This window comes from Malus sylvestris, chromosome 2, assembly GCF_916048215.2.
Source record: "Malus sylvestris chromosome 2, drMalSylv7.2, whole genome shotgun sequence".
Classification (NCBI taxonomy): Eukaryota; Viridiplantae; Streptophyta; class Magnoliopsida; order Rosales; family Rosaceae; genus Malus; species Malus sylvestris.
Window position 1 is genome coordinate 15,370,551 of NC_062261.1, and position 71,558 is coordinate 15,442,108.

The following is a 71,558-nucleotide window of genomic DNA, read 5'->3' on the forward strand; positions in this document are numbered from 1 at the left end:
GGACATGTGTGCAAGTTCTCCTTTGTGTGTGTGTACTTTTGGACCATCCATTATGTAGGCTTGAGAATAGGATTATCCAAATGTTAGGGACTTTGGAAAAATAATTTTGTTCTTGTGTGGAAAGTGTGTTGGGGATGTTGATAGTGCAAATGCAATGTGGAAGTCTTACCCTTCCATGCAGTTTTGTATGGATTCCTCATGCTTTTCATAGGGTGGAGTAAGCGGTCAATAGCTCAATTCACTTGTTAAGAGTGTTTAGTAGCTCAGGTCACTTTTTAAGAGCATTTACTTCTATCCAGATGTATTTAGTTTGAATCTGTCTCACCAAGTATGGATTGTATCACAACAAAAGAGGTTGGAAGTTCAACCTAACAAAAGGAATTCTAGGGTGTTATCGGGTGTATTTCCCCATTAGTGTTTATGTCATCACACGACACTTGCCATATATATAATTTTCTTCTGTAACATATGTATAATTTTAGTGGCATCGCCTATTCAATGAAGACTCAGAATCCATCCATCTAATAAAAGAAATAATTACCACAGTAAAAAAGAGAAAAAAGGAGTTCAACAAACGATGAGTAGAACAAAGAATTAATGGGATATATATGATATTGCCCTTGTGAATGTCACGTAGGCTACCTTTTCTAGTAGAATGTCTTAGGAACTCAATTGGTGCACTTTTCTTACTAATTTCCTTCTCTCGTTTTTTTCTACTTTTCCTTTTCCATGGTTGTTTTTTAGGGGAGAGGATCATCTCCGGATTCACTTGTTAGGAATGTCGGTACTACAAGATAGAGAATGCACAAAGTAAAGTAGAAAATGGACACCAAGAATTTACGTTGTTCGACAATTTGTGCCTACATCCACGGAACAACGATCAATCTTCACTATATGAAAATGATGAGTACAACAAGAGTAGTCTTACTAAGCCAAATACAAGGCTTGATGGATACAAGAAAGTATAACAACACTTTCTCTCACACTAAACTTCACTCACACAATGTGTAGTGGAACACTCTCAGTCTCAGACTTGAAGTGGAACAACTCTTATAACCCTCACACTTAGAGGGGAACACTTTTACTTCGGTTTCACTTCATAATACATACAGACATGCAACCTTATTTATAATTGAGTTTTGCCGACTTTTACACAAGCCCGCCGACTTGGGCTTGCATGACAGCCTCAAAAAAATTATTCAAACAGCTAGAACTTTCTAGCTTATGCACTTCACCGACTTAAACATTGCTAGAGGTATCTAGCACATTCATGCTATTATCTTATCATGGGGATTGACTTAACAAATGCTAGAATTGTCTAGCATGCTCCAGCCACCTTACTTGCTTACCAGAATAATCTAGAACATTTATTATAGGCAGGACCATATACCAACAATCTCCCCCTCCAGTCCATGAGGGAGGAATTCTGATCATGACTCCAAGTTACTTGGAGTCCATCCCAATAGCCTTAATGCATAATTCCAACTTTGATTTTATGACTACCTTTGTCAAAATGTCTGAGAAATTATTATCGGTATAAATCTTCTTCAACTGTAGCAACTTGTTCTTGATAGCATTTCTAATCCAGTGATAATGAATATCAATGTGCTTGGTACGTGAATGATATATATGCAATGTTCTTGCTCAAATCCAGAGCACTCTAACTATCACAATAAACGTCATAATCACTTTGCTTCAAACCCAACTCTTGGAGAAACCATTTCAGCCACAACAACTCTTTGCATGCTTTTGTAGCGGCTATGTATTCAGCCTCGATTGTGGACAAAGCAACACACTTTTGCAACTTGGATTGCCAAGACACGACCCCCCCTGCAAAAGTAAACAAGTACCCAGACGTAGACTTTCCATTATCCAGGTCACTGCCCATGTCAGCATCTATAAATCCTTCCAAGATTGGTTTGGAATTGCCAAAGCACAAGCACATCTTAGAAGTCTCTTTCAAATATTTGAGAATCCACTTAATAGCTTCCCAGTGGTCATTCCCTGAATTAGAGAGAAACCTGCTCACCACACCTACTGCATGAGCAATATATGGCCGTGTGCACACCATTGCATACATGATACTTCCTACTACTGAAGAGTATGGAACAACTACCATTTTCTCATTTTCTTCATATATTTTTGGACACGACTCTTTGCTCAACTTGATATGATTGGATAAAGGTGAGCTTACCGGTTTGGCTGCTTTCATGTTGAACTTGTCAAGCACCCGTTCAACGTACTTTTCTTGTGAAAGCCACAACTTCTTGGATTTTCTGTCACGAATTATCTCCATGCCCAAAATCTGCTTGGTTGGCCCTAAGTCTTTCATGTCAAATGACTTAAATAACTCTTCTTTGAGCTTTTTAATCATAGAAGCATCTTGGCCGACAATCAACATGTCATCAACATAAAGCAATAAAATGATGAATTTACCTCCAAAAAATTATTTGATATAGACACAAGAGTCAGCATGAGTTCTCTTGTACCCATTACTCACCATGAATGAATTGAACTTCTTATTCTGTTGTCTTGGAGCCTGCTTAAGACCATATAAGCTTTTCTTCAGCTTGCACACCAAATTTTCTTTACCTTTGACTTCTCACCACTAGTGAGAAAATCTCATAAAGTCAACTCTTTTTTTCTTGACCAAAACCTTTGACAACCAAACGAGCTTTGTACCTTGTCATGTTGTCGTCTCTTTTCAATTTGAACACCCACTTGTTTTTCAATGGTTTTCTGCCCTTTGGAAGCTCCACCAACTCATAGGTATCATTCTTTAATAAGGAATCCATTTATGACTCCATTGCCTTCATCCATATATCACTGTCGTTATGAGCTTTGGCCTCCTCATAAGTTTTGGGCTCTCCATAATTAGTCAACATGATATTCTTTGATGAAGAATACTTGGTAGATGGTCTTCGACTTCTGTTAGATCTTCTGAGATAATCTTCATTCTCTTACGGGGCTGAAGGCTCCCCCTGATTAGGTTCCCCTTGAATCTGCTCTTTAGGCTCCCCTTGATCAGCAATTTCATGGTGTGGCTCATCTTGATCAGGCTCCCCCTGATCAGCATTATATGGTTCTGCAAGCACTTCATTAGCAGCTGTTTCAAGGATGTTAGCGTGACTTTATTCATTTGAAGCTAATGGATCAACTCCTCTAACTGCGCCATTTAGTTGTGCCTCTCTATCCGAATCCCCAATTGTTTGATCTTCATAAAAGATCACATCTCTGTTTCTAATAAACTTCTTCTGGTATGGGTTCCATAATCTGTAACCAAAATCTTCACCGTCATAATGAAGAAAGATGCACGGTGTAGTTTTGTAGTCTAATTTCGATCTCTGCTCTTTGGGCACATGCACAAAAGCTTTGCAACCAAACACCTTCAGATGAGAGTAAGACACATCATTACTAGTCCATACTCTCTCTGAAACATCAAAACCTAATGGTACTAATGGAGATTGGTTGATCAAATAGGAAGTTGTCCTCACAACTTCACCCTAGAATTGTTTAGATAACTTTGCAGTCCTCAGTATGGATGGGCAAAATACCCATGGGTTTCGGTAACTGCGATTACCCACTCATTTAAAGTTCATGGTTACGGTTATGGGTAACCGTTTGGACGAATAAACGGTTATGGGTATAACCATTTATCCGTGAAATTTAAATGGGCGGTTATGGTTATTATCCGTGTTATAACGGATATCCATCGGTTATGGGTATTACCCACGGTTATACATGTATCCATTTACCCATTTAATTTAATATATGAAAAAATTTTAAAACAAATTATTGCAAGTGTTCGAAATTAAAAAAGAAAAAAAAGGACTTGATAGCGTAAATATTTTTTTTTTCCAAATTTACCCCTGACAGAACCTACAATTATTCAGGGAGGGACTTTGAACACCCAGACACACACACATACACAAAAGAACAAAAATAAAATAATTTTAAAAAAAAGTAACTGACAATGGTGGGTGTGGAAAATGAGGCAACACCAAAAGCCCCATATGCAATAGAAAAAGGCAAAGAGAGTGAAAAAGCTTGGTTAGGTTCTGTCAGGGGTAAATTTGGAAGAAAAAAATTTACTGTTAGTTGGGCTTTTAATTCAGTTTGTGAGTTTTTTTTTAATGGCTTTTAATACATCAAAACATTTACTGTTAGGTTATACGGTTATACGGTTATTACCCGCAGTTATAACAAGTCGATGATATTTTGTCAGTGAATGTGTTCGAAAGTGTTTAGTTTTGGAATATTTTGGAGTTTTGAATCATCTAGTATTCAAGATAATGACTACTTTTTGTTTTTAGAAGCTTTACTTTGTAATCATATGGATTATAATTAAAGACTTACTTGGGTGTAGCAGAAAAATATTGTTCGTAAACTATTATTTCAATTTATTGGAATTGTATGAAGACTTAAATGATTAAAATAAGGAAATGCATGCTAAAATTTACCTATAACGGTGTTTAATTTTCAAAAAACAAAAATTATGACAAATTTTTCTTTTGTAATTTTCAAGTTGTTAAAAAAATATGTAGACGGGTGAAAAATGGGTAAAATGGGTAAAAAAAGGATAAATAGGTTCAAAAACGGGTAAATGGGTAAACGGGTAAATGGGTAAATGGTTATGGTTAAATGGGTACATGGTTATAGGTAGGCCTGGCAATTCCTAACACGACCCGATAACCCGACATGACACGACATGAAATTAACAGGTGTTCGGGTCGACACGATAACGAATCAGGTGTTATCAGGTAACCCAATAAGCATCTGTTAAGATAACGGATTGGTTCGGGTATACACGTGGGTAACACGATACACGATAAGCAAAATATTAATTTTATAATTTTATAACCCTAAAAAATACTATAATAATTATATATATTAATTTAACAATTTTATACCCCTAAAAAGTTTAAAACTATAATAATTATATATACTATAATAATTATACCCCCAAAATATTAACTAAAATAATTATACCGCCAAAATATTAACTAAAATAATTATATATACTATAATAATTATACCCCCAAAATATTAACTATAATAATTATATATATATATATATTAAATTTTATACCACTAAAAACTATAATAATTATACATATATATATATATATACACACCATTGAACTTGATGGGATACACGAAACTAATTTCAACGATCCAACCGTTAAACTTGTTTGTATATGCTTCAGGATCTGATCAACAACAAATCACAAAAAAAAAAACACTCAGAGATAAAGTAACGAGACAAAACTTTTCGACGGTTATAAAACAAAAAATCACGTTTAACAGTTATTTTAACTCCGATTTTGATTATTTTTTACAGCTACACTCGTTGACCCTATATGAATACAATGAATGAATGCGATTTTCAATTTAAAATATTTACACTAGTGGATACCACAAAATCTTATGTTATACCTAATGAAAGTATAAATAAACTCTTAAGTGTTAGTGAATCCATCGTTCTGATGGGATACGAATTCTATGAAACTAATTTCAACGATCTAAGCGTCAAACTTGTTTGTATATGCTTCGAGATCGCATACGCCAAAAATCACAAAAAACAAACATTCAGAGATCAAGTAATGAGACAAAACTTTTCGACGGTTATAAAACAAAAATCATGATTTAACGGTTATTTTAACTCCGATTTTGATGATTTTTTTCAAATACACTCCTTGACCCTATACGAATACAATGAATGAATTTGATCGTCTTTAAAATATTTACACAAGTGTATACCACAAAATCTTATATTATACTTAATGAAAGTATAAATAAACTCTGAGTGTTAGTGAATCTATTAATTTGATGGAATACGAATTCTATGAAACTAATTTTAATGATCTAACCTTCAAACTTGTATATGTTTCGAGATCGCATACGCCAAAAATCACAAAAAGCAAACATTCAAAGATCAAGTAATGAGACAAAACTTTTCGACGGTTATAAAACAAAAAATCACGATTTAACGGTTATTTTAACTCCGATTTTGATGATTTTTTACAACTACACTCCTTGACCCTATGCGAATACAATGAATGAATTTGATCGTCAATTTAAAATTACACAAGTGGATACCACAAAATCTTATGTTATACTTAATGAAAGTATAAATAAACTATGAGTGTTAGTGAATCTATTAATTTCATGGAATACGAATTCTATGAAACTAATTTTAACGATCCCACCATCACACTTGTATATGTTTTGAGATCGCATACGCCAAAAATCACAAAAAGCAAACATTCAGAGATCAAGTAATGAGACAAACTTTTCGACGGTTATAAAACAAAATATCACGATTTAACGGTTATTTTAACTCCGATTTTGATGATTTTTTACAACTACACTCCTTGACCCTATACGAATACAATGAATGAATTTGATCGTCAATTTAAAATATTTACATAAGTGGATACCACAAAAATCTTATGTTATACTTAATGAAAGTATAAATAAGCTCTAAGTGTTAGTGAATCTATTGTTATGATGGGATACGAATTCTATGAAACTAATTTTAACGATCCAACCGTCAAACTTCTTTGTGTATGCTTCGAGATCGCATACGCTAAAAATCACAAAAAACAAACATTCAGAGATCAAGTAATGAGACAAAACTTTTCGACGGTTATAAAATAAAAAATCATGATTTAACGGTTATTTTAACTCCGATTTTGATGATTTTTACAAATACACTCCTTGACACTATACGAATACAATGAATGAATTTGATCGTCAATTTAAAATATTTACACAAGTTGATACCACAAAATCTTATGTTATACTTAATGAAAGTATAAATAAACTCCTAGTGTTAGTGAATCTATTGTTTTGATGGGATACGAATTCTATGAAACTAATTTTAACGATCCAACCGTCAAACTTGTTTGTGTATACTTCGAGATCGTATACGCCAAAAATCACAAAAAAAACATTCAGAGATCAAGTAATGAGACAAAAGTTTTCGACGGTTATAAAACTAAAAATCATGATTTAATGGTTATTTTAACTCCGATTTTGATGATTTTTTCAACTACACTCCTTTACCCTATACGAATACAATGAATGAATTTGATCGTCAATTTAAAATATTTACACAAGTGGATACGACAAAATCTTATGTTATATTTAATGAAAGTATAAATAAACTCTAAGTATTAGTGAATGTATTGTTTTGATGGGATACGAATTCTATGAAACTAATTTTAACGATCCAACCATCAAACTTGTTTGTGTATGCTTCGAGATCGCATACGCCAAAAATCACAAAACACAAACATTCAGAGATCAAGTAATGAGACAAAACTTTTCGACGGTTATAAAACAAAAAATCACGATTTAACGGTTATTTTAACTCCGATTTTGATGATTTTTTACAAATACACTCCTTGACACTATACGAATACAATAACTGAATTTGATCGTCAATTTAAAATATTTACAGAAGTGGATACCACAAAATCTTATGTTATACTTAATGAAAGTATAAATAAACTCTGAGTGTTAGTGAATCTATTAATTTGATGGAATACGAAGTCTATGAAACTAATTTTAATGATCTAACCGTCAAACTTGTATATGTTTCGAGATCGCATACGCCAAAAATCACAAAAAGCAAACATTCAGAGATCAAGTAATGAGACAAAACTTTTCGACGGTTATAAAACAAAAAATCACGATTTAACGGTTATTTTAACTCCGATTTTGATGATTTTTTACAACTACACTCCTTGACCCTATGCGAATACAATGAATGATTTTGATCGTCAATTTAAAATATTTACATAAGTGGATACCACAAAATCTTATGTTATACTTAATGAAAGTATAAATAAGCTCAAGTGTTAGTGAATCTATTGTTTTTATGGGATACGAATTCTATGAAACTAATTTTAACGATCCAACCGTCAAACTTGTTTGTGTATGCTTCGAGATCGCATACGCCAAAAATCACAAAAAAACAAACATTTAGAGATCAAGTAATGGGACAAAAATTTTCGACGGTTATAAAATAAAAAATCATGATTTAACGGTTATTTTAACTCTGATTTTGATGATTTTTTACAAATACACTCCTTGACACTATATGAATACAATGAATGAATTTGATCGTCAATTTAAAATATTTACGCAAGTGGATACCACAAAATCTTATGTTATACTTAATGAAAGTATAAAGAAACTCTAAGTGTTTGTGAATATATTGTTTTGATGGAATACGAATTCTATGAAACTAATTTTAATGATCCAACCGTCAAACTTGTATATGTTTCGAGATCGCATAGGCCAAAAATCACAAAAAACAAACATTCAGAGATCAAGTAATGAGACAAAACTTTTCGACGGTTATAAAACAAAAAATCACGATTTAACGGTTATTTTAACTCCGATTTTGATGATTTTTTACAACTACACTCCTTGACCCTATGCGAATACAATGAATGAATTTGATCGTCAATTTAAAATTACACAAGTGGATACCACAAAATCTTATGTTATATTTAATGAAAGTATAAATAAACTCTAAGTGTTAGTGAATTTATTGTTTTGATGGGATACGAATTCTATGAAACTAATTTTAACGATCCAACCATCAAACTTGTTTGCGCTGTGTGGCCCGAGCACAGTGATAAGTGAGCAAGGGTTGCTGTATCTCCATAGGCACCCGGATGCAGTGTTAAATGAGCAAGGGGGCCATAGAAACTTCTTTTCGAACGACTCCACTCAAAGTTGTTTGGGAGCATATGCACCTATCAACTTTACACGGGACACACAAAAGAAGTACTTTGATTCCATTGGACGGGGGAGGGTGAAGAAGCTAGGACAGAAGGGTAGAGTTCAGGAGAGTAGAATGCGTTTAGGAACGTGGAATATAGGAACCTTAACGGGAAAATCTATGGAAGTAGTGGAAGTTATGGTGAGGAGAAGGATAAATATTATGTGCCTACAAGAAACTAAGTGGGTTGGTCTTAAGGCAAAGGATCTAGAAAACTCAGGGTTTAAACTTTGGTACTCGGGCACAAATAGAACGAGAAACGGTGTTGGCATCATCGTGGACAAGACCTTGACACAAGATGTTGTAGATGTCAAGAGGGTAGGAGATAGAATCATGGCAATCAAGATTGTAATAGGACAAGAACTTATCAATGTGATTAGTGCGTACGCACCTCAAGTAGGGTTGGATATGAGTTCGAAGGAGAAATTTTGGGAAGACCTTGGAGACTTGGTGCAAGGAATTGCTCAGACGGAGAAGTTATTTATAGGAGGAGATTTAAATGGACACGTGGGCAGGGAGACAGGCAACTATGGAGGTTTTCATAGTGGCCATGGTTTTGGGGAGAGAAACGAGGATGGGGAAGCTATCTTGGATTTTGCAATGGCATATGATCTCTTCTTAGCCAACACCTTCTTTAAGAAGAGAGAAGAACATGTGATCACCTACAAGAGTGGGTCGTCAAAAACACAAATAGATTTTCTTCTAATGAGGAAAGGGGATTGTATAACTTGTAAGGATTGCAAAGTTATACCAGGAGAGAGCGTGGCTAATCAACATCGCTTGTTGGTGATGGATGTACATATCAAAAGAGTGAGAAAAAAGAACAAGACTTGGAAGTGCCCAAGGACTAGATGGTGGAATCTAAAAGAAGAAAAACAAGTCATTTTCAAAGAGAAAGTAATCACCCAATGTGTGTGTGGGATAGAGAGGGGGAAGCTAGCCAAATGTGGGATTCCATGGCTAGTTGTATCCAAAAAGTAGCAAAAGAGGTATTAGGAGAGTCCAAGGGCTTTGCCACACACCAAAAGGAATCTTGGTGGTGGAATGAGGATGTACAAACAAAGGTGAAGGCTAAGAAGGAATGTTGTAAAGCCTTATACAAGGATAGGACCGATGAAAATGGTGAAAGGTATAGAAAAGCGAAGCAAGAGGCGAAGAAAGCTGTGAGAGAAGCTAAGTTAGCGGCTTATGACGATATGTATAAGCGACTAGATACCAAAGAAGGAGAGTTGGATATCTATAAACTAGCTAGAGCAAGGGAAAAGAAGACAAGGGACCTAAACCAAGTGAGGTGCATCGATGAGGATGGAAAGGTTCTTGCTACAGAGAACGCGGTTAAAGATAGATGGAGAGGTTATTTTCATAATCTTTTCAATGAAGGACATGAAATGAGTGCTTCTTTAGGGGAGTTGAGTAACTCAGAAGAGTGTAGAAACTACTCTTTTTATCGTCGAATCCGGAAGGAAGAAGTGGGTGTAGCTTTGAAGAAGATGAAGCATAGAAAAGCAGTAGGCTCAGACGATATACCAATCGAAGTGTGGAAAGTTTTGGGAGAGACAGGTATAACATGGCTCACTGACCTTTTCAATAGGATTTTGAAAACGAAGAAGATGCCAAATGAGTGGCGAACGAGCACTTTGGTGCCTATCTACAAGAATAAGGGCGACGTACAAAATTGCATGAACTATAGGGGTATTAAGCTAATGAGTCATACAATGAAGCTCTGGGAGAGAGTCATTGAGCATAGGTTGAGGCAAGAGACACGGGTTTCGGACAACCAATTCGGGTTCATGCCAGAGCGCTCAACCATGGAGGCAATCTATCTCTTACGAAGATTGATGGAAAGCTATAGAGATGGGAAAAAGGATTTACACATGGTCTTTATAGATTTGGAAAAAGCGTATGATAGGGTCCCAAGAGACATTCTTTGGAGGATTTTAGAGAAGAAAGGAGTACGAGTAGCATATATCCAAGCTATAAATGATATGTATGAAGGAGCAAAGACTGCCGTAAGAACTCATGAAGGACAAACCGAAAGCTTTCCCATAACTGTAGGATTACATCAAGGCTCATCCTTAAGTCCTTACCTTTGTGCGTTGGTAATGGATGAGTTAACAGGACATATTCAAGATGATATTCCTTGGTGTATGCTTTTCGCAGACGATATAGTGTTGATAGATGAAACTCAGGAAGGGGTAAATGCAAAGCTTAACCTTTGGAGACAAGTGTTGGAATCTAAAGGTCTTCGCCTAAGCTGATCAAAGACAGAATATATGGAGTGCAAGTTCAATGCAAATGGAACCAAAACGAGTTAGGGGTGAGGATCGGAGATCAAGAAATACCAAAGAGCGATCGTTTTCGTTACCTAGGATCTATCTTGCAAAAGAACGGAGAATTAGATGGAGATCTCAACCATATAATACAAGCTGGATGGATGAAGTGGAAGAGTGCATCCGGCGTGTTGTGTGACCGTTGTATGCCACTGAAGCTCAAGGGAAAATTTTATAGGACGGCAATAAGGCCGGCGATGCTGTATGGCACAGAATGTTGGGCGGTGAAGCATCAACACGTACACAAAATGGGTGTAGCGGAGATGAGGATGCTTCGTTGGATGTGTGGGCACACAAGAAAGGATAAGATTAGGAATGAGGATATCCGGGGTAAAGTAGGAGTAGCCGAAATTGAAGGAAAGATGAGAGAAAATCGGTTACGGTGGTTTGGACATGTGCAAAGAAGGCCTACTGACGCTCCGATTAGAAGATGCGACTATGGGATAGAGGTTCAGGGCCGAAGGGGTAGAGGAAGACCTAGGAAAACTTTGGAAGAGACTCTAAGAAAAGACTTAGAGTACTTGGATCTAACGGAGGACATGACACAGGACCGAGCACAATGGCGTTCAAATATTCATATAGCCGATCCCACTCAGTGACTTGGATTTTCCAAGTCTCCAACCGAGAAGTTTTCCTCACTCGGGAAATTAAGGGAATACTACCTCAACCTACATGCTCCACTCACAAAGCTTCAACATACAAGCTTCAACAAAATAAAATTCAGAGAACTTAGCGAAGAAGGCTTTGGTGTATTTAACACAATACGTTGAAATGAAGAAAAGCTATTTATTGATATCCCCGATAAGTCACAAATATGTACATATACATGAGTCAAAATAAACAAACAAGAGGGAGCCTTCACAAAGGTTGCTTAGGAGAAGTCTCAGCAGTCGGTAGAGCCCCAGAAAGAGCAGGCACTGGAGGGGGATCATTTGGAGCCTCAGTACTGGACAGAACCCTAGAAGGAGGAGGCAGCAGAGGTTGATCATTTGGAGCTTCATTACGCGGTACAGCCCCAGAAGACGAAGGCAATAAATGCCTTTGGAACAAACCCACAAATCTCTGATGATCAAGTAAAACCTGACCATCAGATTCCTTCATCTGGTCAAGCTTCCTCTTCATGTTTGTAGCATAGTCATGTGCGAGCCGGTGCAACTGTTTATTCTCATGCTTGAGCCCTCTAATCTCCTGTTTGAGACTCATCACTTCAACCGCCAATGATTCAACTTGGCGGGTTCGAGCAAATAGGCGTTGGGCCATGTTAGACACAGAACCTGCACACTGAACACTGAGAGCCAGAGAATCCTTAACAGCCAACTCATCAGACCGTTTGGAAAGTAGTCTGTTATCTTTGAGAGTGAGAAGGTTCCTGGCCACTACCGCAGCGGTCATATCATTCTTCATCACGGAATCCCCAATGGTAAGAGGCCCAATAGGGGAGACGAAGGATGGGCGCCATATGTTGTCTGGAGAAGGCGTGGCTGCCTCTTCAACAAGGTTCAAGTCAAAACGACGGTCGGAGGGGCCAGACATTTTCAAAGGTGTTGAAGAAAGAAGAGGTCGGACAAATCAAGATCTTAGAAGTGCAAGAATGAAGCTTCTACTGGTGGAGATTCAAGTGTGCTTTGGAACTTAATGCCAGCCTCTATAAAAATCTGCACTCGACGGAGCTTCAGAAATCGAAGAGGCGTTTGCTTTCTCAAAAGCTGGGCTGCTCAGAGACCACGAGACGTTTGCTTTCTCAAAAGTTGGGCTGCTCAAAGACCACGAAGGCCGATATCAGAAATCGAAGAGGCGCTTGCTTTCTCAAAAGCAGGGCTGCTCAGAGACCACGAGGGCCGATCTCAGAAATCGAAGAGGCACCTACTTTTCCAGCCTTGTCAGCACCTGTCAGCTTTGCGGAAATTATGGGCATTATGTCGAAGATTTCTGGTGAAGTAGAAAGCACATGAATCTTACTGTTCAATCACCCACTTCCCACACGCAACATTAGCTCATGGGTACCACAGATAACTTTGCCAAAGTTCTCCGACAAAGTTGAGACACGTGAAGCTTGCAGCTCCCACTACACCGCTCTGACCAAGAAGGGTAAAAGAATAGCAAAGAAACAGCACTAACAAAGTTTAGACACATAAATTTTGAAGGTCTAGCTACCATATTATTACCCATAAGGGTAAAGGAACAATACCACTGCTGGATAATTGGAAAGTCCCTGTGTGTCAACCTCTTTGCTTCGTGGCAAGATAGACTAGCAAACATGCCCAACCTTTTCTCACATTCGAGAAAACACTCCCAACAAGATTGCTTGCTCCAAAATCGAAGAGGCACCGCCCTCCGAATCTCGAGAGCCAGACTCCCAACATGATTACTTTTTCAAAAATCGAAGAGACACCGCTCTCCGAATCTCGAGAGCCAGACCCCTAGCAGGATTGCTTTCTCAAAAATCGAAAAGGCATCGTTCTCTGAATCTCGAGAGCTAGATCTTCGACAGGATTGCTTGTTCGAAATCCGAAGAGGCACCACTTTCCCAACTTCAAGAGTCGGATCTCCTTGGATAAAGCTTGTCTGTAATCTTTACACGCAACATCAGCTTTCCAGATATCACAGACCACTTTTTCAAAGTGCTCTGACAGAGGTAAAACATGTGAAGCTGGCAGCTCCCACTACTGTGTTATGACCAAGCAGGGTAAAGGAATAGCATTACTACTTGTTGTTAGGGAGACTTCTATATATGTTGACCTCCATCCCTAACAGATAGGCAGACCTGCAAAAATGCTCAACCCTTCCTCATATCTGAGAGGGCACTCCCAAAGAAGCCTTTCGAAATATTCAGCTTTCTTTCCCCCCGATAATACCTCTGCAAACAAGTTATACTAGAGCCAAAATATCTCATATCATCAGGGTTAAAAGCAAGAGTATCCCATATCATGTTTTTTCCCTGTCTTTTCCTTTGGCCTTGTTCTTACCTGCAAGACAAGGAGAAAGAGAGCAATCAGTCAACACTTGGAATCAAGCTTCCAGTTAGGAACTGACTGCCTGGAACCCCTTACTTGATTACTTACCTGGCATTGCTCTCGAGTACTCATCTTCAACATCTTATGCTTCCAGGGAAGATACCGCATCTGCCTGAGGAACATATAGGGCAAGTGAGAAGGATACAAGGAAGCATGTGGAGACAAGCATAACAGCACACGTGCCGATACATCCACTACTCTGTCAAAAGCAAAAGTATCCCATATCAGCAGGGTCGAACGTACTATAGATTTGATGGACTTGTTTTGACCCTCAAATTCTTCAGTCGGCCTTATACTCTGGAGGAAACCAGAAAACCCTCCAGCCCAGTTCAAGAATAAGCCTGTGGAAAGTTACTTCTTCAAAAGCAAAAGTATCCCATATCATCTCTTCTCATTTTTCTTCTCTTTATCCTTCATGCTGCCTGCAAGATAGGGAGAATGTGAACAATCAGCCGGAACTCGAAATCAAAGTTCTGATCTGGGACTGATTGCTTGGAGCTCTGATTGCTTACCTTGTCTGTCACCTCTTTCAGCAGATCCCCTAGCTCGGCGACTTGGATGACTCCTACTACATGGTTTGTATCGCGTTTGACCAAGCCTGAAACTACAAGTAAGCTTCAAGTGAAATTGATACATTACCTTGTGCATCTCCACCAGTTAAAGATACCACCCCTGGATGGAGGAAGAGTACTTCCAGAGAAGATGCCACATCTACCTACGAGACAGATAAGGCAAGTCAAGACGATACCACACTCCGGAACTTAGAAGTTTCGTGATTACGAGATCATTCTCCCACAATATTTCCTAATGTCATTTGTATTAAATGATTCACTTGTACTCACTAAAAGAGAGCTTGAACCTGTGTACTTGTGTAAACCCTTCATAATTAATGAGAACTCCTCTATTTCGTGGACGTAGCCAATATGGGTGAACCACGTACATCTGGTGTTTGCTTTCCTATCTCTATCCATTTATATACTTATCCACACTAATGACGGGAGCAATCTAGCGAAGATCACAAAAAGCGACCGTTTTCACTACCTAGGATCTATCTTGCAAGAGAACGGAGAATTAGATGGAGATCTCAACCATAGAATACAAGCTGGATGGATGAAGTGTAAGAGTGCATCCGGCGTGTTGTGTGACCGTCGTAGGTCACTGAAGCTCAAGGGAAAATTTTATAGGACGGCAATAAGGCCAGCGATGTTGTATGGCACAGAATGTTGGGCGGTGAAGCATCAACACGTACACAAAATGGGTGTAGCGGAGATAAGGATGCTTCGTGGGATGTGTGGGCACACGAGAAAGGATAAGATTGTGAATGAGGATATCCGAGGTAAAGTAGGAGTAGCCAAAGTTGAAGGAAAGATGAGAGAAAATCGGTTACGGTGGTTTGGACATGTGCAAAGAAGGCCTACTGACGCTCCGGTTCGAAGATGTGACTACGGAACAGAGGTTCGAGGCTGAAGGGGTAGAGGAAGACCTAGGAAAACTTTGGAAGAGACCTTAAGAAAAGACTTAGAGTACTTGGATCTAACGGAGGACATGACACAAAACCGAGCGCAATGGCGTTCTAGGATTCATATAGCCGACCCCACTTAGTGGGAAAAGGCTTTGTTGTTGTTGTTGTTGTTGTTGTAGTGAATCTATATATTAAATTAAATTTAAAAAATTGGTGGCCTTTGGATTGGCTGAGATTTAATCTCAGCTGTCCATTATGCATTAGGTATTTAGGTTGGACTTTGGAGACTATCCTCTTCTGCTTTTGTCTTCTCTACCGCAGTGCTTCTCGGCCCTCTCCTGTGAACTTTCAATTTCAACTGTAGAATCTGAATGTTTCATTTTTGCTTTTATGGGGGATTTTGTAGGTGAAGCAAAAGTTTGATGCTCTTGATGGTAGAATTGTGAACCTTGAGCATTCTTTGTCACCAGACCCGAATCATCATCCCGCTCAGGTATTAATATTTATTTATTTATTTACTTTTAATTTCGTTGTTTTAATCTAATGAATTGTATTTGTGATTTGGTTGAATTTCTAATAGTTTTATACATTAGCCTCCGACCCCTTCATCCCAATTATTTTCAGAAATGATTATTACCCAATACCCATCTCAACAATTTCAATCTCAATCTTTTAGCTATAGTTCCAAATCCCAACATCCAGAGGCTATTTTTCTTTGCAATAAATTTCTTCAAAATTCCATAAACTAGTCAAATAGGTTGCCTATGTGGTCTATGTTGTTTACTAGTTTTGTGTGAGTGTGATTGTGTGACCTTCAGTTAGGCCAAAACTGCATCTGCATTACGAGGTAAATCCAGTTGAGTCCATTTTGTGCGTAGCGTAACCACTGCACCAATCCATTGTGATTTACATTTCAACTATTGCATCAGAATTTGCATTTAGTATTGGGGGTAGAGTACTAGATCAATATTGTAGTTCATTGTTACCAGAAACAGTTCAAGCTTTATTGTGCACACGAGATTGACTATTTGGAAAAGGAGGTAATATATTTTTATATGATATAATACTATTGTTTTATTTCTTTTCATAATTATTTTGGTAAACTTCTCATAATTTGAATGGTTTTTAATGTTTGGTTTTTCTATACTTAGTTTATGCGGAAGAAAGTTCTGACGTGGAAAACCTTACCGAAAACATCATCAACATAACTCTTGAAGGCAATAGATCAAGCCAAAGTTCCAATACAATTTCCCCATGATAATCGATGAAAATTGAGGATTTTGTAAAAGAAATAACATGTAAACTTTGAGTTCCATTGGCAAGGTTTAAACTTTTGAGAAAGGCTTCCCAAACTTTGAAAACAAAAACTCTTTTATTTTGCATATTCTTGCACATTTAATATTTTGTAATAGACTAGTGTATGGATGTTTTTTTTTTAGGCTCTTATTTTCGAGTGTAGATATAGTACTTAAATGACAAATATGTTTTAATGTTTTGAAGTAATATTTATGTAGTAATGTGTGGTATGTGTAAATTTAAGAAAAAAAAATATTTTTCTTAACGGGTCATAACGGGTCGAGTCACTTTACCTGTTGGGTAAAGTGACTTGACCTGTTAAGGACCCGTTAAGATAACAGGTGTGACACGACACGACCCGTTAAGATTACAGGTGTTACACGAAAACGACACAAACATGACAGATACGACCTGTTTGCCAGGCTTAGTTATAGGTATGGATAACCGTTTATAAACGGTTATGGTTATGGGTATAACCATTTATGCAATTACCCAATGGGTAAACGGTTATGCGGGTATGAATATAAACGGATATGGGTAAATAACCACGGTTATCCGCCTGCCATAATCGTTGCCCATCCTTAGTCCTCAACATACACTGACTTTCTCCATGATGGTTTGGTTCATTCTTTCAGCAACATCGTTATGTTGTGGAGTTCCAGGAACTATCTTCTCATGATGTATTCCATGTTTCACACAATACTCTTTAAACTGGTGAGATGTGTACTTGCCGCCGTTGTTGCTACGAAGGCACTTCAGAGGTTTCCCAATTTCCCTATCCACCATGGCTTGGAACTCTTGGAATGTTTGAAACACCTGGTCTTTGGATTTCAATAAAAACACCCAAACCCTTTGTGAAGCATTGTCAATATAAGTAACAAAATATTTATTTCTTCCAAGTGACTCGACTTCCATGGGACCACACACATCTGAATAAACAAGATCTACCATATTTCCTTTCTTTGTAGATGGAACAGAAAAACTAACTCTTCTTTGTTTACCGAATAAACAATGCTCACAAGAGTTTAACGATGTACCTTTGGCAAAGAGAATGTAAGACTTCTTTGCTTGAACTTGTAGGCCTTTCTCGCTCATGTGGCCTAGCCTCTTATGCCACAAGTCTAGAGATGAGTCATCCACAACATTTAACTCACCTTTCAAGACCTTGGCATTTGACTGGTACAACGTACAACAAAGTCGTGCTCTTGCTACCACCATTAAGCCTTTAGTAAGCTTCAATTTTCCTTCGCCAATATGGTGATAATAACCTTGTCGATCAAGGGTACCGATGGATATCAGATTAAGACGTATATCAGGAATATGTCTCACATTTTCAACATTAACTGGCAGCTGAGGTTAGTTCTTAGACAAATATCACCAATTCCAAGAATTTTGGAATAACTTTCATTTCTCATCTTTACTATGCCAAAATCACCTTCTTTGTATGTACTGAAGAACTCCCATTTGGATGTAGCATGGAAGGAAACTCCATTGTCAAAGATCCATTCAATGTCTCTATCAGAATCACCTGTATGCAGACATTCACCAACATACAATATTTCTGGTACATCACCACATAGGACTGCAGTGGTATTGTCAGTATCATCGTTTTTCTTATTGTTTCCTTCCTTTTGCTCTCTTTTCCAAACTCGACAATTTTTCTTCATATGGCCTTCTTTGCCACAATGGTGGCATGCACCCCTGAACCTCAACTTGGATTGGGTAGGACTCTTGCCATGACCTCTAGGCCATCTACTCTTGTTTCTTCCGCGGTTCTCTATGATAAATACTTGGTTGTTATATGCGCTAGAAATCTATCTCCTTGTTTCTTCATTGGGCATACTATTTTTAATATTATCAAGAGTAAGAACACCATTAGGAGCAGAGTTACTTACACTCATCACAAAGGTCTCCCAACTATCTAGCAAAGATCCAAGTAACAAGAGCGCTTGTAGCTCGTCCTCAATCGTCATGTTCATAGTAGCCAACTGGTTAATGATATTCTGGAACTTGTTCAAATGTTCTGCTACACTTAAACCATCTTTGTACTTCACATCGATGAGCTTTTTTATTAAGAAGGCTTTCTTAGCTGGGGTCTTCTTCTCAAACAAGGACTTAAGCTTTGTCCAAACCTCGCGGGCATTGGTTTCATTAGACACATGGTGAAAAACACTATCGTCCACCCATTGTCTAATTGTGCCAATTGCCTTGCGATTCATTTTTTTCCACCCGACATCGGACATGCGCTCGGGCTTAGCGGCATCTCCTTCAATTGGTGCATGCAGATTCTTGCAATAGAGAACGTCCTCCATCCTTGGCTTCCATGTTACCCAATTGGAGTTTGTGAGTTTGATCATAATGCCACTTCCTTCCATCTCGTAGTACGAGCTAACCGGGCTCTATACCACATGTTAGGAATGTCGGTACTACAAGATAAAGAATGCACAAAGTAAAGTAGAAAATGGACACCAAGAATTTACGTGGTTCAGCAATTTGTGCCTACGTCCACGGAACAACGATCAATCTTCATTATATGAAAATGATGAGTATAACAAGAGTAGTTTTACCAAGCCAAAGACAAGGCTTGATGGATACAAGAAAGTATAACAACACTTTTTCTCACACTAAACTTCACTCACACAATGTGTAGTGGAACACTCTCACTCTCAAACTTGAAGTGGAATAACTCTTATAACCCTCACTCTTATAGTGGAACACTTTTACTTTGGTTTCACTTTATAATACATACATACATGCACCCCTATTTATAATTGAGTTTTGCCGACTTATACACAAGCCTACCGACTTGGGCTTGCATGACAGCCTCAAAAAAACTATTCAAACAGCTAGAACTTTCTAGCTTATGCACTTCACCGACTTAAACATTGTTAGAGGTATCTAGCACATTCATGCTATTATCTTATCATAGGGACTGACTTAACAAATGCTAGAATTATCTACCATGATCCAGCCACCTCACTTGCATACTAGAATAATCTAGAACATTTATCATGGGCTGGACGATATACCAACATCACTTTGTGAGGATCCCTAGCCGTTCATAGTACATCTTACGGCCAGTTTTCGTTAGATGCTATTTGCGTTTAATTTTAAATTAAAAAAGTCAAATAATTTTTTACTGCACGATACACGATGAATGACTAAAATGTGGGGATCTTAAGGATCCCCACAAAGTGGATCCGGATGGGATCCAATTCCCTGTTTTAGTATTTGCAATCCAAAAAGGCTGCAACTCTTTTATCTAGTTGCTGAAAGTCTTAGAAGATATTTCGATAAATACTTACCTATTTGTCCTATTTATACATTTATATTTATTTTAGACCATCAGATTAAATAAATCAAGAGAATTAATGAGCAAAAAGAAATAGAGTATGCAGATTGAATAAATTAAGCTAATTAATGAACAAAAAGAAATAGAATATGCAAAAGGAAAAAGAGAAATTGTGAAGATCATTTTCTTTCTTTGTTGTCTACCACTTCATCAATCTAATCATGTGATGAAAGAGAGAATTGAGCATTCAACATGTATGTGAGTTTCTTTTGTATACAATGGCATATTTAGTGTTACTGAGGCCATTGAAGATACTACTCGACTTTTATTGAGAACTTACATGAAAATAAGTCTTGATTGTATCTCTAATCACGTTTTTTATTTTCTCAACATAAAATGCTAAACATGCCATTTTAATAGTAAGTCATCTTTTGTATGACTAATTGGAATCAAGAGATTCATTACGTTAAAAAAATCAAGAAACTCGAAAAAGGATGACGAAAATTAAGAAAATGTTGCAGTCCTATTAGATTAGGAATGTGATTGTGTAAATCCTATCATATATGAATATCCTTATGGGATTCTACTATTTCTCTTAGACTAGATATTATTCAATTAGAGTTGTAATCCTATTAGGGTAAGGAATTTACCTTCCCTACTACTATAAATAAAAGCACAATGGGTAAGATAACACACACCTGATAATTACACATCTCTCTATTTCATTATGTTGTTGCCGCACCCCCTCTCTCTGTCATTTATATGATTCAGTAAATTAGGCTTACAACACGTTATCAGCACGCTCCGGACACTGCGCTAAAGAAAGTTTGTTCTTCAATAAGGAGAGTATTGCATTTTAATCATTTTTTATGAGTAATTTATTACTTTATTAAATTGATCTACATGCTATTGATTCAATTTAATTTTTCTTTGTTGAACACGATACAAAGCATTGGAGATGTAATTCCAATATTCCAAGAAGGATCTTCTACAACATCAAAAGCTCAAATATTTTTTTTTATGCCAATCAGATTCTTTTAAAATAAATTAAGATATTGGGTAAAGTACAAAAAACTACCTCAACTATTGGTCTCATGATACTTTCATACCTCATATTTTTAAAATGACAATGTCATACCTTATCTTACGAATTGGTGTCAATGTCATACCTCCGTCAGTTTTTATGTTAGTTTCTCTGTTAAGTGCTGACGTGGCTTAAATAAATTAATACAAAATTAAAAAATTAATTAAATATTAATTATTAAATATTATAATTAAATATAATATTATAAAATAAAAAATTAAGAATTAAAAAAACAAAAAAAATTTAAAATGGCCTAGGGTGCGGACCTCCCATTTCCTCCACCCGCACCAACCTTTTTCTTCTCTTTGATAGCCACCAAACCCAGAAACCTTCCTTCACCCGTCCCCCAAACCTTCCCCAACCCACCTCCATCCCCCACCTCTTCCCTTCCCCTAGAGGTGCGGGCCTCCCATTTCCTTCACCCGCACCAACCTTCTTCTTCTCTTCGACAACCCCTAAACTATTCCCCGTCCCCCCAACCTTCCCCAACCCATCCCCATCCTTCACCTCTTCCATTCCTCTAACTCTTCCCGTCCCTTTCGAACCCAAACCCAAACCCTAATTCCCCATTTTCAAATAGAAAACCCCAACCTTGTCCACCCGTCCCCCCAACTTTCCTCCACCACCTTCTCTCTCTTCTCTTCTCTCTCTCTCTCTCTCTCTCTCTCTCTCTCTCTCTCTCTCTCTCTTTCTTCTCTATCTATCTGGGCTACTTCCAGCTCTTCATATACCCTGCTCATTTTGAACCATGACGATCGAAAAATCTTCGACGCTTTCGAGAATGCCAGGTCGTCGATGAGTGAGTTGGACATCGCTAGATTCTGCTCCCAGATGAGTGTGTATCGCTTAGGCATAAACATCGCTGGATTCTGATGTGGCGGGTAGCGAGCAGGTGCTTCATCTTGAGCTCGACGAGGATGATGATGGGTTTTTGGTGGCGAAGCATCCAAGCTTCAGAATTACCGACGGTAGGACGCACAATAGCTTCATGAGGGAGGATAGGGAGTTCATGGCATTTGGGAGAAAAAGTTTCGACGTTTCGTCAATTTTCGGGCCACTGAGGAGAAAGAGATGAGAGAGAGAGAGGATGGTGGATGAAGGTTGTGGAGGGGGGGAAGGGTGGGAAGGGTTTCTGGGTTTTGGGGATGCAGGTGTTCGACGAGAGAGGAGAAATGTGTGTGAGAGAGAGGGTGGGTTGTACCTCTTCTCTCACATGATCGTCGATTTACTTCCCCTTGAATTCGACAAAACCTTGTCAGCTTTTTTCACCAAACTCTTCGTTGGCGGAGTTATCTCTTACATCGATGGAAGCCTCGACGACGACTTGTGGTTCTCTTTCCACAGCACGGCTGAGAAATCAGGCATCAATTGAGCAAGAATGGAAGACCCTTTTCGCGAATCGATCAGATGGGTCTGAAATTTAACTTGTTTCTTCAATGGGGTCAGTTTTGATTTGGGTTCTTTTGACTCCTCTGGGCTCATGTACTTCCTCCTAAGCCGTGATTCCCTGAGTTCCGTGTAGGCTCTGTATCTAGGTCCTCTCTTCATGGAGTAGCTCTCGGTGGCGAACCTCAAGGGGACTGGATGCTGATATGGGTTAGGGTTCTGTGAGAAAGTCAGAGCGATGGGGTCGAGGGCTTCTGTTTGAAAATGGGGAATTAGGGTTAGGGTTTGGGTTTGAAAGGGACGGGAAGAGGTAGGGGAAGGGAAGATGTGGGGGATGGAGGTGGGTTGGGGAAGGTTTGGGGGACGGGTGGAGGAAGGTTTTTGGGTTTGGTGGTTGTTGAAGAGAAGAAGAAGGTTAGTGCGGGTGGAGGAAAGGGGAGGCCCGCACCCTAGGCCATTTAAAATTTTTTTTTGTATTTTTTATTCTTAATTTTTGTATTTTATAATATTATATTTAATTATAATATTTAATAAATTTTTTAATATTTTGTTAATTTATTTAAGCCACGTCAGCACTTAACAAAGAAACTAATAGAAAAAATGACAGAGGTATGACATTGACACAAGTAAGATGAGGTATGACATTGTCATTTTAAAAAGATGAGGTATGAAAGTATCGTGAGACCAATAGTTGAGGTAGTTTTTTGTACTTTTCCTTAAGATATTTAAAATGACCATGAAGCATGAAAACATTCCCCATGATGCATGAACCCCTACATTTATATTTTCCTTCTGTTATATATATTGTATATGTTTATATATTTGTCAATATATATATATGTTCATGCATACACAATTATGTTATGTGGAATTTGTGAGTTAACACATCGAAATAATTTAGAAGCAATTAGAGTTTTCAAACCCTAGATGTCGAAAAAAAAATTAATTAATTAATTTTTGGGATTTTTGTGGCTGAGTTGCAGCTCCACGTCGCACCACTGAGCCGAGTTGGTTGGCCTGCGACCATGCCACTACCTTGGATGACGCCATGGACTACCTGTAGACTGGTGGGCTTGCTACACTTGCACAGACAACCAGGCCTTTGGTTGGGTTGGGTTCCCATATGGGCCTAAAGCCTAGGGCCCACCATCAGGCCTACAGCCTTGCTAGGTTTGTGCCAACACACACTAGCCCAACGAGCAAGCTCAATACTTGTTGGGCTCTGTCTTAGCGCACCAGCCCACCTGCAGCAAAGCCTACTGCGTTTGCTAGGCTCACCCACGTCTTAACCCGCATACAGAATAGCCTCGCATAATGATCATAAAGCGCAATTCAATGATCGTCCAGACCTTGGTGAATGCACTAAGCTTTTTGTTTCTACCTAGTGCTATGCAATCTTATACGAAGCTATGTTGGATCGCCTTGAAGCCCATGCCATCCATCCTATTTCTACTTTATAGTTGGTTACTGGGTATGAACCTGGTGTTTCTTACTGACGCAATTGGGTGTGCATTCCCTGTGCCAAATTATGTCGCTGCAATATGGGTCCTGACATAAGGATGTGAATCTTTGTTGATCATGATTATTCTTCAAACTAGCTCTCTTGGAGCTCTTGCAAACGATCTTTTTACCGCTCATTTGCGAATTGTCACTTAAATGAGATAGTTTTCTTGCTATTAGGGAGAGATAAGAACATCAACGTTCTTGTAGAACGAGGCAAATTGTGTGGACGTTGCCCACTATGTCTCATCTCAATCCCTATACCGCAAAAGTATGATAAGCAAGTGCGATATATTCTAGCCTTCAGAATGTTGCTCTATACCAATTCCTCTGATCTAGCTAAAGTGAGGAGATCATATACCAGCTGCAAACATGCATACGAGGATATACGTACTTAACAGACATTGAGTCAACATTCACGAGGGGTGTGTTGCCCCTGTTGGACGATTTGGATGCCCCTGTTGGACGATGCAGTACATTGGCGGATAGCCAATCAATCTATCTTGACCTGAAGCATGACAAATCACTTCCCTAGAAAAGAAAGGTCCCATCATAAAATGAATCTATACTCGATCACTGTCTCAAATCATTTCCATCTTATGAGATTAATCCGGATTACTCCTAAGATATGAAGTCTTGGTCTCGTATACTAGTTTGGATGAGATAATGGAATTGGAATAAGATTGTCATCGATGATGTTTTCACTTATATGGTAACTACCGATGTAAATGAAAAACAATGATATCGAACTATGTTTCGTTGATTAGTGACAACGTAGAACTGATTGGACAACTAAAATTATAATCCAGGTTAAATTCCTTACTAAAGTGTGTTTGGACATGTCGTTCCTACACTGCCCAAGGTAACCCTGTTATGTTACAAGTGGGAAATGAAGCGTAACGAGATTAATGAAACAGTGCGATATGATGTACGCCTTACAGTGCAAGGTTTATCTCAAACGCCCTGTGATTGATTGTAGCATTACGAAATGTGGTTAGTGTTTTCCCATGGAGATATAGATACAGAGATTTACATGTAAGTTCTCAAATAATTACATGGACTGGTTCAAATAGTTCCAGACCACAGAACACCCTGTCAACTTATTTGAGGCGTTCATTTACGGATTGAAATAATCCAACGGATGTGCTATATACCTATCTAACTGATTATTTGATCAGTCAGGGATATGAAGTCTTATTCCGAATTGTTAGAATTGCAGTTTATGTCAACTCTAGAAGAGCTTGAGAAAACTGCCTTGCACATGAAGATAGAATTTGAGATGAATGATCTTTGGATAACTCATTTACACCTTGACCTAAAGTTCAAGCGTTGTTATGACGATACTTTTATCTATCAGTCGAACTACACCCCAAATTTGTTACCTTCAAGTATACCTATGATCTTCCATACATTATATGCAAATAAGACCCTTGAAAAGGTTATGGAATCTGAAGTTCCATATATGAGTTCAACTTTGCGCTTTATTGTAATTAACTCATTGTATTAGACATGACATCTCATTCGCTGTTAATTTATTGGTAAAGATGCAACACCGCGCCTACATGTATCCACTGAATTGGTATTAAAGGTATTTTTTCGCTACCCTGAAAGGTACTATGGATTTGGGCTAATCGTAACACATCCTAAGCGGATCCAACCCCTTGATCCTCGAAATGATGTTTGCCTTTTTTTAGTTATGCTAACGTTAGTTACTTATCAAACCCGCACAAGACACATCCCCGAATGGTTATGTCTTTATCCTTAGGGATATCACAATATCTTGGAGGTCCACGATATGTCCTTAGTTGCGAAATCTTCGACTTGTTCCAAGACTCACCTCACTTCACTAAGCCACATGAGACATGGTTGAGAGCTTTTGTTGAGCACATTCGAAGTACTTGCGATGTTTTCATCTATCGTTGAGTCATAACGACGATCTATGAAGATTATGCCACATATATCCACCTGGCTTGATACATCAACGAAGTCAACGCCAAGACATATTGCGTCTACATCACATCAACAAAGCATTAGGAGATTGAAGTCATGTAAGCTGATCCTAAACAACCTTACCTACCTTTACACTACGTCACTGCCGAAGTCCACATTCCAGAAGCTTGTCTGAGGAATTGGTATGCCTAACTATTCATATGCAATGCATGTAGTTCTCATTTGGAAATTTTGTCAAACTTAGGGAGAGTCTCCAGAAGTATACTCACTTAATCTTAATGTACTCTTTTTCTCTACGATTATGAGTATTTTTCTCATTGGGTTTTTGCTACTTAACTAGTTTTTGACGAGGCACCCATCCTGAGCTGGTCATACCCTTGTGAGCTCTTCTTCTTGCGTCTAGAAGACATTTAGTTTTGAATTAATACAACTTCTCACTTTTTGCCTTAGTCTATGGGGTTTTATCCCACCTTGGGTTTTACCATAGCGAGGTTTTGTGAGTTTTACCTTTTATGCATTCTTCCGTCAATTTGAGACTTACATTCGCTTATTGTGTTGACAACTTCATCAACTAAACTTACTTCATCGCTGAAGACCTGATGCACTATTTGTTTGAGTATTTAAACACTCAAGGGAGAGTGTTGCAGTCTTATTAGATTAGGAATGTGATTGTGTAAATCCTATCATATTTTGGATATCCTTATGGGATTCTACCATATCTCTCTTAGACTAAATATTATCCTATTAGAGTTGTAATCCTATTGGGGTAAGAAATTTACCTTCCCTACTACTATAAATAAAGGCACAATGGGGTGAGATAACACACACCTCACAATTACACATCTCTCTCTTTCTCTCTACTGTTGCCGCACCCTTTCTCTCTGTCTTTTTTATGATTCAGTAAATTAGACCTACAACAAAAATGATACTTTGCCAACATTTTTCAAATGTTATTGATGCAACCCTCCTAGATTAGAAGCAAATTTCTATTTCATCACGAATAATGTTAGAGAAAATGATAAACACACATTTTTTTTTCTCTTACATGCTCTTATGAAATTATGTGTGTTGTTTTTGTTTGATTTAATTAATCTGGTGGCTAGAAACAAAGAGGGGGGGGTGTGTGAGAAGCTAAAAAGAGTGTGAAAATCGGATCCCTGCCTAAATTGCTTATAATTGCCACATTAGTTAGTGATTTTATCTCATTCAATGTTGATTTTTTTTCATTGAAAATTGAGTTTATTTTATTGGATGATAATTCAACACATCACATGTCACATCAAGTAGCATGCATAAAAAATGTGATAAATATAGTCATTAGCGGAGCCAATGCGGGGTCATTGACATCTCTTTACCCCAATAAGTTTGAAAATCTACCCTTTTGAAGAAACATTTAACCTCTATTCCAACAGGCAGCAGATGAAATAAATAAGGATCTTTAGTCAATATTTTTTTTAATTGACACAAAACTATGTCGTTTTGTTCCATTTCCTTCAAAAAATTTGAGCATGCTAACTTCTCAAATTCGCACAAGGTCTTCTAGTTCTTCACGCCAGACTCTGCGACTCCTCCACCTCCATGACAAACTTCATATCCTCGAGTCAAATTCTAAGTATCTTCGTTGTTCAAGTTTAATCAGGCACTCCAACCGCACTTGGTTGTACTATATGGGAATCCCTAATTTCCAATCGTCGGTATTTTTCTCATCTTAAATCTATTGGGGTTTTTAGGTTTTCATTCAATTCCAATTTTCAACAGAAGGAAAGAAGGGATCAGAGGAGGAAACAAAACTTACAAGGTCTGAGAGTGCAATCATCTCCATTTATAATATTGGGCATGAAAAAAGGTGTTGAATGTAGCATAAGTTTGTCAAATTTAGGTATTCTTTTGGTGCATATGGTCACTTCGTGATTGTTTATTCCAAATTTCATTATTTAATTTCAAATACCGTTGGATTTATATCATTATATGTGGTAATTGGGAAATGGCTTTTATATGGTTTATGATCGTTCAATTTACATGGCTTGAATATTTGCTTTATATGAATATATATGATAATGAATTGAAGACTGAAAATGCCGAATTAGACTTTTTTTTTTATTATTATTTTATAGTTTTGGTGGATTCAGTGATTGTTAATTTGATCAAACTTATATTATGTTGACTCCTTTTCTTTTGTATTATTTAAAACGGTTATGGAGAGGTATTTTAAGAGAAAATCAACATAAGATACTCTTTCATCACCCTCTACAACAAATATTCATGACAGTTCAAATGAAAGTGACATAGAAAGTATATTGACAAATCTTCGAGGAGATTATGGGATTCGACTTTGGATATCAGAATATGATCTAAATATCAGAGATCAAGTCCGAAGAGTTTATTTACAAAGGAAATTGTTTCAACCTCGAAACCATCAATTTCCATATACATCATTTGCAATAGTACAAGGACGTTCCAATACTAAATGGTTTGATGACTTTCCTACTTGTTTGGAGTATAGCATATCCAAAAATGCTATTTTCTGTCGAAGTTGTTATCTCTTCAAGCTCCAAGTACTAGACCAAGCGCGTAGTGACAATTTTACTGACAAAGGTTTTCATAATTGGAAGAAAAAAGGCCGACTCCGAGTTCATGTTGGAGGCCCTAATAATGCTCACAACCAAGCTTTACTTCATTGTGAATCTTTAATGAATCAAAATCCACGTTGTTGATGCACAAAATCAGTGAGGACTTTGGTACAACAGAAAGTGTCAAGTTTGTGACCTTCGCTAGATTGCTTCGGTCACTAGTGTGGATAAGTATACAAATGGATAGAGACATGGGCGCAAACACAAGATGTACGTGGTTCACCCAGATTGGCTACGTCCACGGAGTAGAGGGGTTCTCATTAATTGTGAAAGGTTTACACAAGTACATAGGTTCAAGCTCTTCTTTAGTGAGTACTAGTGAATGATTTAGTACAAATGACATTAGGAAATGTGAGAGAATGATCTCTTTTTATAGAAGAGAGTTTCTAGTTTCATTCTGACATTGACATGTGTTGTGTTGTGATTGACTTCTGATGTTGACACATGTCGCGCTATGATTGGCTTCTGATGTCAACACGTGTTGCACTGTGATTGGCCTCCTAGTTGGAGGAAAACTCTTCTAGGTCCTTGACGGTATAACGTTGACCGATGCTCAGTAGTTTTGGGATTAGTCAAGTATGGTACAAACAGTGCTCCCTTAAGTTCCCGAGAAGCTTCTCGGTTGGGGACTTGCAAGATCCAAGCCATTGAGTAATCACGAAACTTCTAAGTACCGAAGTGTGGTATCATTTTCACTTGCCTTATCTGTCTCATACGTAGATGTGGCATCTTCTCTGGAAGTACTTTTCCTCCATCCAGGGGTGGTATCTTTAACCGATGAAGATGCACGAGGTAATGTATCAATTTCACTTGAAGCTTACTTGTAGTTTCGGGCTTGGTCAAGTGCGATACAAAACCCTATAGTAGGAGTCCCCCAAGTCGCCGAGCTAAGAGATTTGTCGAAAGAGGTAATAAACAAGGTAAGCAATCAGGCTTCCAAGTAAGCAACTTGGATGTGAGGTTCGACTTCGGCTTTCGGTTGATTGTTCTCTTTTTCCTTATGTCGTAAACAGCAATAAGGATAAGGAAAAGCAAATGGAGAAGAGATGATATGAGATACTTTTGCTTTTGAAGAAGTAACTTTCCACAGGCTTATTCTTGAACTGGGCTGGAGGGTTTTTTGGTTTCCTCCAGAGTATAAGGCCGACTCAAGAATTTAAGGGTCAAAACAAGTCCATCAAATCAAGAGTGCGTTTGACCTTGATGATATATGATACTTTTGCTGTTGACGAAGTAATAGATGAATCAGCACGTGTTCTGGTGTGCTTGTCTCCACATGCTTCCTTGTATCCTTCTCACTTGCCCTATATGTTCCTCAAGCAGATGTGGTATCTTTTCTGGAAACATAAAATGCTGAAGATGAGTACTCGAGAGCAATGCCAGGTAAGTAATTAGGCAAGGGGTTCTAGGTAGTCAGTTCCCGACTGGAAGCTCGATTCCAAGTGTTGACTGATTGTTCTCTTTCTCCTTGTCTTGCAGGTAAGAACAAGGGCAAAGGAAAAATAGGGAAAAAGCATGATATAGGATACTCTTACTTTTGACCCTGATGATATGAGATACTTTTGCTCTGGTGTGGCTGGTTTGCATAGGTATTATTGGGGGGGGGGGGGGAAGAAAGCTGAGTATTTCGAGAGGCTTCATTGGGAGTGCCTTCTCAGATATGAGGAAGGGTTGAGCATTTTTGCAGGTCTGCCTGTCTGTGGAGGATGGAGGTCGACATATATAGGAGTCTCCCTAACAACAAGTAGTAATGCTATTCCTTTACCTTTCTTGGTCGTAGCAATGTAGTGGGAGTTGCAAGTTTCACGTGTTTTAATTTTGTCAGAGCACTTTGAAAATATGGTATGCGGTATCTGGAAAGCTGATGTTGCGTGTGAAGATTGCAGACAAGCTTTATCCAAGGAAATCTGGCTCTCGAAGTTCGAAGAGCGATGCCTCTTCGGTTTTCAAACAAGCAATCCTGTCGGGGATCCGGCTCTCGAGATTCGGAGAATTGTGCCTCTTTGATTTTTGAGAAAGCAATCCTGTTGGGAGTCTGGCTCTTAAGATTGAGCGATGCCTCTTTGATTTTTGAGAAAGTAATCCTGTTAAGAGTTTGGCTCTCAAGATTCGGAGAGCGGTGCCTCTTTGATTTTTGAGCAAGTAATAATGCTATTCTTTTACCCTTCTTGGTCATAGCAATGTAGTGGAAGTTGCAAGCTTCACATGTTTTAACTTTGTCAGAGCGCTTTGAAAAAATGGTCTGTGGTATCTAGAGAGCTGATGTTGCGTGTGAAGATTGTAGACAAACTTTATCCAAGGAAATCTGGTTCTCGAAGTTCGAAGAGCGGTGCCTCTTCGGTTTTCGAACAAGCAATCCTGTCGGGGATCTAGCTCTCAAAGTTCGAAGAGCGGTTCCTCTTTGGTTTCGAACAAGCAATCCTATCGGGGATCTGGCTCTCGAGATTCAGAGAATGGTGCCTCTTCGATTTTTGAGAAAGCAATCCTGTTGGGAGTCTGACTTTTGAGATTCGGAGAGCAGTGTCTCTTCGATTTTTGAGAAAGTAATCCAGTTGGGAGTCTGGCTCTCGAGATTCGGAGAGTGGTGCCTCTTCGATTTTTGAGCAAGTAATCTTGTTGGGAGTGTTTTCTCGAATGTGAGTAAAGGTTGGGCATTTTTGCCAGTTTGCCTTGCCATGGAGCACGGAGGTTGACACACATTGGGACTTTTTAGTTATCATGCAGTGGTGCTGTTCCTTTACCCTTGTGGGTAATAGTAGGGTAGCTGAACCTTCAAAATTTATGTGTCTAAACTTTGTCAGAAATCTTTGGCAAAGTAATATGTGGTACCCGAAGGGCTGATGTTACGTATGGAAATTGGTGCCTCTTCGAAATCCAAAGAGTGGTGTTTCTTCGATTTTTGAACCAACGGCCCTGTTGCCCTTTCTTTTATAAGGGCACCAATTGTATGCAAGAAGTACATTCAGAGAGTTATTGCTTGTAGGAATTTTCCCCTTACTTCAGAGATTTATTGCACCTCATTTCTCCTTTATCATTTATGAGAATGTCTGGCCCATCTAACCGTTGTTTTGACTTGAACTTTGGTGAAGAGGCAGCCATGCCTTCTCAAGACAACATATGACGCCCATCTTTCTTATCCCATACTGGTCATCTTACCGTTGGGGACTCTGTGATGAAGAATGATATGACCGCTGCGGTGGTGGCCAGGAACCTTCTCACTCCCAAAGATAACAGACTACTTTCCAAACAGTCTGATGAGTTGGCTATTAAGGATTCTTTGGCTCTCAGTGTTCAGTGTGCAGGTTCTGTGTCTAATATGGCCCAACGCCTATTTGCTTGAACTCGCCAAGTTGAATCATTGGCGGCTGAAGTGATTAGTCTTAAATAGGAGATCAGAGGGCTTAAGCATGAGAATAAACAGTTGCACATGCTCGCACATGACTATGCTACAAACATGAAGATGAAGCTTGACCAGCTGCAGGAATCTGATGGTCAGATTTTACTTAATCATCAGAGGTTTGTGGGTTTGTTCTAAAGGCATTTATTGCCTTCGTCTTCTGGGGCTTTACCGCATAATGAAGCTCCAAATGATCAACCTTCGGTGCCTCCTCTTTCTGGGATTATGCCTAGTACCGAGGCTCCGAATAATCACCCTATGGTGCCTCCTCTTTTTGGGGCTTTACCGACTGCTGAGACTTCTTTTAAACAACCTTTGTGAAGGCTCCCTCTTGTTTGTTTATTTTGATTCATGTATATGTACATATTTGTAAATTATTGTAGATATCAATAAACAAGCTTTGCTTCATTTCAACGTATTGTGTTAAATACACCAAGACCTTCTTCACTAAGTTCTTTAAATTTTTTCTTTTGTTGAAGCTTGTATGTTGAAGCTTTGTGAGTGAAGCATGTAGGTTGAGGTAATGCTCCCTTAATTTCCCGAGTGAGGAAAACTTCTCATTTGGAGACTTGAAAAATCCAAGTCACTGAGTGGTCGTGAGACTTCCGAGTATCAAGGTGCAGTAGCATATGGTAGGAGTCCCGTAAGTCTCCGGTCGAGGGATTTGACGAATGAAGCATTTCATTTTTAAGTGGTAGCCCAAAACTCCTTCTTCATATATATTTGTTATGAAAGTTGTTAGGCCCAAATAAGAGGAGGCCTAGGCAATTTTTTTTTTTTTAATTTTTTCGAATTTTCGAATTTTTGAATTTTTGAATTTCTGAAAAAATATATATATTTTAAAGCTTTGTAGGTGAAGCTTTGTAGGTGAAGCTTTAAGGTTGAAGTTTTGTTGGGCACCATGAATTGATTTTGCTTCACACTATCTTGATCAAGATAGTGTGAAGCTTTTGTAGGTGAAGCTTTTATGTTGAAGCTTTGTAGGTGAAGTTTTTGTGGGTCAAGCTTTTGTGAGTCAAGATTTTGTAGGTGAAGCTTTTGTGGGTGAAGCTTTTGTGGGTGAAGCTTTTATGTTGAAGTTTTGTAGGTGAAGCTTTTGTGGGTCAAGCTTTTGTGGGTGAAGCTTTTGTGGGTCAAGCTTTTGTAGGTCAAGCTTTTGTGGGTAAAGCTTTTGTAGGTTAAGCTTTTGTGGGTCAAGCTTTTGTGGGTCAAGCTTTTGTAGGTGAAACTTTTGTGGGTCAAGCTTTTGTAGGTGAAGCTTTTGTGGGTCAAGTTTTTGTGGGTCAAGCTTTTGAGTTGAAGCTTTGTAGGTGAAGCTTTGGAGTTGAAGCTTTTGTTGGGTACCATGAATTGATTTGCTTCACACTATCTTGATCAAGATAGTGTGAAGGTTTTGAGAATTTGTAGTTGTCCTCCATTGATGAAGTTTTTGTTGGTGAAGCTTTTGTGTTAAAGCTTTTGTAGGTGAAGCTTTGGAGTTGAAGCTTTGGAGTTGAAGCTTTGTAGGTGAAGCTTTGGAGTTGAAGCTTTTGTTGGGTACAATGAATTGATTTTGCTTCACACTATCTTGATCAAGATAGTGTGAAGCTTTTGAGAATTTCTAGTTGTCCTCCATTGATGAAGCTTTTGTTGGTGAAACTTTTGTGTTGAAGCTTTGTAAGTGAAGTTTTGGAGTTGAAGCTTTCGTTGGGTACCATGAATTGATTTGCTTCACACTATCTTGATCAAGATAGTGTGAAGCTTTAGAGAATTTGTAGTTGCCCTTCATTGATGAAGCTTTTGTTGGCACCATAAATTGGTTTTGCTTCACACTGTTTTGATCAAAAGTGTGTGAAGCTTTTGAGAATTATGGTTGCCTTCCATTGATGAAGCTCTTGTTGGCACCATAAATTGGTTTTGCTTCACACTGTCTTGATCAAGAGTGTGTGAAGCTTTTGAGAATTGTGGTTAAACTCCTTTGATGAAGCTCTTGTTGGCACCATAAATTGGTTTTGCTTCACACTGTCTTGATCAAGAGTGTGTGAAGCTTTTGAGAATTATGGTTGTCCTCCATTGATGAAGCTCTTATTGGCACCATAAATTGGTTTTGCTTCACACTATCTTGATCAAGAGTGTGTGAAGTTTTTAAGAATTGTGGTTGAACTTCTTTGATGAAGCTCTTGTTGACACCATAAATTGGTTTTGCTTCACATTGTCTTGATCACGAGTGTGTGAAGCTTTCTACGAATTGTAGTGTTTGCATTGTTACAGAGGGGAAATGTTTGAAGCAGATGCAAGAGGGCTGAATAGCTTGATCTTCGTATGCCATGCACTGAAGTTGTTGTTAGCTTGCAATAAGATTTTGTTGGTGACTATAACTCTTGTTGGGCATAAGTGCTCCCCTAGTTGAGTTGTCAAGCTTGAGGGTTTTTGATTATTTGTGAATGCTAGGAGTTCACATGTACAAGTTGTACTACTCGTTTTTTGGTAAGTGGAATGAATGGTGAGTTGCTTTCATCACTTGGTTGGTGGTACGAAGGTGAGTTCCTTCATAACCTTTCATCACATTTCATCACGTGGTTGGTGGCACGAGGATGAGTTCCTTCTTCCCCTGGTTGGTGGCATGAATGGCAAGTTGCCAAATGATATTAGAGTACAGGTTGTACATTTTATCACCTGGTTGGTGGCATGAAGGAGAGTACATGTGGTATATTTCATCACCCGGTTGGTGGCATGAAGATAAGTTCCTTCTTCACTTGGTTGGTGGCATAAGTGGCAAGTTGCCAAATGATATTAGAGTACGGGTTGTACATTTCATCACCTGGCTGGTGGCATAAAGGAGAGTACAAGTTGTACATTTCATCACCTGGTTGGTGGCATGAATGGCAAGTTGTCAAATGATATTAGAGTATGGGTTGTACATTTCATCACCTGGTTGGTGGCATGAAGATGAGTTCCTTCTTCACCTGGTTGGTGACATGAGTGGCAAGTTGCCAAATGATATTAGAGTACGGGTTGTACATTTCATCACCTGGTTGGTGGCATGAAGGATAGTACGGGTTGTACATTTCATCACCTAGTTGGTGGCATGAAGATGAGTTCATTCTTCACCTAGTTGGTGGCATGAGTGGCAAGTTGCCAAATGATATTAGAGTACGGGTTGTACATTTCATTACCTGGTTGGTGGCATGAAGGAGAGTACGGGTTGTACATTTAATCACCTGGTTTGTGGCATGAAGATGAGTTCCTTCTTCACATTTCATCACTTGGTTGGTGAGAATAAGGGCAAGGTGTCTAGGCACATTGTAGCAAGTGTCGAATGACACAAAGTATATTGAACATGTTCAAAGCACAGTTGGCTTATGTATGAATGTGTTGGAATGTATGATTGAACGAATATACTGTGAAGTTGTTTGTTTATTTGTATAGTCTTGTTGACATATACTTAGACTTTATTTTATGTTGGAAGCATTCATGTTGAAGCTTTAAACCCGAGTGTTTCATCGCTAGGAATGTAACAGGATTAGGACCGAGTTGTCTAAATCACCTCTTTATTGAATTCATGCCAAATAGTCTTTGTTACATAGGATGCCGAACGACTGAAGCTTAACACTTGTACAATGTGAGTTTACTTGTAATAGTACTTCAAGTGATCAACGCTCCATGGATGGCCAAAGGTCATGCCATCGAAGCTTCTAAGCTTGTAGGAGCCAGGGCGACTGATGCCAACAACTTCAAACGATCCATCCTAGTTTGGACTAAGTGTTCATTCACTCGGGACTCTGTCGCAGAGTAATCTTTTCTTCAATACACATTCCTCCACTTTGAAAGAACGAGGTTTGACGCTTGAGTCATAGTAGTTGGAGATGTGCTGGTTGTAAACGACATTCCTCAAGTGAGCTTGGTTTCTGTGATCCTCGACTAGATCTAAGTTGAGGGTAAGTTGTTTGTCATTTTCGCTTTACACGTAGTTTTGGACTCGGAACGTTGCTTGCTCAAGCTCAACTGGGACAACTGCCTTTGTACCAAAGGCAAGTGAGAATGGGTTTCTCATGTTGATGTCCAATACGAAGTGCGGTATGACCAAAGAACTTCGGGTACAAATTCTGGCCAACAACCTTTAGCCTTGTCCAAGCTGGTTTTCAAAGTTCGCTTGATTATTTTGTTGATGGCTTCAACTTGCCCATTAGACTAGGGATGAGCTGGGGAGGCAAAACATAAGTTGATGTTGAACTTAGAGCAGAACATCCTGAACTTATTATTGTCGAATTGTCACCTGTTGTCAGTGACTATCGCATTGGGAATGCTGAATCTGCAAAGGATGTTCTTCCATACGAAGTCTTCTATTTTTGCCTCAGTAATGGTTGCTAAAGGTTTTACTTCGGCCCACTTTGTGAAGTAGTCAACTGCAACGATTGCATAGCGAACCTTGCCCTTCCCTGCAGGCATTGGGCCTATCAAATCAAGTCCCCATTAGGCGAAGGGCCAAGGGCTGATCATAGGAGTGAGCGGCTCGGGAAGAGGTGAAGAATAGTTACGTAGCGTTGACACTTATCACATGAGCGGGATATTCTGATGGCATCTTGGTGGAGTGTTGGCCAATAATATCCTTGGCGAAAAGCCTTGTGTGCTAGGGATCGAGATCCAACATGATCTCCGCAGACTCCTTCATGTATTTCCTGAAGGACAGTTTCCGCCTCTACGGGCATAAGGCATCTTAAGTATGGTAGGTTAAAACCCCGCTTGTAGAGTTGGTCATTAATGATCAAGTAACCGGTAGCCTTATATCGAATCTGCTTAGCTTGGACTTTGTCATTTGGAAGGGTGCCATAAGCAAGGAATCTATAAATTGGGGTAATCCAACTATCCTTCTGTTGTAAGTTGCACACTTCCGCAGCCATGGTGCTTGGTGCTTCCAGCAATTCGACTTGAATTTTTCTCCCAATCTTGTCTTCCACTGCTGAGGTGAGGCGAGCCAAAGCATTTGCATGACTGTTTGCGGCTCGAGGAATTTGGGTGATCTGGTAGTGGAAGTGCTTGAGCAATAATTGTGTTTGTGCCAAATATATTGCCATGGAGCTATCCTTAGCGTCAAAGTTATTGGTGACTTGGTTAACCACCAATTGGGAGTCACTAAAGATATCAATTTGTTTAACCCGAATGTGTTTGGCCAAACGTAAACCTGCTAGGAGGGCTACATATTCGGCCTCATTGTTCGACGCCTTGAATTTGAAACGAAGAGCATACTCCATCGCCACTTTGTCAGGGGTCGTAAGGACTAATCCTGCTCCACAACCCTGTTGGTTGGACGAGCCATCAACATATAGACTCCATGCTGGGGCTGTTGGTTCTATTTTCTGAGCTTCCGAGGGTAATGAAACCACTTCTTTAGGCGTAGAAACAATGTCAACAAGATATGTGAAGTCGGCGATGAAGTCTGCCACTACTTGGCCTTTCTCAGCTGGCTTTGGTTGGTAGGAGATGTCAAACTCACCCAATGCTATTGCCTATTTGATCATTCACCCAGAAGTGTCAGGACTTTAGAGTATCTGTCGAAGAGAATGATTGGTATGCATGATGATGAAGTGTGCTTGGAAGTAAGGGCGAAGTTTTCGAGCAAACATGACCAATGCTAGAGCCAATTTCTTAATGTTAGAAGTATCGTGTCTTCGTATCTTGTAAGGCCTTGCTAGCGTAGTAGACAGGCTGTTCGACATTACCATAATTTAGAATGAGAATGGAACTTACTGCTGAAGCAGATACCGACAGATAGATAATGAGAGTGTCACCAACCTCAGGTTTGGAGAGCAAATGGGCTTTACTCATATAGTCTTTGAGGTTCTTGAATTCCTCAGCACATTCATCAGTCCATGTAATGTACTTCTTACTTCCCTTAAGTGCTTTGAAGAAATGAGCACATCTGTCTGTGGCCTTAGAGATGAACCTAGTTCAGGCAGCCACCTTGCCAGTAAGGCTCTGGATATCTTTTGAAGTTACTGGTTCCTTATGTCGAGGATTGCTTTGATCTTCTCGAGATTAGCCTCAATGCTTCGTTTGCTTATCATGAAGCCTAAGAATTTGCCAGAGCCTACCCCGAAGGCACATTTGTTGGGGTTCAACCTCATTCAATACCTCTTCAGAATGGTGAAAGTTTCAGATAGGTTGGTGATGTGTTGGTCAGCATGTTTGCTCTTGACTAGCATATCATCAACGTAAACTTCCATGCTCTTCCCAATCTGTTCGGCGAACATTGAATTGACCAGTCTTTAATAAGTCGCTCCTACATTCTTTAGGTCGAAGGGCATGACTTTATAGCAATATAGTCCCCTGTCAGTAGTAAAGGTTGTGTGTTCTTGGTCCGAAGGGTTCATAAGGATTTGGTTGTATCCTGAGTAAGCATCCATGAAGCTCAGGAGTTCACACCTTGCCGTAGAGTCTGTCTATGAAAGGAAGAGGAAAGCTATCCTTCGGGAATTCTTTGTTTAGGTCGGTGTAATCGACACACATTCTCCACAAGACCTTTTGAAGCAGGAGACTTTCCTTGGTCGGATTCTTCTTAACAAGGACAACATTTGCTACCCAAGTTAGATAATTGACTTCACGGACGAAGCCTATGCCTTTGAGTTTTTCAACTTCTGCCTTCATTGCCTCGTACCGTTCAGCGTCATAAGATCTTCAATTCTGTCTCACTGGCTTGGTCTTGGGGTCAATACTTAAGCGATGACAGATTATATTGGGAGAGATGCATGGCATGTCCTCATATGACTAGGCAAAGACCTCAGTGTTCTCTTGCAAAAAAGAGATCAATGCTAACCGAATGGTGGTGACAAGGTGGTACCAATCTTCACCATGTGATCCGGATAATCTTTTGAGATAGAGACATTCTCAAACTCTTCAGCGGGTTGTGCTTGCTGGGTTAAAAAGTCATCTCGATGATCGTCGGGTTGACTATTACCATTGTGAAGATCCAAGTTGGCTTCTTCTGGGCTGGTTTTTATGACTTGGTCATGTATAGAAAGGGTTTCTTTGGGCACAGTCAGGTGTTGTTGCTTGACCGAAGTGTTGTAACATGATCGTGCACTAAGTTGATCTCCTCTAATGTAACCATTGCCATAAGAGGTTGGAAATTTCATCAACAACATATGTGTGGATACCATGGCCTTGAGATCATTGATGCCTGTGCGTCCGAAGATGACATTGTATGTCGTTGGACAATTAACCACCAGGAAGTTAATGGTAATGGTAGCTGTGTAAGGGCCTGTACCAATGGTGAAAGGTAAGTGTATGCTCCCCAAAGGTTGCACGATATCACCGAAGAAGCTTATCAGAGGGGAAATCGAGCGATCGAGCAAGTGTTCAGCTACATTAAGTGCCCTGAAAGCTTCAGCAAACATGATATTGACCGAAGCCCCCGTGTCTAACAGGATTCGTCGTACTTCAAAGTTGGCTATGTGAGTTTCCATGATCAGTGGGTTGTTGTGAGGGTAAATGATACCTTTTTCTTCCTTAGGGTAGAAACATATTGGATCCCAGTTAGGCTTTCGATACTTGCCTCTCTTGATGTCTTCCACGTGAAACACTTGGTGGCCAGACCTTAAAGCTCGTTCACTATTTTTCATGGCCCTATTGGAAGATTTAGATATGGGTGTGCCACCACTTCTGGAATATATCACATTCACCTGACATTGGTTACGGTTACCCCTTGGAGGGTGAAGGAGGAATTGATCAATTTTTCCTCCACGTGCCAAAGCTTCAATATGATCACGAAGGGTGATACATTTATCGCCGTCATGATCATTATACTCATGATAGCAGCAAAACGTGCCCGTGTTCTTCGTGGACTTGTAATCCGGGTGCCTCAGTTTTGTCTTCGGTATCAGGTGTGCTATGCTGGGGTAAATGGCCATACATATGGCATTCAAAGGTGTGTATGCCTCATACCTCGGGGTAGAGGCTATCCTGACACGTGCTTGACCCACTGTGTTGACTGCCTGGGGTCGGGGATTATCGTGGCGATACCCTTGGTTATCGCGGTAGTGTCTCTTACTCCTTTTACTAAAATGAGACTAGTGAGGATGGAAATCTTTCCTTTTGCCCTGAGATTGATATGTCTGTTGACTTGGCAAAGTATTAAGTAAGGCAGGGGGAGGCACCGTTGCCGTTTGGAAGGTCGAGGTCTTCTCATTTGGTTGGACCTAGCTTCCACTCCTTACTTGCTGATAAGGGGTGGATGGAGGGGTTTCCCTTGATATGTCCTTGCCTCAGCGGAGGCATGGTTGTAAGCCTGTGCCATCACCTCAAAGTAAGTCTTCCAAGTGTTGGCATTGATTATGTACTTGAAGAAACAATCACGTAGGCCTACCGTGAAGGCCTTGAGGGTGGTCTTATCATCTGCCTCAACGCAGCGAGAATACTCATGGCTGAAGCGACAACATACTCTCGTAGTGACTCATCCGGCTTCTGGCGAATAGTGTACAAGTCATCTGCAGAATGCAAGCGATCGGTCTGGAAAATGTGTTAAGAAACAAACAGTTTCCTCAATTCCTCAAATGAGTCTATTGTCTCTGGTGGAAGACGGCAATACCAGTTTAAAGCTCCGCCAGAGAGGGTGGAAGGGAAGAGAAGACATTGCTCTTCGTCCGGTATGCATCCGGTATGCCATGGTGGACTCAAAGAGGTTAAGGTGTTCAATTGGGTCCTCCTTTCCAGTATAGAGTTGCAAGCCAAGCTTCTGCTTTGTCTTTGCTTGGAGGGGGTGTCGATGATCCTCCTTGTAAGAGGGTCAGGCCTAGGTTGGTTCCAATCAGGTATCTCAGCTTGTCGTTCGGCCTTTAACTTGTTTACTTCCTTAAGAAGCTGTAGGACAAGAGGGTCCTGAGTGGAGTCATGTACCACTGGAGCTTTCTTTCGTAAATCTCCATCTCCTCTTGGAAGTAGGAAGGTTTGATCAAGAATATGTGATTTTTCCTTGGACTCGCCGTATTGACTTTCAAGGTATGTCTGTCGAAACATCTCTGAGTCCCCTATACCTTAATGTCTCTCTGGGACTTGTTGCCCCTTCCCCAAATTGGTAGCCAGCCTGGGACGTGGGAGGGGACCGAGTCTTTTAGAAACCCTTGGGTCATTGATCTTTGAGCTTATGTGGAGGGAATTCTCTCGACGTTGCTTTAGGAAGTCTCGGCAGTCACGATAAACGACTTTCGATTCTTCCAACCTTTTTGCAAGGAGGTGTCTTCTTCCATTTCTCCTACTTCAGGTCGAAGCAACTGAGTTGAGAGAAGTCTTATGTTGATCAATGTTTTGATGATTAGCTCGCTCCTCATTAGGGATACCTATGTCGAAGGAAGGTGACCCTCCTTGTTGGGAGGCATCCAGATGATGGTTGATGTCCACAGGGGTAACGAGTTTGCGTGTTTGAGTACGCCTAGTTTCGTGGAGCATCTCAAAGAGCTTCTCATACTGCTCTTGGAGGACCTCATTCTTCATTGCTATCTTGTTGTTTTGAGATTCTAGCTCATCGACTTTAGCTTGAAGAGCAACCATCTTTCCTTCTTTTTTTCGTTGTTTCACACTAGGTGCAAGAGGGGTGTCATTCTGTGTGCTGTGGCTTCCTTCGCTCCCCATGTTGGAGAGGGATGCCAGGTCAAAAGAGAGTGTACAAATGGTGGACACCAGCTTAACAAAGCTGAAGAGAGTGAGAATAAGTGTCGTTCCCACAGACGGCGCCAAATGTTGATGCACAAAATCAATGAGGACTTTGGTACAACAGAAAGTGTCAAGTTTGTGACCTTTGCTAGATTGCTCCGGTCACTAGTGTGGATAAGTATGCAAACGGATAGAGACAGGGGAGCAAACACAAGATGTATGTGGTTCACCCAGATTGGCTACGTCCACGGAGTAGAGGAGTTCTCATTAATTGTGAAGGGTTTACACAAGTACATAGGTTCAAGCTCTCCTTTAGTGAGTACTAGTGAATGATTTAGTACAAATGACATTAGGAAATATTATGAGAGAATGATCTCTATTTATAGAAGAGAGTTTCTAGTTTCATTTTGACATTGACACATGTTGTGTTGTGATTGGCTTCTATGTTGACACATGTCGCACTATGATTGGCTTCTGATGTCGACACGTATCGCGCTGTGATTGGTCTCCTGGTTGGAAGGAAACTCTTCTGGGTCTTTGACGGTATAACGTTGACCGGTGCTCAGTAGTTTCGGGATTGGTCAAGTATGGTACAAACACACGTATTCTAACAATTGACCACAAGCATTTGGATCAAGCACGTATTGATTTTATTGATATTGATGTTGTGATACGATGTTTTCAAAATATGAGAACACGTCCTGAACAATTATAAATGAAAGTACAATCGAATTTTTGAAAACAATTTTTTAACCCCATCATTGTAAATTTGTTTGCTCCGCCACTGGATATAGCATCACTCTTGATCACTGAAAAAAGGAGGAATTGGGCGTACTAGCCCCTTACAAATACATCAACCAAAATAAGCCATGTTCTCAAAATGCAATCTACTAGCCCTCTTTGACAAAATATCTCAAATTAAAAGTCTCTTACTGCAAAATATTATGTCAATAATTATCAATATTGTGTCGATAATGTATTAATATGTGTTGATAAGATATTAACTTGAGAGCATTTTCATCAAAGAAGACTAGTAGAGATTGCATTGACAGCAAAACTACATTTCGTCGGTAAGTTTGTGTAAGGGCTCTAAGCCCAATTTCCTAAGAAAAAAAGAATAGTGAGCATATTGCAATGAGAAATGTTGGAAACATACAAAAATCCCACGTCAATAAAGTGAAAATTTACATATAATTTGTATTGAGTAATTTTACTTAATTAAATTAAGAAACTATTACATTATATAAGTCATGTTGTACGGTCAGATGCAAGTTAGAGAACGATATCAGCGTGGTTAGTGAACTCAATTAGTATGAAATCTCCACAAGAAAGTGGAAAAACTGAAACCGCATAAGCAAAAAGAAAAACATGCTCCACACCACACTGCCCACCAATTTTGTTAGAAACGCACAATTCTGTGGGTAATGACTTTGGATGCTTACTGACTAAAAAACAATAAGACTTTGGATGTCAGCACTTTGCGGAAAAGGAGGAAAGGCCGATAATTTTTTCTCCCCCACCAACTAATATTCCTAGTACCATTGGATTCCAATTTCCAAATCTCCAAACCCCAAATCTTACAAATTGACTGTGCCCCCAATAATTTTGGTAAATAATTCAAATCACAATCCCTGTTTGTCACAAAATCTCAGTCTTTTTTTTTAACACCAAATCCCGCCGTGCCGTGCGTGCAATTAGATTTAAAGAACACGGTTTGCTTACTCAAAAGCCACGGCAGAAGAGACCAAATAGAAGCCACCAATTCTCCAGCAGCAGCAATTGAAGACTAGTAAAATTACCAATGAGACCCAAAAGCGGTAAAGGGAATTGGAGCTCCAAGTTCAAGTTCAAGGGCAAACTTGGGTTGCCCACTACTTTCATCTTCTGCTCCTTCTTCTTCCTTGCCGGCATCTATGGCTCCTCCCTCCTCTCTCAGGTCAAATTTTCATTTTTCCTCTTTGGGGTTCCTTCTTCCGATCAAGAACTTTAATGGGGTTTTTCAAATTTTCAAAAGTGACTAAGATTATTTTTGAAAACTTTGAATTTTTTGCAGGATGTCGGTGGTGGTGGTGGTAGGCTGAGAGTGAGAGCTAGACTTTTAGAAACAGAGTACACTTCGATGCCTTATGGAGAGACCGGTGACGATTCTTTAACTTCCATTCCCTTTCAGGTTTCTGGTTTATTTATTTATTTGTATATCTGTTTTGCTGGAATTGTTATGAACAGTTTGATCCATTTAGGAGTTGTTTCAATTTTGTGGGATCAAAGATTGAATTTTTCATTAGCTAAGCTAACCAGAAATGGGGGCATATGAACCGTTTAGGTCTTGAGTTGGTATCCCCGAGCATTATATTTTCCTAATTTTGCAACTCCGGAGCAATGCGAAAGCATAATTGGCTTGGCAAAGCCACACCTTAAACCCTCGACTTTGGCCTTGCGAGAAGGAGAGACAGAGGAGAGCACAAGGGATATACGAACAAGGTACATTCTCAACATTTGGTGTGGCGAATCAGCAAACCCTTTTCAGGATTTGCACTATTAGTACTCGTTACGCGTCCCATTTTTGTGGTTGATTGTTGATATAAGCTTATAACTAATAGCATTAATGTGATCGGGTTCACATGTAAGTAGTTTTCGTAAAGATGAGTGGTTATAGATGCTACTTTCATGCTTACATGATATTTTGAAGCAGTTCCGGCATGTTTCTTTCCGCTTCTGATGATAAATCCGGGACTCTGGATGCAATTGAGGAAAAGATTGCAAGGGCTACAATGCTTCCCAGGATACATGGAGAGGTACTATTTAGTTAGAGTTTAGAGCTTATGATTACATCCTCCTCATTTCCCTATCTATATCTACACAAAAATCATATTGACTCATCTTGTTTCGTTGTAAGCAATACTTTGTGAAAGTTTCTCAATTATGTGCAAGCTGACAGCGTGAAGTTAAATATCGTATGTTGTGTTGCCAAAGTAACTCTATTCCTTGCACTTGCAAGTGTAAATGTTCTGCAAGCACAAACTGGGTTAGGAAGGGATAATGGAGTTGGGGGAAGACGGTTGTTGCAAAATAATCCTCTGTTAGTTTATGGCGGAGGATGACCCTAACCAGTTTTTGCAAACGCTTTTCTTTTATTCTGTTTCTCACTTGTCTGTGTGTTTCTGTTACGTTCCCACCACCCAATAGAAACATAATAAGTAATATCGTATTGCGTTGCTGAAACTCGTTGACCCTTTTGTTGAATTAGTTAACCTTTTATTTCAGGCCAGTTTGTAAAATTGTCTGAGCTGAGGATATCATCATGTTTCAGGCATTTAACGTCTTGCGCTATGAGATTGGGCAGAAGTATAATTCTCATTATGATGCATTCCACCCTGACCAATACGGTCCACAGAAGAGCCAAAGGGTACATCTTCAGCGTAATGCATGTATTTTGATTTGGCCTTTATTGGTTTCATGATCATAATGTTTGTGGTTGTATGTCATCAATACACTTGCACTCCCACATCCAGATAAAACTAGGCAAAGATAAACCTTAATGTTCTTTCCCTGTACATTTGCACAACTATTACAGTTGGGATGGAAAGCACAGTCCGTTATTCTGTACTCACTTCAAACGTATCGGAGTATATTCCCTGGATAAATTGGATTAGCTAGTTCGAAACCAAAAGGATGTGTTGGTCTTCATGTCTTATTTCACAAAAAGATGTTATACGAGAACTAGAATTCTTTCAAATAGTACCATTACCAAGTTGTGGATTTGATAGAATTATACTGTTTATTCACCATAAGCTTTTAAAGAGTCTTATTTGAACTCGTGCAGGTTGCATCGTTCTTGTTGTATTTAACTGATGTTCAAGAAGGCGGTGAAACCATGTTTCCATATGAGGTAAGATCAAGACCTCTGTTTTTCTTATTGCCCTTTTGGTTTGTTCATCATCGATCATCCTGCTTTTGATCTGCAGAATGGCTCAAACACGGATGGAACCTATGATTTTCGGGAATGTGTTGGCTTGAAAGTGAAGCCACGCAAAGGGGATGGACTTCTGTTTTATTCATTGCTCCCAAATGGTACAATTGATCCGGTTAGTGTTGCTTTGCTTCCCATTGTCACTATTATTACCATCATTTCCAGAATCATCGACGTAAAAAATTAAGAAACGACGTTTTCCTCAGCTTGTCTCGTGAAATTTATCCCGGCTGCTGCTGTATATCATTCCGTCTGAGAGAATTTATTCGTTTATTTTGTCGGCGTACAATGCACTGTGCACCGAAGCAGTAACAGTTAAACGTTCCTATATATGACTGTTTCCTCGTCCATTCTAATTTCGGAATTCGGTTGATGCCTCTGCAGTTAGCGTTACACGGGAGCTGTCCTGTAATCGAAGGGGAAAAATGGGTAGCTACAAAGTGGATCAGGGATCAAGAACAAGAGGATTAGTTGCAGTTGCTAATAGCATTGTTGTATAATGCTCAAATTTTCATCCTCACTTGAGCATTAACAGCACAACCTCAGCCAGCGGCGGGGGTCTTTCGTGTAAGAGCCTTCGTTTCGGTATGGATCGGAGTCTCGAGTAATTTTCCGTCGTGTTGACATCTTGTATCTCATCTAGCAATTCAATTAAATAAGTGAAGGAGGTTTCATTTGAAGCCAGATACGTGAAATGTAGCCGGTACAAATAAGATGTATTATGCAATAAAAGTAAAGAATTTTGACAATTCCATTCTGTTTCAGCTCCATGCAATAACAGCAAGTACAATTTTGCTAAATTATAATGCTAATTATGTCACTTTAGGGCACAAATGTTACAACCTACACAAAAAATTGAAAAATTAACCTTCGGGATGAGGATGGCGGAGATTTGCAGCTCTCAGCTACCGTAGGTTTATAAATCCCTAAACAGCAACAATGCCGGTAATAATTTGTAATATCTGATTGTAAACATGTAAATTCCTTGCTATTCTCCAAACCAGCAGACTTGTCCTGAAATTTAAGAGGCTGAGATGGATTTGGCAAGCTGAATTGAACTGAGAGATGAGGAACCGATAATTGATTTCCGCCCTGCAGTCATCCAGTTGAACCCTAAGGAGTATACAAGACCATATCAATCTAATCTTACACACTTTTTTTTCAATATTTATGTTTCCCATACTTTTCTATAGTGGCATACCTCAGTCTGGATTCAGAGACATAAATTCTTCTTTAAACACTTCATTTGTGATGGTCAGAGACTAAATGAAGTATTCTCCAACTCAGCCGATAATCTGGTGATAATTAGGCAAAAAAATCACAATTTGTGCCAGTTGTGATACGGTTGCTTCCCCCATCGCTTCAAGACATGCATGCAACCAGCTGCTGTGAATAGCCCAAGCGCAGCAAACGCTATGATTGTTGAATTCCCAATGTTATAGTAGTATTTTCCCTGCATCAATAAAATAGTAGCAAGAAAAGTGAGTGGATGGATAACTAATCAATAAAACTACATGGTCGAATTTACCAGTTAAATAAGAACTTCTGTTACTATGGATGCTCTCAACAACAGGTAGCCCACGTCAACACACTGAGCCAGATGGGGATGCTTAACCGTATGTTTTCTTTTCTATGTCAAAGTGATCCTAGGAAAAGACACTCACTTGCACCAGAAAAAGCAGAATTGCTGCATTTGCAGGAGCTTGAGAAAGGCTTATCATCCCTCCACGCAGTGCATTAGGGACATACCTGTGAACAAACAAGTAAAAGCAGGAAAACTATCAGATAAAAAATCCACATAACAAAAATTGAGAGAAGAAATCAGCTAAAAGAAAGAAAGAGCATTTGTTTAATTTACATGGTCCTCAATCTGGCAAGTGAAGGCAAAACCACACCAAGACCAGCGTGAAATATGCAAAATAGTGTCGTTAAAACTCCAATTTCCTGCATCTCAACAATTAAAATTTTAAACTTCCAAACAACTAGCATCAAACAGGACTGATGATTATCTTTCTTAAATTTCCATAAACATCTTCACCTGGTAATCATAAGCTGTTACGGACAATACAAGCCCCAGCATGATGAATGCATATACTAGGCAATCCTCAGTTCTAAGGGACGACAGTCCACTATTCAGCCATGGAAATACTGTGCTTCCAAGCATTCTTGAGCCCATAAAACATGGATATATCAACCCCAGGTGCACTTCCCGTCCATCGACCTAAAATCATGTTAATAAAATTTCGAGAAGAAACTGAAACTCACAAGTCTGAAGAGATATCTAAGGTCGAAAACTTAAAATCCATCCTTTAAATTAACTAGGATGGAAGAAAGAATTCTTTGTTCAAATTATGGAGGACAGAAAAGAATCTCATTAGTGTAAATTTCAAGGTCCTTAAGATATTAAGCAAGGTGACTTTCACTTCTATTAAATAGTTTGATTTAAATTATTAGATAATCATACCACTATTGTAGGGGCCCATAGTATCCAGAAGACTGTTATAGAGAAGTGAAGACAAGCTTGTGCCCATGCCAAAAGCCATATTCTTTTATCTGGCCATCGTATAAAGTTGCAACAGTAAGAATAAACCGCAAATTCATATGATAACACATCACATAATCAAACCTCTAACCAGCAAATAATCAGTCATGAGAAACGGGGACCTTTATAAAAAAAAAAAAGTTCCACATACAAAGTGTGAAAATGCTCTACAAGCACTCATCCTATCAGAGGAAAGATGGCATCACATCAATGACTTAACTCTTTAAGATGGTAAAGAAATGGTGAAACATAAACAATGAGTATCAATGGAGGCAAATGTAAACAACGAAAGAAATAAAGTACAAAGCAAATAAGAGTTTGGTCCTCATGAATGGAGGCAAGCATCTAACTTTGACAAATCATAAATGATTAGATATTCAGTCTCAATCAAGCTCATTAAATAACTGATTAATTTTCATAACGAATGTATTGAAGCAGTATAATTTGTTTCGAGTATATTAGGAAGGAAAGTAGACATACGTTTAAATACAAAATGCAACACTTACCACCAAAAATATATGCAGAGAAAGACGCTCTATACTCCTTAAGAGCTACTTTTTGTGGGGTTTGTGTCCATCCTCTGAGGAGGCAGACTAAGCCTACCATTGCCAAGAAGATGGCTGCAGTAGAATGTGAAGCCATGTTTTTCTCCAAATTATCACCAATGAGCCAATTTGAAAGCACCTGGCTTCCAATAAGAGACGCGGACTCAAAGAAACTCATTAACCAAAACGTCTCACTCAACATATCTTGCCTATGTCCTTGCTGCAAACACAAAGCTTATATATTAATCACTTCGTTTCCTAGAATAATTTCTACACACAAATCAAATGTGAAATACGACATTTCTTAACAACCTCTTCGTGTTGAACCACCATCCACGTCTCAAAACTGAATGAAAAAATTGAAGCTGCAAGTGACAAACAAATTCTCGCCAACAAAATGCTCGGATGATCAGTAATTCTCTTCCACAAGCCAAGAAAAAGGTGTAGAATGCAAAAGAGGATGCAAACTTTCTTTGGACCTCTACACAAAGTAAGAAAAACAAGAAAGGAAAATCGATAAGGGTTTAACATCAAGCATTTGAGTAACAAGCAAGAAACAAGGCTGAAATTTTAGCTTAAAATCGACACTAACATTAAATCCGAAAGCACGCCAAATAAAGAACCAACACACAGAGACGCAGCAAATCCAACACAGAGAGAAAACATCATTTGCTCTCTGCTGAAACCGTAGTAAGCTAATTCGAACTCGCCAAATACAGACCACAATCCTTCCATCACTGGCATCATAGAGTGAAAAATTATCCGATCAGTGATTGCAATTTAATAGCTAAATTACTAATCAAAATGCGATTTTTAGTATAAAAATCTAAAGATGAAGCTTTTCTATGTAAGTTGAGTTCAATTTTCTCGGCAACCAAACAAGCTGAATTCAAACTTAAATTACGAAACAGAGGATCTATCTGGAGGTGGAAGGGAATAATAAACGACGTCGTTAGGAGTACGGACCTGAGGCGAGAGAATAGATGAGAAGGAAGTTGCGCTGGAAGCGAAGAGAGGAAGCGGTGGGGGAGATTCCATGGTCGAAGAGCGACGGAGCTTTGCCAGAGCTGCCGCCGCCGCTGCTGCTGCAAGCGTAAGGGAAGACGAGGATGGAGAAGAGTGAGGCCAGGAAGATGAATATGTATACGCCGGGATTCGGTTCCCAAACGGAGCTCTCAATCACCACCGCCATTGATTCCGATTCGGAGCTTCTTCAAATCGATCAGAGCGAGAAGCTTTGGATCTCGGAGATTGGAGGCATTGGTGCGGATTGGTCCCTCTCTCTCTCTCTCTCTCTCTGCGTGATAACTGTAAGCCTGTGACTCTCAGTAGTACAACTGTAGACGAAGCTGGATGCGTCGTCGTTTCGGGAGGAAGTTCGGTTATCCGTCGGCACTTCAATAGTTCAACTGAAGGTAATTACCGCGCAATACGCAGACTCTTCTGTTCATGAATCATGACGGATTGTCCCCTTTTTTCTTTTAAACTACATCTCCACCCCAAAATTTAAAGTCATTTTTCAAAATGTACCAATCTGGTAATTCTCATTTTCTAACTCTTCAAATATAGTTTTTTTCCGTCCTAATGTCATACATAAAGTGAGAATTATAGGACATTTTCATATATTTGATAGGTTTTTTGTGACAATCTTTGTTAATTTGTATTAAGAATCACGCGTCAATTTAATCCCACGTGAACATTAAAAAAAAAAATAACCCATAATTTTGTAGCCTTTTTGTTGACCTTCACCATTTTATGAGTTAATTTATATTAAGAGAGTCACGTGTCAATTTATATTAATTATAATGAATTTTCTTGACTTACAAGTGATACAAAGTTACAAGGAGTTGATTTTCAAACTTATTAAGAATCTACTTTAAATTCACCCAATAACATCTCTAATTAATAATTCTATTCACAAAAATTATATTAATAATATCCATTTAAAAAACTAAATTTACCTCAATTAGACCAAACTAACGAAGCCGGTCGGTGTGGCTTTGAACTGGTATTGGGCCCACAAGCCTGGACTCCATTAAGACCGTGTCGATCACGTGACGTAGGTGTCACAGTAATTATAGACTCGCTCGCCACCTACCAAATTTGCAATCAATACCATGACACAAGGAAACTCATCCAGAAGTTTCTAAAGTAAAGATATAAACTTGACTAGACAGATTTTTCAATGTGATTGATACATGAGATGATACATTACGTGTTATTATATAAATAGTAAGATATATGTGCTAAAAAATTAATAATTTTAAAAATAAAATTTTCTATCAATCTTATTAAAATATATGGTATATCATTTTTGTTTCCGTCACAACTAAAAATTTCTGAGGAGGTGGTGGCCTATAAATTGACCAATTCGCCTACCCCTTTCCGCCTAAGAGGCACGGAGCTCAATTGCCCAATTAGGGTTTCTAGCTCCTCTTCCTTTTCTCTCGATTTACAAGACGCCATGGGAGGAGGCAACGGTCAGAAGGCCAAGATGGCCCGCGAGAAGAACTTGGAGAAGCAGAAAGCTGCCGGCAAGGGTAAATATTTCATCCTTTTTTTTCAACTTTATTTTCACAAACAAAAATTACTCTTTTCATATGATAAAGAAATCTAGAAAATGGAAATTACAAATTTTGTAATTTAAATTAGGTTTTAATTGCTTGCAAGCTTCTTTTGGGGATTATTGTGCGTAAAATTTCACTGAAAAATTGTCCATTGTGAGAAATTAGAAGGAAAAAGAAATTGAACTTGTGTGTTTAAAAGCTCGTAGTGGGGGATTGTGGTTAGATCTAGTTGTTGGTCTAATACGGATATTAATTTGGGTTAATTGTTTGATTTGAACAGGAAGTCAGCTTAAAACAAACGAGAAAGCCATGTCAATCCAGGTAATTACTTCAACTAATTGGTGATGATTTGCATCATGGTTAATTCATAAAATCGTTATTAAGTGTTTCGATATTAGTTGCGATGGTTTGGAATAAATACTTTCATTCTTATTTGTTTAAATGGAAATATGGAATGTGATTGGAAGTGGGTTATCAGGGAGTGTTAAATTTGTGCCTTCCAATGCCGTGCGTTAATTTTTCTTCTTCGTTTTGGGCTACTTTGTGATCAAATCGGCTCCTTGCGTTTCTGGTAATTCAGCTACTATGTCGAAAGTTTGAGGTGATAGTGATTATCGTATTTTGGCTGAGATGACTTTGCATATAGTTTACGAGAGCCTTTTAGTTTCAACCCCCGTCCGAGAGATTTTCTTTTGGGGGGTGGGAGGATTGTGTTTCGGTCACAAAGGAAGTCTGTGCCATCAATTCGCTTATGCAGCGGTCTCAAGAGCATGTTATTGTATAATGTCGATAGTTGGTAGGTTTTTGATGAAGGCCTGGTTGATCGATATGTGTGAGTTTCCAATGTAATCAAATCTAATTGCTCCTCAGGCGAGCTAGTGCATTTTCTCCTTCATTTGGTTTAATATGACGATGATTATATGTTGAATGCAGTGTAAGGTGTGTATGCAAGCATTTATGTGCACCACATCGGAAGTGAAATGCAGGGAGCATGCTGAGGCAAAGCATCCCAAGTCTGATGTCTACGCTTGTTTCCCTCATCTCAAGAAATGAAAGAACATTTGGTAAGAAGTCACAGGGACAAATTGAGAACGTCGTGGCCCTTTATATTAAAGCCTGGAATGAATTTACCGAGTTCTTCTAGAGCGATAGCTATTTAATACTGCGTGTGGAGTTGTTTTTGTGTGTATGTGGTGTGTGTGAGTGAGGGAGAAAGAAAGAGATGTATCTCCTTGTTGAACCGAAACTCGGTCTTAAATGATTGTGAATGTTGTTGGTGTAACTCTTGAAAAGAGTCTGTTTCATGGAACCTTGGTTCACTGCGTTGTGTTGTCTGTACGGGTTGAGTGTCGAGTGTGTGGAACTGCTGTTTGTCTGGCAACTCCGAGGCAAATTCACACCAAACCTTGCCTCTTTGGTAATTAATTTGTGCGTCGAAGGTTCTGTTAAGTTTCTTATTTGGTTAACAGAAAAACTCAAATTTGTTAGCCGTTCTGCGAAGAACCCCTTTCGGGAACTATGCCGGGAATGGGAAGGCTGGCTGCGGGAAAACACTGTTGCCATTCCATTGTTTGGAATGTGCTTCACCAAACCCGGAACAAACGCATGTTATACCGTCACATATTTTTCTCCTTTTGGACAATGTTCAAAGACCAGAAATAGAGAATGGCGTATGAGAGAAGAAAAGGGGAGCCGGAAGATCATTTCCCATTCTGAAACTTCTAATCTACGAACCAAACGGGCCGGAAATTTAGAACCGCCGTTGAAATTTTGTGTCAATATCGAATGGAAGGGATGAGGATCCTAGAAATCTTCACTTTCTATCTATTCATTGTATATCGTGCAGTCAGTTTTCGGTAAGTACATTTTGTGTTTAATTTAAAATAAAATAATTTAAAATAATTTTTAACCGTCCGATGTACAATGAATGATAGAATGTAAATGAAAAGATCCTAGAGATCCTCATAAAGAGGATCCGGATGAAATCCAAATCCGAATCGAGGATCTGGGTGTGACACATTGGTATTGTCAAGCGCGTGGGGATGAAATCCAAATCCGAATCGAGGATCTGTGTGTGACACATTGGTATTGTCAAGCGCGTGACCACTGATTGGTTCAATTTGGTTTTATAGAATTAAGCAGAAAACTTGTTTAAACGACCATGAAAACATACAATCAGTCCCAAACATAACCGCAGTGATGATATTCGGATAAATAATACACTCCCAATTTCAAATAGCATAGAGCATGGACCTCTAGTCTGTGTAACAGACCAATTACGTCCGCATCCTGCTGCTTTCTGCTGCCCTCACCTGAGAGAAATACGGATGGCCCTGCAGAGTTACCGCCAAAAGACATTTAAGCATAGAACAGAGCTCGTATTAAATAAAAGTCGGTGATTAACTGATGGCAGTAAAAAGGAAAAGGAAAAGGAAAAGAAAACGAGGAAAGAACCGCGTGTCACCCTTGTTCAGCCTGACTACAAGACCACTAAATGCTATATTATGTGAGCTCGTGCAGACTTACCATTGCCTCTTTTGCAGTTAATCTGTCTTGATGATCATACCGGAGAAGTTTATCAAGAAAATCAATGGCCTGCATGTCAAACACCTTTGAAAAATCAATGACGATTGTAGGAGTTGAGTGACAGATAATGTGAATAACTAAATTAGTGTAAATAATCAAGAAACGGTGACCTCTGGAGAAACAAGGTGCTGATTATCTGCATTAATAAACTTAGACCAGGGCTTCCTGCTGTGCCTGCACTAGTGTAGCAACGCATTAATACATGTATAGAGATACTAATTCCACGTTATTTGTTATGGCAGGATTTCAAATGCATTTTTAACAGCAACGCTTTTTATTTTGTTTGATAAGTTAAACTGCATTACTTCCTAGTGGAAGATGGAACCACTGCAGTGGCATGCTAAGATATTTCCACAGAATTTCACATTATAACAAAATTGACCTATTACTGGTTTACAGAGAATTGACAAAACTTAGAATACTGGTTTACAGACAATTGACAAAACTTAGTACGGCATTTATGCTGAGCATACCTCCCAACCAGTGCATCAAGTTGAGGATCAAGCTCTAAATGATACTTGTTCAGATATGCATTCAGCTCATCGGTCCCAAGTACCTGGAAATGCATATGAAATACCATAATCCGTTAACACAAACATTACACCAGATACTGGTTAGACCATATATATATATATATATATGTATGTATATATATATGTATATGTATGTATATATATATATATGTATATGTATGTATATATGAAGTCATTAGGCCATATGTGTATGTGTATATGTGAGTTGGGGCATGTCCATGCCCAACACACGTCATTGTGTACTATAAACAGAAACCACTAATTTGATTCTTTGCAGGAACTTTACCCGGAACTATATCATGCATACAGAATAAGTCATGCCAACCACCAATGAAGTACCGACATTACCTTGGCAATTTTTACCAGCTGATCATGGTTGTCATGACCATAAAAGAAAGGTTCCTTGCGAAATATCTACACAAAACAAGTATAATGAGCAATCAACAAAGATTATATGCTTTTTGAAACACTAGCACATTCTAAAACTGGAGTTAAAAGTAACGACACCAGAATACAGTAACTGTAATTCTCTACCATTCCAGCAAACATACAACCAAGGCTCCACATGTCCAAAGAATAGTCATAATCTTGCAGGTCGACTAGAAGTTCAGGGCCCTTAAAGTATCTAGAAAAAAAACAAGGAAAGACATTTCAGTTTTTCCACAAAGATGAACATACAAACTGAAGGATGCAAGGAAACTCAAAGGAACCCTCACAATGCTTAAAACCATTAAAGAGATTTTCTACTCTAGCCTTAAAATTCTGGAAATTATATTAAGCATTTGACTACCCTCTAACTGCAGATGCCAACAAGCATGCACACGATGTTCAAATGTAGTGCCAATACAGAATTTTGAAAAAAGAACCTAATTAAGATAATTTTCATCCTAGCAACCTAAACAGATCAGTACTAATTTAGGCAACATATTCGCCTGCTTGAACAACTCATGTTTCAATGTTCATTCATTAACATGCATGCTCTTTATAGGGAACCCACTATCGAGAATACGCATTGGTCCTATATTGCTGTAAATTATTACCTTGATGCTACACGGACATTATATTCTTTGCCAGGGTGGTAGAATTCAGCAAGACCCCAGTCTATCAAGCGAAGTTTTCGCAATTCATGGTCTATCATAACATTGTGAGGCTTCACATCTCTATGCATTATTCCTTGTGAATGGCAGTAATCTAATGCCTGCAACGTAAAGATAATTAACTTGTGAAAAGGCACAATTAAACACTACTTGGACATTAAATTCACAAGTACTTAAAACAGATCCAGAAAAAGATGTTGATCCAGCATTCTTATCATCCAGAACACATAGAAAAGTTGATAACAATGCTTTGGACTAAGTAACTAAGGTTGATTGACATTAAATTGCATATTATTGAAGCAGGGTGTGAAATATTTCTTACAAGTTAACATACCATCATTAAAAACAAAAGCATACAAAAAATGGCCAAACCATGTCAACGTAGCCAACAAAACCTTTTAGCTTCTGATAACACAAGATTTCAGGTGGCATACTAGTCATTATGCAAACCTTTACATGGACTGAAATTAAAACCCTGAGTAACTTGGAACAGCCACAAAGCACTTTAAGGTCCATAGGATTAAAAGCTAAGGCTACAGATCCATTAGATGGAAGGTATTTTAAATTACTACAAATAATGAATCATTTGAGATCCATGTTCTTTTTTTTCCTTCCTTTTCTTCTCATAAAAATTATACATATCTATGTCTTGTAAAGGTCCTATGACTTCAATCCAACAATTTACAAACATATTATTAACTAATTCCCTAAATTTGAATCAGTCATCTCCCAAGTGATTAAATTCCTCCTTCCTGATCCTGAGAGAAAGCAACAACCATTCAAGAAGGAATGCACCAATTTAAGAAATAACACAGGAATGCACCAATTTAAGAAATAACACAGTTATACAGTTTCTAGAAAAGTTGGAACAATTATCTGTGGAAACAGCGTGCCCTCTCGTTACTAAATTCAACTCTCCTCTCATTTAACAAAGTGCACCATTGTGGACTGGCAGAAAAAACAAAGATTGACCATGAATAATTCCTTCTACTCATCGCCCTACCAAATGAGCTGGGGAAGAAGGGAAGGAGCACAAGCAAGTTACAATGTTTACCTTGAGAAGCTCATATATGTAGTAGCGTATGTCATAATCAGTCAGCGTGGGGTACAAAACTTTAAAATCTGTACTGTTCACAAACTCAAATATCAGGCTCGGGGTTTTCGAGTGTTGATCTCGAACAATGTCAAGAAGCTTGACGACATTCGGGCCCCCACAAAGGTTCTGGAGAATTTTGATCTCTCTCTTAATCTGCACAAAAGACAACAACAAGGTGTTCTAATGTTACCATTATGCACTTACTACAAATGCATATTAAAAAGTGCGGAATGGGGTTATTGGCAACTGATTCGAACAAAACATCAGAACCGAAAACCCTAATCTCCAAATTTCCTAAAAGGCAATTACTTAACCTTCTTTTTCTTAACAGGCTTGAGGATCTTGATCACACAGCGCTCGTTGGTATTGACATTTATACCTTCGAAAACCTCGCTGTACTTCCCCCTTCCGACTTTCCGAACAACTTCATAATCATCTTGATCACTGGAAACCAAAAAAAAAAAACCCACAAAAAGTTGTAACTTTTAGAAATTAAAATTGAAAAGGAAGGGGGTAGGGTAGGGCACCCATCATTGCCACAGATAGCACAATAAATACACAATTAAATCCCTAATTAATTCTATATTAATCTTAATCAGCTTACTATTGCTTTGTATCTTAACTCCACTACAAGCTTACAGAAATTCAAATCATAAATCAGCAATTTCAATTGGATTGAATAATCGAGAAAAATCAATAAAATTAGAGAAAAAATTAAACAAATTAGGGAGGTGAAAATTGTTACCCCCATTGGACGGTGAGGGACTCGTAATCCCAGTACTCCTTAGGGCGGAGGACATTGACGTCGGTGTAGACGCGAGCTTTGGACATGGCTTCTGCTGCTGCTGCGGCCGCGGCGGTGGGATTGCTCGAAGCCGAGATCTGGCGAGGAGTGGTTTGGGTGGTTGTGGGGGTCTGCGTCTCGAGGGGAGGGTTTGGAAGATAGGGGGAGGGGGTGCGCACGAAAGGAGGGTGCGCGACCGGCGCACGCAAGGCAACGAGGGTGCACACTAGCAGGAAGCGAAGGGGTATTCCTGGATTTGTGCGCATATATTATGTGCTTGGGAGGAAGTTGTGGAACGACGACAACGTTAACGTCAAACGACGTCCCAACGAAAAACCTGCGTTTTGGGGTTGGGTTGGGTTGCTTGGGGGTTGGTTTGGTTCGTAATTTTAGTAACTTTGACGGTTAAATATTCGTTGGCGGGCAAATAATGGTTGACATGGAAAGTGGTGAGTGGCCAATTGTTTAGTGATTTGTAGGCCAAATTGCACCAAAATTCCTGGTATAATCACTTTCTTCCCTTACGTTTTTGTCCTTGCACTTGCAGTTTATTCCGATAGCACCGCGTCAAATTAGTCAAAATTCCTTCAAGGTTAGGTTTTCCAAATGAAAAGACAAAAGTAAAAACATAATAGAAGTGCAAGTGGCCCTTTATCAGAATGGTGAAAAGGAATTGAACATTTGCATAATAATGTGTATTCAAATCTCATTTGTGGTTAATATAAAGATAAATAAATAAGCTGAACAGAGCAGTTATAGGAAGTCTCAAGATAAATAAATCTTTGCTAATCAAAATGTTAGGTGGCAGAATCTGAATGCTTAATAATTAATAAAAAAAGAAAGAAAGAATTAGAGTTATGTTGTAGGTCTAATTGACTGAACTGTTTTTGGGACTAGAGAGAGATGTCGGCGACAAGAGAGAGAAGAGAGAGTTTTAATTGTGAGGTGTATGGTGTATCACCCCATTATGCCTTTAATTATAGTAGTAGGATAGGTTAAATTCTTACCAATATAGGATTACAACTCTAATAGGATAATATCAGCTAAGGAGAATATTCTAAGATATCCTTAGATACACTAGGATTTACACAATCACATTTCTACTATAAATATAACTGCAATACTCCCCCTTGATTGTGAAAATACTCAAACAAAACATCGCATCAGATCTTCAGCAGTTAAGGTAGAATAGTTGATGAAGTCGTCGGCATAACAGGCGAATGCAAGTCTCTAATATAAAAAAAGTATGCATAGGTAAAACTCACAAAACCTCACTATGGTAAAACTTAAGGCAAGTGAAAACCCATAGACTAAGGAAAAAAATGAGAAGTATGCATAATATCTAAAACAAACGTCAAACAGGACGAAAGTAATGAACTCAATAAAGTATGATAATCCCAGGATGGGTGCCTTATCAAAACCTCGTCAGGTAGCAAAAACCTAGTGGGAAAAATGCTCCTAATCGTAGGAAAAAGATTACATAAAGATCACGTGAGTATGCTTCAGTATACTCCCCCTAAGTTAGACATAACTTCCAAATAAGAGAACTACAAGCAATTCAACTCAAATAATTTATGCATATCGATTCCTTGGAAGAGTTTTTGAAAAGTATACTTGGGCAATGACTTGGTAAAGAGATCGGTCAAATTGTTATGGGAACGGATTTGCTTGACTTCAATATTTTCATGTCGTTGTTGCTGGTGTGAATAAAAGAATTTCGACGCTATATGCTTGGTGTTGTCTCCCTTGATGCATCCCTTCTTTAACTGCTTGATACATGTTGCATTGTCTTTAAAGATCATCGTAGGAAGGTCAACAACAGTAGTAAGACCACTAGTGTTTCAAATATGTTCCATGACTGCTCTTAACCAAAAGCATTCACGCGATGCTTTATGCAGGGCGAGGATATCAACATGGTTCGAAGAAATCACAAGTAGCATCTGCTTGGTAAACCTCCAAGATATAGCGGTGTCTTTAACTGTAAAGACATAGCCTGTTTGTGAACTTGCCCTATGTGGGTCAGACAGATAACCAACTTCTGTGTAACCAACATGGTGGGAATCAACCTAAGAACTGAGGGGGGCGGCGGCTTCTCTCAAGGATTCATGGGTGTAGAACAAACCCAAATATGTCGTACCTTTAAAGTAGCGAAAAATGTCTTTAACACCATTCCAGTGTCTGCATGTAGGCGCATTTCTGTATCTAGCCAAAAGATTAAAAGCGAAGGAGATGTCAGGTCTAGTGCATTAAGCCAAGTACAATAAAGCACCAATTGCACCTAGGTATGGAACTTCAAGCTCCAAAATCTCTTCCTCATCCACATTGGCTAGCCACTAGTGTACTGGGCTGCGCGGAAGGTACGGTTAAGGCTAGTTCGGTATGGGATACTGAACCGAAACCTTTTTCCCGATTCCCAAATCGAAGTTTTCGGGAATCCTAATTACAAGACCGATCCCAAACCAAATTTTCGGGAATCCCGAAATAGTTTCGAGATTTCAGGACAAATCGGGAATCCCGAAATAATTTTGGGCTCATGCGTCAAAACAAACGTAACTCATTAGCCTAAATTCTCTAATGCCTGTAAAGGAAGATAGGGGATTGTAAGAAAGATAGAATTCAAATATGGATGGTATCTTGCTAATAAAACAAATCTAATCCACCATGTTTTATGAAGGCTTCGTGGTTAAAAATTCCAAAAATTAATACCATGAACTGATAAAAAAATGAATTTATTTAAACTTGCCTTGCTAGCAATGTTGTTGGAAACACAAATTGCAGCTACTATCATTAAAGTACAAACTATTGAAGAAGAGTGCTAGATTCAATGAAGATTGCATAACACAAACCCTTATGCAAAAAGCTTTATGAAACAATAAACATTTGCACTTTTTCTCTTCGACTACAGGGCTTGATAACATGCAAGTCCCTATTTTACAGAAAGAGTTCGAGGAGGAGGTGAAGGAGCTCGGGTCTGCTAGCTTCGAGGAGGAAATAAACGAATTATAGAAGAACCATATGATCAAAAACCCCAAATGTCAAACGAAATTGAAAACCCTCAAATCCAAAACCCAACATCGGGATTAGAATCAACTGCAAAAGAAACTAAGTCAACACCTATTTGCTCTGGATCTACTGGCCCGGACGCTTGAATCTATTCCACCGCAAACAACCGAATATACTACTGCAGGATCTTCCGCAGCTTCTGTTGTTATTGCTCCCACCTGTCACCGCGCCACCTCAGCAGCTGGGATTGGAACTGCTTCCGCATCTGGTACTCCCCAACCTTGTCTATCTATCCTTAGAAGTAGGGCGAGTGTCGGAATTCAAATGCCCAAATTAAAAACGAATTGAAGCCACAAACAAACTTTACCACATCAAGATGACCAGATGAACACAAGAATATTACCTTAATGAAGAAAGAAGTAGAAGGAAGTAGAGGTGGCTGTATTGATTATCGAATGCATAGGAAGTTGTCAAATGCAAAAAGAAAATGGAAGGCTGAAGTCTGGATGTAGTGTGAAGGTAAGGGTGAGAGAGTGGAATAGTGAAGGTCCAGAAAGAGAGAGAGAGAGCTTTGTGAGTTTGAACTGAAATGAGTATAAGAGTAGGGAGGGAAGGAAGTGAAGGTGAGGTGAGGTCAGAGAGTTTGGCGAAGAGGTCAAAGAGTGAAGGTGAAGGTGAGGTTGGGTTTCATTTTGAATGAACAACTAAGATTAATTCACAACCAATCCAACGACTTATAATATCTAAAACTATATATATGTTAACTTCGATTCGGTTTGGGAATACCGAAAAAATAAGATTGTGAGACCGATTCCCGTACCGAAAAGGTCGGGATCGGTTTGGGATTGGTACCAAAATTTTCAGGATTTCGGTTTGGGATTTTTTTGGTTCAATTTTGGGATTTTTTCAGTACGGTTTGGGATTTTCGGTATTTTTTCCACCCCTAGGTACAATCACCCCACCCTCAGGGATGGTTCAACATTCCCAGGCGATATTACTGCGTACTCTAGGTATGTCGATCCTTACAGGTGCGTTTGCAGCAGATATATGTGGTCTCGTCACCTTTGCTAGATTAGTAAAAGCATCCAGCATGCTTTGAGCGATGCTCTAAAGATCTAGAATGTGTCGCACTTCAGTTTCAGACTGGGCAGTGCAAAGATCTAAATGAAACATAGTGGGAGCATACCACGACAATTCGCGACGTTCTACAGGAACATTAGAGTTCTTATCTCCCCCTAACGATGGGAAGACTGTAACACCCCGCCCCGAAATATTTATTTCGTGAAATAATATCGATGATAGGCCCAAACTAAACTCTTGTTTAGTTAACTACCATTAATCATGATTTTCTACTTTAATTTCTTAATCCCGTGGCCAGTGGGCCGATGCTGCCATTTTGTACAAATTTGGATATTCTAAATACGAATTTGGTATCCATTGGATGTGTTTCAATCATTAGAACTAATGTTGAATATTTCGTTTATTTGGAGTAGAATCGGAAATGGTTAAAGATTGAATGGTGAACTACGAAAGGCTTGATCCCATTCAAGGGTACGTAGGCAGTCTAACAGGGGTTAAATGTATCCTTAAATTATCAAAACAAATCTTTTGTTGAGAAATTGAACTAAGAAAAGAAATTTGGTGAATAATTTGAGATTTAACCTTATGTTTTGGTAAATAAATGTTGATCATAAATTTTTTCAATTTTCCGACTAACTTTAAAAATTACCAAATTTTACAAGTAAGTAGAGTTCAATGAGAGGAACAATTTTCATACCTGGGCTGAAATCCAATTCGGCTGGTAAACACCTCAAATCGTCCTTAATCCACCGAAAACCCTTAATTTTGGGTGTTCTTAATTCGACTCCAAAACCATTTTGACGCCCCAACCAATGCATGTGGTTTGTTCCAGGCTTCAAAGGGAGTCCAAATGTGGTGTTAATTGAAGGTAATCGTTTTGGAATTCACCAGAAAAAGGGGAAACCTGCTGGAATAACCTTGGGTTTATAGCTTCGATTCGTAACATTGGCTAAGAAATTTAAGAATATAGCACCACCAGGATGTTGGACTCGTCGAGAGCTTTCCATAGACACCAGAATCACCTCCAACGAACATCAAACGGGGGAGATAGGACCATGTCAAGGAACCGGGTCGGGTGGGTTGGCCAGTTCTCTCCTTCTCCCTCCCCTCATTTCCTTCCTTTGTGATTGGTCCTTCTTCCCCTTTCCCCCATTTTTTCGTCATTTCTCTCATTTTCTTTAAATCCCCACCATCCATCTCTTTCCTTCCTCCATCACAACCATCCACGTGGCGTTTCCAGATTATCTGGAACATTCCAGAGTATGGTCAAATGGCCATTTCACCCCTAACTTTGTTCGTTCATATCTTATTCATTATAACTCCGTTTCACAAACAATTTGCACCTAAGCGTTCATGAGATCAAGCTCTATCCAAATATTCCAAAAAAAACAAAAAATACAATAGCATATATGAGGACAAAATACGTCCTTTTATAATTACATTAACCAAAAAGGGGCATCTTCGTCATTTTCCACTTAACAAAAACTTATATGACATAAATAATAATAGAATTCGGATGCGGAATTTCACATTTTCCCCATTCAAAATTTCATAACCATAATCGACTTGTTTTTTATTTCCTACACATATTCATAATTATGAATATTAATTTCATATACTTAAATTTTCCAGGGTATTACAAAGATTGTCTCATCAAAGTGACAATCCACAAAACGTGCGGTAATGACATCTCCTGTCAAGGGCTCTAAGTAGTAAATAATTGATGGCTAATCATAACCGACATAGATTCCCATTTTGGTATATAGTGGCGGTGCTGTTGGCACATAGACTGCTCACCTAAACACACGTAAATGCGAAATATCAGGCTCATATGCAGTAATCAACTGTAACGGTGAATGAGGTTGGGTAGCGATGGGCATCAAGCAGACCAACATAGCTGCGTGCAATATTGCATAACCGTAGGCAGATACCGGCAGTTAGTTCGCATGACCAAAGTTCGAGCTATCAATTGAATGCGCTTTATGAAAGCTTTTGCTAGGCCTTTTTGGGTGTGAACATGTGGTACATGATGTTCAATTTCAATCCCAATTGACATGCAATAATCGTCAAAGGTCTATAACGTAATCTCTTTGGCATTATCTAGTTGAATCGACTTGATCCAATAATCAAGGTGGTGAGCCCTTAACTTAACAATTTGTGCTAGGAGTTTCACAAATGCAGCATTGCGTGTGGACAATAAACAGACATGTGACCAACGTGTCGATGCATTAACCAACACCATAAAATATCTAAATGGTCCGCATGTTTGTTGGATAGGTCCACAAATATCCCCTTGAATCATTTGAAGAAACTTAGAAGGGTTGTGAGTAATCTTTGTAATTAAGGGTTAAGTATTCAACTTCCCCAAAGAACAAGTTTTGCATGGCGGGAATCCAACGTATGGAGGTAAATGATGCCCATGTGATGATTTGAGGATACGGCGTATCATGTCACATTCGGATGTCCCATATGATCATGCCAAAGCAGCAAAATGCCTTGGAACCTAGGCTCAGGGCCAACCACATTGTAGGTTTCTATGCCATGAATGGTTGTGATGTATAATCCACTCGGTAAAGTTCCAACTTCTAGTGAATACGCTTCTAGCCATACTCGTAAGAAGTGACACAAAGAAATTCAGAACCATTCTTTTCAGTGGTTTCAACATGATATTGATTATCTCGAATGTCTCTAAAACTCAGCAACGTTCTTTTAGAATGTGGAGAATAAAGGGCCTCTTTAATGGTTAAGATAATACCATTAGACAACATTATACAAGCCTTTCCGTATCCTTCAATTAGGTTGGATGAGCCTGAAAAAGTTGTCAGAGGTGCATTCTTAGATATGAAATTAGTAAAATAATGTTGCTCACGCAAGATGGTGTACGTAGTAGCACAATCAGCCAAACAACTAAATTCCCCACTAGTCATACCTAGAAATAAAGTAATTGAATTGGTCACATGCATAAATATAATTCTATTCATTCAATTAATCAATCGAGAAATTATATCCATAAAATAATTATCCATAATTCAAAACAAACCAAAACCAAACAAATTATTCCAAAAACTTAGAAAAATTGTCCAAAAATTAAATCATAAACCTAAAAATTGTCTTACCACTCCTAATGGGTTCGGCCACTAGGGGTAAAAGCACCCTAAAAAACATGTATAGAAGAATAAAACTTATTCGTCCATAGGAGCTGATGCCCCCTGCAATTCTGATATCTCTATGGATGTAGTAGCATCTTTGGGATGTTCCATATTGTCAAAGTTAGACTCACGATGGGAATGATACTTGGCAATAGCCTCAGGGGTAGCTCTGCATACGCGTGACTAATGATCATTTGATCCACAACGATATCACATGTCCATTTTATATTGGTTACATGGAATGTCGAATAGGTATTCTCTAAGAGATCTACATCTATCAAGTCCACTTTACAGAACTTAAGTGGTGATCAGATTCTACAAACTTCAGAGTTGTATTCATTCATAAACTTAAAGTCTTTGAAGTGTAAATGTTGTCAATCCTGTCTTGCTTCAGGCAAGTAAATGTCTTTCTAGTGATTAAAACGATTAGCCAAAGCAAGCCAGAGGGTGTGTGGGTCCTCATCAACGAGGTACTTGGTCTGCAATGCATCATGGATGTGTCTTCGAATGAAGATCATTGCAGTAGCTTTCTGAGCTTCATCGATGGGGTTGGCGTCGGTAGGTTCCTTGATGGTTGCTCTAATACCCTTCACAGTAAGATGAAGCTTCACGTCTTGAACCCACTTCAGGTAATTTCTTCCAAATACTTCTAGAGCGGTGAAATCGAGCTTGTTCAAGTTTGACATGTCCCTAAAACGGAGGGTACAATGAAATGTGGTTAGTTATATGGTAATACATAGGCATTCATCGTAGAACATTTGGGTTCTATATACATGTATTGGTTTAATTTAAACATGAAAGCTACAGGTTTCATGTGGTAAATTTTGAATGAAAACTTCAGGTTTCAAAGGCACTAAATATGAAACTACATGGTCAATTTAGTTTTATGAACGATTAGTTCATAAAGGAGATGTTCTAGCAAGAACACATAATGCAATATGCTGATTTAAGTATAGTGGATTTGATTGCTTCGGGAACTCAAGTGTAAGAGCTTCAGGACTACGAAATGATGTTAATGGTTCAAAGTAGAAAAATAAGTTATTGAATCGTTAATGTCCAAATGGGGTCGAGACCAAATAGGGTCGATCGTGGAAGCAACATAATGACAGACGGGTCATATTAGCTTCGGTTGGTGATATACCAAGTGATAATTATATTAAAATTAATTGTCGTACCCCAAAGTACCCCCCAAAAAAATATTTGGGCATGAGTCATAATGCGGGCATGCCAAAAATTGGCATTGGGTCTAAAGAAAGGATCTGACCCAGAAAAAAAAAAAAGGCTAGTAATGACTCGGGGACATGCCCTGCAGTTTGGCTGTAGATCATTAGGCCTCGAGAAAGCTGCATGCCTCTGGGTCGTGTGGTCTATGTGAGCCTCACAGCAAGTGCCGCTGGTTTGGGCAAAAAACAAGGCATGGGTGCAGGCCCCGCATTGCTAGCTTGCATATTGGTGCGAGGAAGCCCAGCTAAGGCTGGGTTTCAAGTGTTTGGACCGGAGCAAGTTAAGCCCAGCAGCATAAGCTGCTAGTGACTTGGGCTGAAGCTAGGGCAAAGCCCAGCAAGCAATAGGCTGCTGTGGGCAGACCTAGGCATGAGACATGAAAGGCCCAACAGCTATGGGCTGCTGGAGTTAAGCCCGAGACACGTGGGACAAGGCCAAGAAAGCTTCAGGCCTTTTCGATTTGGGCTAAAGGCTTCAAGCCTATGATTACCCTATTAAGCTTAAGGCTTGGGTTATTTGGAGTAAGTAGAAAAGCCCTAAGGGCTCGTAAAAAAATCGAGGATGCTTAAATTTGTGCTTTGATGGATGCAAGAAAGATAGCTGAATGTAAATAAGAAAGCAAATAATACATAAAGATGCAGGGCCTGAATAAACTATAAACTCTAACAAATACGTGTAAGTATATTGAATAGAGCATAACAGACATAACCTATCCATATTTGGTGGTTCTAAAATCTTGGGATAGGACAATCTGCCCTGGTAAACTTTGAGCGTGACAGAGCAAATACTAGCTAGACATATGGAAATGGTAACATAGCATGCCAGTATGTTGCCTTTGTCTTCTCTTGTTTTAATTCAACCTTTTTCAGATTATTCACTATATTATATTAGGATTAGCTTAAATACAATTGCATATTGCAGGTAAATGCACGTATAGAGATGGACAGTGACGAAAACACCTGTAGCCCAAGTCCAAGTTCGATGTTCATCGCTACAGTAATATCTAGAATTCTATCAGTCATTGCCAATGGATATCCCAATGTTCACATGACTTTAAGTTGGCTCTCATAATCCCATATATTTCCTTCAGAACCGATGCATACCTGGTGGAACACAAGCCCTAAAGAGCATTGGATGTGCAAAAAACGCATCTTCTGGGGCTGTAGATACTTTGGAGCTTTGATAGTTACGTTCCATATAATGCATATGACCAATTTTAAGGGTATACAAGTCAACAAAATGTTGCGTCTATAAGAAAAATTTGTAAATACTTGGAGCTTTGATAGTTGAGTTATGAGAAAATTTGAATATGAATTAAAATTTACACATTTATATCTGTTAACCCTAAAAACTACCAAACCTACGTGGCGCGCAGGCCGAGTAATTAATAAGCTAACTACATCTTCCGATTGTGTGCGGGGTGTGCCAACTAGTAGACCGAGCTTGGCCAGGGAATAGAATGTATTGCATGGCGTTGGGCGCGCTGCTGACTTTTTAATCTTGCAACTGCAGCCTAGGAAGGAACACATCTCGACCTTCGGGTTCTAGAGCCTGAAAACAAGGCTGCTAGTTCTGCGAAGTTCACAAATCGTCAGCCCCAGACTTGGCCACAGTGATTATATTCGTAAGAGTATAAGCATGCCGAATTGACATTAAACTATATGGACACAAGTACTCAAAACAAATGTACATCTTAATCGTAAATGCAGTTCGACCGTTAGAATGCCGAACTCTAAATCCCACTTGTGAGTATCCAATCATAAAACAACTTGGCGTTCAATGTGCCGAGCCTAGTAACTTGTAACACTTCACTTCGTCGAGAAGGCTAATGAGATGACCTTTACCAACAAAGACTCGAAAATCCTTGTCGACCGAGACTTGGAGAGGTAATTAGTCAGCCTCGACGTAGTGTTGTTTATCTAAACTGAAGGTTCTCCTCAGTTGGCTGATTCTACGGCTCCAGTGTTGTTTATCCAAACTGAAGGTGTTGTCGGTTACCTTCACAATGTTGTTTATCCAAACTGAAGATGTGTTAGCGAAAACGGAAAACAAAAATCTAAAGGTTGTTGAGTGAGAGGTTTCACGTAGAGCGAGGGTTTGCGCAGGGTAATTTGTGTGTTGAATTGGAGAAGGCTTGGAATGATGCACCCCCTTCTTATTTATAGTAGCCAATCTCATCATGGCCAAACCAGGACTATACTCGGATTACGATTCTCTATCCTAATCTAACCAAGTCTCGGCCAATCCTACTTCCATTAGGACCTTGAACCAAGCACTTTATCCGGCCACATTCACTTTTCAAATCTCGACATCCTCTTTCTATTAAGACTCTTTATCATACTAGGACTAGGCCCATTCGCTCTTATCCAGATCAATCCTTATTGCAATAGGACTCGGTCGACCTGACTAGGCGGCTCATGACCACTGAATGGCCCATAGTATTCTTAGAAGAGCTTTGGACCGAACATAAACCTACGCTCGGCCCAATAATATTATTTTAGGCTCAAACATTACCCCCTCGCTTCTGAGGTTTTCAACCTAACACTCCTTAGCCGAGTTTCGACCTTGAAAAAGTGAAATCAAACCCTAATGGTATCTTTAAAGGATGATGAAATGTCTCAAATATTCCACCCATCAGGCGCATTTATGAAGCACAATCACACGATCCTAATTTTTCCAGACACTTTGCCACGTGGCATCCTCTGGACACGTTTTTCCTCACTTGAAACTGAAACGCTCACGCTATCATTATAACCTTGATTCGCATGGATTTCAGTCTCGTGCAGATTCTCAAACGTCTCTTCATAATTAAACTTGCCGTCATATGTCGTCATGCAATCTCGATTCGTGAGTTTCTCGGTCCCTTCACATGGTTTCTTTGAATATTCATCATGATTTCTAAATACCTAGTTGGTCTTATTCGCGAGTTTGTCGTTGATGCCTTGGCCAGGCCACACCTTGGCTCTCAACCTAACTGTCCTTGCTTACCTTACCCAATGCTTGGTCGAAGCAACTTTGGGGAAAATTGACCCCCAAGTCTACTTCTCAACCCTGTCACCTGAAATCCCAAGCTTTAACTCCTCCACAGCTATGGGTCTGGACTTAGCTTCGTGCCCTTTTTCTCTTCACTCGGCTGAAAACGTTTTCAAATACTTCTTCAGCCTTGAGGATTTGTCCGACGATGAATTCCAAATATGTTGTCGCAAACATACCCATCTTCCATCATCTTTCCACAATTGGCATGGGAAACGGCCAAGGATGCCAATCTTTAGGAGACCTGATGGTCATTCATCATGGCTCGTGACCTACCTTATGGCTGCGAAGTTTGATGGGGTAGTTTGGAAGTTTACCACCCCAACTTTCTGGCTCGCCAACTGGGTTATCTCCAAGGGTGTCACTTGCCGTTCCTTTCATTTTGCTCTCTCTTAAGCCAAGAACATTTTTCTAGTTCTTCAGAAAAGGAATGCGAGACAGCCAAGAAGGAGTTTACCGAACGGTGTGCCAAATTTCACCTTCGGCCGAAAGACCTAAAATCCCGGTGCACCAGCACATTTGCCGAGTGATGGGAGGCTTACACCAAGGACCTTTTCACACACCGGCCGAATAAATGTTCTTGGCTATCTCGCAACCGGTGGTCAAAACAGTTGGTCAAGTCAACCCTTCTGCTGCCAAAGCAAACAAGGGGCATGAAGTGGTACCTCTTGTCGAGACGGAAACGATGACAGAGACATAGAATCATCCCCAAGATCAGAATCTTGACATTCCTCTGCATGAGGTTACCTCGGCCTTTGTAAGAACCTTTATTACCCTTCTATTAACTTCCTGCTTTAGAAGTCTAAGCCAAAAATATTCAATGTCAAGTGCCCAATTACTCATTTCACCGAAAATTCTATGCGTCAAAGGGTGTTATCTATATTTCATGGCCACCCCAGTGGCCGTCGAATGTGGATAACCTCCATTGGCCATGTGAATTAAGAGGCTTTCTTAAACACTGGGCTTGGCCGTTAGGTTCTCTAGGTTCGAACAACGAACCAGCAAACATGGCTGAAGTCTCATCTCGGCAGGTCTTAGAGCAAACCTTCTTTTTCTTTAGCTTATTGACTTGAATTTTCTTAACATCTGCTTTTCTATGTAGCCATCGGGGAAAGTCGAACTTAATGCCCCAAAAAGTATGGCTACCTGAAAACATTGAAATTGATTTAAATTAAAACTCGAAGGAAAATAAATGAGCAAGGAAGGTAGATGGTATGTACCTTGGGCTGTGTCTTTGGGTTTTGGGGCAAGGACTTTATTCGGGCGGTCGTCAAAACAGTTGGTCAAGTCAACCCTTCTGCTGCCAAAGCAAACAAGGGGCATGAAGTGGTACCTCTTGTCGAGACGGAAACGATGACAGAGACATAGAATCATCCCCAAGATCAGAATCTTGACATTCCTCTGCATGAGGTTACCTCGGCCTTTGTAAGAACCTTCATTACCCTTCTATTAACTTCCTGCTTTAGAAGTCTAAGCCAAAAATATTCAATGTCAAGTGCCCAATTACTCATTTCACCGAAAATTCTATGCGTCAAAGGGTGTTATCTATATTTCATGGCCACCCCAGTGGCCGTCGAATGTGGATAACCTCCATTGGCCATGTGAATTAAGAGGCTTTCTTAAACACTGGGCTTGGCCGTTAGGTTCTCTAGGTTCGAACAACAAACCAGCAAACATGGCTGAAGTCTCATCTCGGCAGGTCTTAGAGCAAACCTTCTTTTTCTTTAGCTTATTGACTTGAATTTTCTTAACATCTGCTTTTCTATGTAGCCATCGGGGAAAGTCGAACTTAATGCCCTTCTTTCTAGTTCTTCGGAGGCGGCCGGTCCTTCTGCCACCACAGCTGGACAGTCTGCATCAACGGCTGAGTCGACCGTATTTGCCAAGCTACAAGGGCTCTTATCTCTTTCGGCTCCTCAAATCCTTGAACACAAAGGTCTTGACTTTGTAGGAGAATGTTTGAATGACCTCGCAGCCGACTACCTATTGAGCAATGAAATTATCACTCGTTTGTCTTCTACCCTGGATCAAACTCAAGATTATTTTAATATCTTCGAGAAAGCTCTTTGGGTAGAAAACGAGTTCAAGGCTGCGTTGGTTGCGCAAGAAGCTCTTCGTCCAGAGGTCGAGGCGATAAAGACAAATAATGGAAAGCTGGTCGACCTCAACCGACATATTGCTGACCTCAACCGTTAAATTGTCGAACTTCATCACCAGAGGTCGGCCATTTCTTCTGATCTCGTAAAGGATTTTGAGTCGAGCAAACCTCATTTGGAAGAATACGCAACTGGCATGAAGCGGATTGAGCAACTGAAGATGGAAAAAATGACTCGGCAAGCTGAAATCACAATAAGCAAAGTGAGGTGGTTAGAGCTGAAAGCCGCCCTTGAAGCTTTCCTTCCTTTGACCCCTTAAAACTTGTTTTTCATTGTAAATTTATCAATCATTTCTGCTTGTACACCATTTTTGCAAAGATTAATGAATTGAAACTTTTACTCCTGCATCTCCCAAGTAATTGGATAATATATTTTTTTAAATTTCCTATCGATCGGTAGTTTATGAACTAAACCAGTTCGATCTTTAAGGT

General features: G+C 39.3%; 4 protein-coding genes and 1 pseudogene across 5 annotated transcripts; 3 read left to right on the forward strand and 2 right to left on the reverse strand.

Moving 5' to 3' along the window:
* Positions 1-15,031: 15,031 nt before the first annotated feature.
* On the forward strand, positions 15,032-15,794 carry LOC126586418 (uncharacterized; annotated as a pseudogene).
* A 27,487-nt stretch (positions 15,795-43,281) lies between these two features.
* Positions 43,282-46,486, forward strand: LOC126587134 (probable prolyl 4-hydroxylase 9). Its single transcript, XM_050252115.1, has 8 exons — positions 43,282-43,698; positions 43,816-43,932; positions 44,086-44,243; positions 44,455-44,557; positions 45,073-45,168; positions 45,586-45,651; positions 45,728-45,847; positions 46,117-46,486. Exons 1-8 carry the CDS (start codon positions 43,564-43,566, stop codon positions 46,201-46,203), a joined length of 882 nt encoding a protein of 293 aa, XP_050108072.1. The 5' UTR covers positions 43,282-43,563; the 3' UTR covers positions 46,204-46,486.
* Positions 46,430-50,303, reverse strand: LOC126587112 (uncharacterized). 2 transcript variants are annotated; one of them, XM_050252088.1, is made up of 10 exons: positions 49,786-50,303; positions 49,412-49,556; positions 49,132-49,300; positions 48,781-49,039; positions 48,197-48,285; positions 47,771-47,953; positions 47,591-47,676; positions 47,397-47,481; positions 46,934-47,185; positions 46,430-46,824 (listed from the first exon to the last, which is right to left on the reverse strand). In XM_050252088.1, exons 1-9 carry the CDS (start codon positions 50,009-50,011, stop codon positions 47,051-47,053), a joined length of 1,377 nt encoding a protein of 458 aa, XP_050108045.1. In that variant the 5' UTR covers positions 50,012-50,303; the 3' UTR covers positions 46,430-46,824; positions 46,934-47,050. The 2 variants fall into 2 exon arrangements, with proteins under 2 accessions (XP_050108045.1, XP_050108052.1); XM_050252095.1 differs by having other exon boundaries at positions 46,430-46,845.
* Positions 50,304-50,936: 633 nt separating this feature from the next.
* On the forward strand, positions 50,937-52,695 carry LOC126601571 (uncharacterized). The gene is made up of 4 exons (XM_050268301.1): positions 50,937-50,961; positions 51,060-51,359; positions 51,667-51,707; positions 52,320-52,695. The coding sequence occupies exons 1-4, from the start codon at positions 50,937-50,939 to the stop codon at positions 52,437-52,439; spliced, it is 486 nt and encodes a 161-aa protein (XP_050124258.1). The 3' UTR covers positions 52,440-52,695.
* Positions 52,696-53,496: 801 nt separating this feature from the next.
* On the reverse strand, positions 53,497-57,823 carry LOC126587128 (casein kinase II subunit alpha-2). Its single transcript, XM_050252106.1, has 10 exons — positions 57,444-57,823; positions 57,013-57,142; positions 56,657-56,851; positions 55,546-55,703; positions 55,040-55,130; positions 54,854-54,919; positions 54,446-54,528; positions 54,083-54,146; positions 53,913-53,981; positions 53,497-53,719 (listed from the first exon to the last, which is right to left on the reverse strand). The coding sequence occupies exons 1-10, from the start codon at positions 57,746-57,748 to the stop codon at positions 53,663-53,665; spliced, it is 1,218 nt and encodes a 405-aa protein (XP_050108063.1). The 5' UTR covers positions 57,749-57,823; the 3' UTR covers positions 53,497-53,662.
* Between the last annotated feature and the right edge of the window lie 13,735 nt (positions 57,824-71,558).

What these genes read in the sequence shown, in the direction of transcription:
- LOC126587134 (XM_050252115.1), top strand. Translation starts at nt 43,564, where the DNA reads ATGAGACCCAAAAGCGGTAAAGGGAATTGGAGCTCCAAGTTCAAGTTC. An exon ending in TTCCCAGGATACATGGAGAG is followed by an intron (nt 44,558 to 45,072) that starts GTACTATTTAGT and finishes ATCATGTTTCAG; the next exon opens with GCATTTAACGTCTTGCGCTA. An exon ending in GTCCACAGAAGAGCCAAAGG is followed by an intron (nt 45,169 to 45,585) that starts GTACATCTTCAG and finishes GAACTCGTGCAG; the next exon opens with GTTGCATCGTTCTTGTTGTA.
- LOC126587112 (XM_050252088.1), bottom strand. Translation starts at nt 50,011, where the DNA reads ATGGCGGTGGTGATTGAGAGCTCCGTTTGGGAACCGAATCCCGGCGTA. An exon ending in TGGTGGTTCAACACGAAGAG is followed by an intron (nt 49,040 to 49,131) that starts GTTGTTAAGAAA and finishes TTGTGTTTGCAG; the next exon opens with CAAGGACATAGGCAAGATAT. An exon ending in TAACAGCTTATGATTACCAG is followed by an intron (nt 47,677 to 47,770) that starts GTGAAGATGTTT and finishes GTTGAGATGCAG; the next exon opens with GAAATTGGAGTTTTAACGAC.
- LOC126601571 (XM_050268301.1), top strand. Translation starts at nt 50,937, where the DNA reads ATGACACAAGGAAACTCATCCAGAA. An exon ending in ACAAGGAAACTCATCCAGAA is followed by an intron (nt 50,962 to 51,059) that starts GTTTCTAAAGTA and finishes AATAGTAAGATA; the next exon opens with TATGTGCTAAAAAATTAATA. An exon ending in GCAGAAAGCTGCCGGCAAGG is followed by an intron (nt 51,360 to 51,666) that starts GTAAATATTTCA and finishes TGATTTGAACAG; the next exon opens with GAAGTCAGCTTAAAACAAAC.
- LOC126587128 (XM_050252106.1), bottom strand. Translation starts at nt 57,748, where the DNA reads ATGCGCACAAATCCAGGAATACCCCTTCGCTTCCTGCTAGTGTGCACC. An exon ending in TCCCTCACCGTCCAATGGGG is followed by an intron (nt 57,143 to 57,443) that starts GTAACAATTTTC and finishes TTTGGTTTCCAG; the next exon opens with TGATCAAGATGATTATGAAG. An exon ending in AGCTGGTAAAAATTGCCAAG is followed by an intron (nt 54,529 to 54,853) that starts GTAATGTCGGTA and finishes ATGCATTTCCAG; the next exon opens with GTACTTGGGACCGATGAGCT.